At 35.6% G+C, this 61,669-nt stretch overlaps 3 protein-coding genes across 3 annotated transcripts; 1 reads left to right on the forward strand and 2 right to left on the reverse strand.

Annotated features, from left to right (window-relative positions):
- Positions 1–3,802: 3,802 nt before the first annotated feature.
- Positions 3,803–6,675, forward strand: LOC123540635 (uncharacterized). The gene has a single exon (XM_045325846.2). The coding sequence runs from the start codon at positions 3,969–3,971 to the stop codon at positions 5,316–5,318; it is 1,350 nt and encodes a 449-aa protein (XP_045181781.2). The 5' UTR covers positions 3,803–3,968; the 3' UTR covers positions 5,319–6,675.
- Positions 6,676–26,667: 19,992 nt separating this feature from the next.
- LOC128546201 (plectin-like) lies at positions 26,668–60,526 on the reverse strand. The gene is made up of 12 exons (XM_053525908.1): positions 52,215–60,526; positions 50,945–51,640; positions 47,413–47,591; positions 46,406–46,496; positions 45,728–45,882; positions 44,722–45,123; positions 41,658–43,041; positions 39,296–39,430; positions 32,947–32,994; positions 31,505–31,665; positions 29,118–29,341; positions 26,668–28,647 (listed from the first exon to the last, which is right to left on the reverse strand). The coding sequence occupies exons 1-12, from the start codon at positions 55,858–55,860 to the stop codon at positions 28,023–28,025; spliced, it is 7,746 nt and encodes a 2,581-aa protein (XP_053381883.1). The 5' UTR covers positions 55,861–60,526; the 3' UTR covers positions 26,668–28,022.
- On the reverse strand, positions 49,110–52,196 carry LOC123540819 (uncharacterized). The gene has a single exon (XM_045326134.2). It carries the CDS (start codon positions 51,579–51,581, stop codon positions 50,940–50,942), a length of 642 nt encoding a protein of 213 aa, XP_045182069.2. The 5' UTR covers positions 51,582–52,196; the 3' UTR covers positions 49,110–50,939.
- Positions 60,527–61,669: the final 1,143 nt, after the last annotated feature.

Genomic DNA, 61,669 nt, shown 5'->3' on the forward strand with positions numbered 1-61,669 from the left:
TTTGAATCTGGAAATACTACCATTTACTGTAAAGATGAATGCTTACCAAAAAGATACTGACTAAATGGCAAACAGTGCAGATCATGATCAGACTGCACATATGGGGCTGACTCATCGTATCCTTGAAGGTGCCTTTTTAGCTCGACTATTCGATGTTTGGAGAGCTGTTCTACCCGACCTGGCGTCGGCGTCCTTCAGCGTCGGCACCTTGGTTAAAGTTTCAAAGCACTTTCTCTATCCCTGTAATTTCTTGATGGATTTGTTTCAAACTTAAAATAGTGCCTCCTCATCATCAACCACATCATATGGCTCTGTTTTAAGCCTGACTTTACAAAGTATATTGAGAGTTATCAGACTTACCCAGGCGTCGGCGTCTTTCCGTTCCCCCGCCTTGGTTAAAGTTTTATTTTACACTTTCACTTTTTCCCCTTATCTCTGTAATTACTTGATGGATTAGCTTTAAACTTAAAATAGATATACATAAACATCACCAACAAGGGCCACAACTCTCACACCAATATTCCATGAATTATCTCCCCTGTTTACTTAGAATTTCAGGTTAAAGGTTTAATATACTTTCTCTCTGTCTCAGTTATGCCATGTTATAAATAACTGCTGAATTGCCCCGACCCATCAGTACTTTCAGTGCTTTGATTTTTTTGGCGAAATCATTACAGATTAAAAAAATCCTAGTGTTTATGTTGATCAGGATATCTTATGTATACTTGAGTGCACTCCTGGCCTGACGAACTGTGAGAGAATTGAATTCCAACAGTTCCGTAAATCTTTCCAACCAAAATCACACCTTATTAAAATATCAAACATGTATTTCTAACGAATTTCAGCTAAATTTTATAATAGTTGCAAATCTTTATCACATCTAATACAGGCTTTTTATAAGTAATAGATAGCAATTTATATCTATTGTTTATTTTGAAGCCAAAACAAAATCTGATGAGAGATTATGGTCATTTGTATTGTCTCTTTAATTCAGCAGTCTGTTAAAATGACTGTAATTCACAGCTGCATGAACTTAACTTTGTTGTATAGCTATTAAATTCAATTTACTTACAAAGGGTGCAATTCCAATACCTGTTAACACATATTTGATGTCATATGCCACTAACCAAGCAAAAAAAAAAAACAACAACAAACTACATAATCAATGTTATTTCTCATAATATCTCTAGGTATTCAGGGATAGATCGGCTTATCGGCCTCCTTGGTGGTATCGGCAGAACAGAAGTGGAGATAAGACTTTAGGGCAGAATGAGTTAAGTGGATATATTAGACAGCAAAAAGATTAAGATTTAAGTAACAAATCAGTGTTTTGGAATGTAAATTTCAACGGAGCGTAAAATATACAATTTCATTAATCACATGCAAATTTGCTTTAATTTAATGTCCGACTATTAATACCAACTGGTTTCTTAGGTGGCAGGGGAGTGCAGATTCGCGAATTCCACATTGACGTGTGGGTACCAGTGTTGAAATATCCATAGAAATCTTGTTTTTGCTTATTTTTCTTTGAAACTACTATGGACTATTGCAGATACTATAGACTACATAAAGACGACTCTCCGGTCCTATGCACCTGTCGCTTTCCATGCCAGATATAGTGAAAATTGGCTAAATCACCCAAATTTTATAGACCAAAATTAGCCTAACCGGGCCTCACTTTGAACTCTGCCATTCATCCATTTTGTATTTTTAAATCCAATTTCGTAGCATATATGTATAGTGCGAACATAGATGCATACCCAGGTGGTGTGGAATGTGTCTCCCAACCACCACTTTATTTCCCTAATTTTCACTTGAAAAAAAGTGGATGGATGACAGCCGAGCGTCTGGCCGACTTTTTGTTCTGATGTTTATGTTTTAGCCTCAACCGGAAGTACGGAGCTAGGAATTTTAAAACACCCGCCATGTAGAATCATTAACCGTTCCTCATTCCCCGGATATATTAAAGAATTAATAATGATAAATAACCAGTAAGATAGATATGCCTTTATATCTACCCTGTCCTGTTTATACAGAAAATCGACCGGGGCCAAACTACGAAACCACTCCCCTGCCACCTTAAGTTTTTAAGATGTTTAAATTAAATAAAATGTAACCTGTCCTGAATCCTAAGACACTTATAGTGATATCAACTGAACAAAAAGTGTTGCCGTACCTTGCAAGATAGCCGGTGAATAAGCCAACGAAAGTGCCCACCCCTCCACGCAAAAATCAGCCAAAATTTGCATTCTGAATCAAAGTAACCCCGAAAAACTATTTACTGCCTTTAAAGTTAATTTCACACGATATTAACATTTTAAAGCCTTTCAAATGTTAAAACCATGTACTTTTAACATAATTTTGGTACACAAATGCAGATTACCGTACTTATCCTATCGGGACAACCCCTTAAAGGCCACCCATCCATCATTTGGGGCCACCCCAGCCATTATATAGCTTAATGGCATTGCTAGATATAGACACAGGTGTTGCTTTTAAACAAAATGGCATGAATAGTCATTATCTAGGCACTAATTTCTTCTTTTGGCCGTTTTATGATACGAATCCTACAGGCTGGGGGTCCTTAGCTTCATTATTATATGGCCACCTACTGCCATTTTGGGTTTCGCTAGGCCGAATTTAGTACTCAGAAATGAATAAAAACCACTATAGGTTACAGTTCATTCCGTAATGGGTTTAAATACATGCAAAAAGTCAATATTTGAGTGGTTTGAAAATTTGCCTATTTTCCTTAATTAAGGTGGCAGGGGAGTGCAGATTCGCGAATTCCACATTGACGTGTGGGTACCAGTGTTGAAATATCCATAGAAATCTTGTTTTTGCTTATTTTTCTTTGAAACTACTATGGACTATTGCAGATACTATAGACTACATAAAGACGACTCTCCGGTCCTATGCACCTGTCGCTTTCCATGCCAGATGTAGTGAAAATTGGCTAAATCACCCAAATTTTATAGACCAAAATTAGCCTAACCGGGCCTCACTTTGAACTCTGCCATTCATCCATTTTGTATTTTTAAATCCAATTTCGTAGCATATATGTATAGTGCGAACATAGATGCATACCCAGGTGGTGTGGAATGTGTCTCCCAACCACCACTTTATTTCCCTAATTTTCACTTGAAAAAAAGTGGATGGATGACAGCCGAGCGTCTGGCCGACTTTTTGTTCTGATGTTTATGTTTTAGCCTCAACCGGAAGTACGGAGCTAGGAATTTTAAAACACCCGCCATGTAGAATCATTAACCGTTCCTCATTCCCCGGATATATTAAAGAATTAATAATGATAAATAACCAGTAAGATAGATATGCCTTTATATCTACCCTGTCCTGTTTATACAGAAAATCGACCGGGGCCAAACTACGAAACCACTCCCCTGCCACCTTATTCCACCTCAAACTCCTACGCAGTGATCTCCCATATGACGATAGCCTTCGTTATATGAGCCGTGCCATGAGAAAACCAACATAGTGGGTTTGCGACCAGCATGGATCCAGACCAGCCTGCGCATCCGCGCAGTCTGGTCAGGATCCATGCTGTTCGCTAACGGTTTCTCTAATTGCAATAGACTTTGAAAGCGAAGAGCATGGATCCTGACCAGACTGCGCGGATGCGCAGGCTGGTCTGGATCCTTGCTGATCGCAAACCCACTATGTTGGTTTTCTCATGGCGCGGCTCATATTGTATTGAAATGGGCTTGGAAAGAAGGAAGTATATTACATTCCAGCTATTCCTTGAATTAAATAAAAAGAATTTAAAATGCATTGTATACATATAGATTAATAGAAGACAAAGGATGTGTGTATCGCATAATTGGATAAACTGTTTATACCAGTGTTATCGGGTAAATAGACTGGCGTTGTTATAACGCGTTGTTTCAATTGTGAGTTGTAAAAGATTTACGCACTAGAAATGGAATAAGTGGTAAAAGATTTACGCACTAGAAATGGAAAAATACGAGGAAATGTTAGATATTGCATTTGCAATGGATTGCACAGCAAGCATGGGAATCTATATAGCTGTTGCTAGGGAGAACATAATACAAATTGTTAGGGATATAAAACAACGTAGGCAGTGTGACGTCAGACTTGCTTTAGTTGAATATCGTGATCATCCACCGGCAGATGAAACCTTCATCACCCGTACACACGACTTCACACATATTCCAGGAGAGATGAGAAAGTGGTTGTATGCGTGCGATGCAGCTGGGGGTGGAGACCTCCCGGAAGCTGTTGCAGACGCTTTACAAGAAGTTCTTTTGTTAAGTTGGAGAGAAGATGCTACGAAGATATGTGTGTTTATAACAGACGCCCCGCCTCACGGACTTGGAACATTTGCTGATAAGTTTCCTGGAGGATGTCCAGATGGACTGGATCCACTGGTTATTTGCCAAGCGCTAGCTAAAGCAGGTATTGCAGTGTATGTAGCGGGTTGTGAACCAAGTATCTGTGCGTATAAAGACTTTTACTTGGCTCTTACACATATTACAGGTGGACAATACGTACCTATGGAAAAATCTGACTCGTTAGTAAAACTGATTACATATGGAGCTATTGAAGAATTGTCACTTAGAAAATTTGAAAATGAAGTTGACGAAATTGTGCGAGCTCAAATAATTAAAGGTCGTGCGCTTGATGAGGAATATGTAGCACGACAGTTACATATACAGATAACAAAACGTGGAGAAAAAGTATCACAACTGCAAATGAATAAGAAAGAGCTGGCGTCAGCCATGTCTTCCAAATTTGCCAGGTCTTTGACGACAATGAAATCTTTTTCTGAGATCCAAGATGTTTACAAACTCCCTAAAGAATTAAGATTGTCGGCTATAAAAGATTTACATCTCAGTGTGCCCGATTCAGATCGTCCCTCTGTAGCTGGTGACTCAGACACGGTTTCGCTAAACACCACACAAACGCCCGATTCTGCAAGATATTCTCTTGCTGGAGATGAGTATCGTAGCAGTGATTCTTTGTCACCCGGGACAGACAAGCTAGTTGATAAAAAGGCTAAAAGAACTGTCAGCAAAAGTAAAGGGTTAAGAGGTGTACTACCGCCGTTGGAGGAATTAATGACTTCTTCGAGACCAGGTAGTGCAGATTTACCAACTCGTCGAAGTGGCGTAGACGGAGTGTTGAGACCGAAATCAAGTGACAGTGCAAAGCACGTAACCAAATCAACTGCAGACAAAACTCCTTCTGTAGATAAAGGCAATGATCTAGAAAGTGTGGAAGCTAACTTGTCATTATCTCAGTCTGTCAGATTGGTGCAAAGATCTCTTCAAAAGTTTAAATAAGTAATCCGATATGCTTCGAATTTTCCTACTTAAGACTGTTTAAAGACAGTGCATTCCCCGACTCTCTCACCTTCGTACCGAAACCCTCGAGGAGTACATGTTTGAATGTATTTCGTGAAAATTTACACAAAATATACAAAAAAGTGAAACATAAACATCGACCACAAAAAAGACAAATAAAGGAACACAGTGGGACACTGTTTTCGAACGGTCAGTGGCAAACAAAAACAACCGAAGAGTTTAGACCGGTTAATGGAGCACCAAATCTCACCCTCAACCCTTACATCACGGTTAAAAAAACGTGTCTTTTTGATTTTCTAGCGGGGAAAGACAAGGTTATTCGGGTAGTACAACAGTTTATCTAGGAAAACGATTAGCTACACGTGCTCATAATTTTATCAGTGTCATAATTTGACGTTATATTTTGACGTCTAAGCGTATGAGAGATTTTTAATTTAAAAGATTTTTGAAAAATGTTGCAATAGTATTAATGGTAGGCAATATAAATATTATTTAACATGTCTGTCTGAATAAAAACGGATGAAGACAAAACACTGACCGGACCACTAAAATTAACAGACTACTGACCGGGACAGCGTGGATAAAAACGCTCGCTATCGCTCGGCTGTTCCACGGCCTTTGGGAAACAGTCTTACGAGATGAACTACGATTACGTAGGAATCATCAATTCCTACTATTCTTTAAAATTTCATTGGGCCCTAGTATGTTTTTATAGACTGAATTAGAGTCACAATGTTTCATTCAAAATCAATATGATAAATGTGCAGGTGCGTGTGTGTGTGCATGTACGTATGTGTATGCGTACGTGCATGAGTGCGTGTGAGAGAGAGAGAGAGACTGAGAGAGAGAGAGAGAGAGAGAGATCTTGTCAGCAAATGCGCATAGGCAGATGCCAGTTTGTGATAACATATAGTGTACGCTATTTCTTGGCCCAATAGAAACCATTTTCTGTCAAAATATATCCTACAAGTAGAAGAAAGAGACATATGTGTTTACTAAATGTGCGGGGGAGCAGATTATGAGTTGTCTTAACTTTATTTATAGGTGTACAACCGACATGCTACACTAGGAAGAGCGTCCTGATTTTGTTTTTATTGGAAACATATATCTGACAATGCACATATTGAATAGACATTTAATTGATAAGGAGGTACAAAATTGGTAAAATTTAGTTAAAACGACAGAAAATATTAAACAAAAAGGAAATGTGTTTGTTTTACATGCAAGATCAAGGCATTGACCCTCTTGTGAAAATATAAAGCATGTGGCGTTCACTGTTGATGTATACTAGTAATAGAGATATTATATTTTGATATTAAACTGAAACAAACAGTTACCTTTTGCATATTCATTTATATATAAAAAATACGAAGAAAAAAAAGCGGGAACTATGTTTATCTATTTTATTTTGTTGGTCTTTAATAGAGCAACACCGAAACGACACAATTAAACTAAGGTTTTGTTTGTGGGGGAAAACTCCAGGCGGCCCTCCAGGCATCTTTTTCAGGCTCGGGCGAGCACTTAGGTAGATACACCAACTTTCGATAAGTGTTGATGTATACTAGTAATAGAGATATTATATTTTGATATTAAACTGAAACAAACAGTTACCTTTTGCATTTTCATTTATATATAAAAAATACGAAGAAAAAAAAGCGGGAACTATGTTTATCTATTTTATTTTGTTGGTCTTTAATAGAGCAACACCGAAACGACACAATTAAACTAAGGTTTTGTTTGTGGGGGAAAACTCCAGGCGGCCCTCCAGGCATCTTTTTCAGGCTCGGGCGAGCACTTAGGTAGATACACCAACCTTCGATAAGTCAGCTGGATGGCTTCCTTACATTCAGAATTTTACACTTCAACTGAGATTTCGATTCTTCGTCGGTGACGGGCAAGGAATTCGAAGTCAGAGGTCATGGAGGCACCTATAGAAGCAACGTTTGAAATATTTACTATAATTATGAAATTCTCACGCTGATTTTCATATCATGTAAATTGATAAATTCTGTCTCCGTTTTTCTTTTGCAAGTATTAAACTTAAATATCAATTAAATTTCGTCAACATAAATGATGCTCTCAGTGATATTTACCGTCAGAAATTACAAATGGTTTATCCAATACACCATACTTTAAATTACTAAAGTTTACACACTTGTTTTCATTTTCGTGGAAAAGATCGAACTGTGATTGTCAATGTTCCCGATTCGGAGTACATACACATATACTCATATAAACACGAGCCGTTTCTTTTTACGGGACTAACAGGAACATATAGTAAGCGATTGTTTATTTATTGTATTAATGTTCTAGTAACCTTTGACACTGATTTCGAGGATAAGTCGTCGGTTTTGTGACACATAGATGTATTTTGCTGGGCTGGAAAAAGATAGGTCCAGAATTTCAACTAAAAGCTGTACTGCATGAATTACACAGTTTAACGACGTTTTCTTAGAAATCTAACGCTCAGCTCGTTTACACTGGCATATCCTTTATTGATGAATATGTATTTTGTATAAATATGAGCGACGTACGGTACTGCCTGTACCATTCTCAGAGTACTTATAATAATGCCGTCGGAAAAAATGGTTTGTACCATAAAGTATGGTGGCTGATTTGTGCCATTTCGTTCTGTCGCAGCGACACAACGACAAACGTCGGATGCCGGTCGACGTTCGGTGGGTAACGTTTGCCATGATAGCGACGTTAGGCGGGGCGCCATAACCAGGTTTATCGTTGTGTTTATCGTTGTGTCGCTATTACAGAACGAAATGGCACAAATCAGGTCTATTGATACAAAAGTCCATCCAACTCTAGATGCTTCCCGGATTTTTTAGTGTGACCGTAAATCATCGATAGACCGGAATTTTATCCTAATGTTTGTATATATTTAATCTATGAAGAGGAGACGCATTTCGTTCTGCTTGTTTTGAATGCAAGCCTATATGTATAAACGCCACCGATTATTCATATGGGCGATTCCTTTAGAAGACTGTAAGTAATGTTTGTGAACGGATATTGCAAGACACAGAAGATGCTGAGGACCAATTCCAGAAGCCTCTCTGGTTCTCTAGCGTGCCAAGTGTAAAGCACCCATATACAGTACTATTATGCTCATGTAAGTAATTTTTAGTTGGAGAAGTGGAGACTGGAACTCACATTTCCGTGCATTTAATACAGGTAGGGTGTCGCCATCAGTAAGCAATATACAGCACATGCGCAGTTGCATGGACGCCAAAATTAATAATGTGCTTCAATGAAATGCAGAAAGGTTGACTATTTTTTAACGTTTTTTTTTTTCTGAAGTAGACGTAAAATGACCCGTTTTCCCTGCAAAATTTTCCCCGTGTAAACCAGATCTGATCTCGACAAAAATTCCAGATGTTCTATTACAATTGGCTATAATTCCAGATTTGATTTTCTACCTCCACCCACCCCCACCTCCGCTCTCACCACCATATTATATAAGAAGACAGTGCGACCCATAAACACAAATAGTTTTCTTTTATATCAAATGTGAATCAAAGTTGACATTTCGAAATTACTTTCCACTGTGGTATGGCAATTGTAGTTATAGGCAGAAATAGAGTGACTGAGGGCGTTCTAGTCAGTATTAACTCAATTGAATTCTTTAAAAAAAACTGCCACACTTAATTTACCCACCATACAAAACCGGCTGTTGAACAGTCAAGTTCAACAATTCAGATTTTCAAAAGTATTTTTAAACTAAAACGACTGAACATTTTTCAGCGCAACTTGACATACGGTATAATTACATTAGTACCTATCACATAGATTTAACGTAATGGATATTACTGTCTAAATTACCAAAATTTTGGGCACAAGAGCTAAATTACATAGTTGGCACGTGCATAACTATTATTTTGTTTTTTAATGATCTCTTCTTAAAAATTAGTGTTAAAGCGTTATTTATGTTACTGCTAATTTTTATGCCAAAATCTATATTGAAACTGACAGAAAAGAGTGTCATATTCATTGCTTCCCAGTCCATTTGTCTTTTCTTTCACATTTGCTCACAGAGGATATACACTACATTTATATTGATAAGTTGTTTGTTGTTGTTGTTGTTGTTTTGTTGTTGTTGTTGTTGTTTTTTGTTCTCTTTGTATTTTGATGGATGCTGCAAAATGATCACTTTCAGACTTGAAAAGTGTTACTGAACGCTTGTTGAACCGTAAATTTCACAGAAACAAGTTCTTCACACGTGCGAAGAATTCATGCGAATTCCTCACATATTTCATTTTTTATAGACGGCCGAAAATATCACAAATCAGAAATGTGTCACATACGTTGTTTTAACAGGGGTACAGATGCGAAACGTAAATTTGTGACATATTCGTACGATATTTGTGAAATACTCTCACGAATTCTTCACCCTTGTGAGGAATTCACAAGTGTGAAGAATTCGTATGTGAAGAGTTCATTTAGAGCACTCCTTTCCACTTGGTATTGTCTCTGTCGCTGACATATCAGGACACAACATCTTACAGTCTCAGTGTGACCTCAACCTTTGAAATACGGACCTTAAACTCCTCATGTCGTCGTGGTGATCATTTGTATCAAACGATTTCAAAAGATTTCAACTTATTATTATACCAAATTCGTATAGCGCCCTTTTCATGATAAACACGTTCAAAGGCGCTTTAAACACAGCCGCACAGGCCGCGAAATTCATCCTCTACTAGTACAGACACAGAGCGACCTGACCAGAGAGACAGAGTGAGATAAAGCCCCCATAGCAGATAGAGAGAAATCCTTTTAGATACAGGCCTGTCCGTCTAACTTAGCCTAGCTCTTTGCGAATAGACAGTCTGGTTCTTTAACGTGCCCGGAGTATAGCACCGATACATGAGAAGCCGTCTTTCCTCGGAAGAACCAGTACAGGCCTCTTGGTTAAGTGGGAGACACTCAAGAGCGTCTCAGAAATTTCCAGTGCCTGGACCTGGATTCGAACCCCGGACCTCTTGATTGACAGTCAAGAGTGTTACCACTAGACCTCCGGTCCACACCTTCACGCTCCGCTCTTCGCATATCGCCATTCGTAATTGCACGATCAAACATTGGGGTTGCGTGGCTTTAATAGGGGTAAAGATGCAAAACGTAAATTTCACAGACATTTTTTGTGAAATATTCTTATGAATTCTTCACAATATGAGACATTCGCACGAACTCCTCACATGAGTGAAGAATTCATTCCTGTGAAATTTACGGCTCAACAATCGCTTATTGTATTAAAATAGTAAAATAGAACGTAAATCGTTTTTAAAACTTTTAATTATTTGCAAAATAGAATGTTCTACCAGTCTGATTTGAAGCAATAACATGTTCTACATGAGGACATGGAACCGAAACATTTTGCTGTAAAATGTTTAGACTAAAATATAATGAAGGACTCTTTTACTACTGTTATATTTGTTTTCTATCCTGACTGATTTTACAGTTGTAAAATATTCAAATCTGTCAAGAAATTGTTTATAGTAAAACCAGAATAAAAAATATATAGATTTTATTGTCTGACTTGGCTGTATCCTCATTTTCAACAGGTTTATCTGAGAATCTAAGATGTGATTCCAGATGCCATGTCATAATGGCATTGTTTGCTCTTCTTTAGTCACATTACTGATTAAGCAAGGACACCGGCACAGTGTATCATACTGAGATCAACATCTACATCTTTCACCCAACCATCGATTTCCAACTATCACTGGGCGGCGCTGTCAGAGAAACAGTTGTAAAGAAATGAATATGTTACAAATGTTAAGAGAATAAAAGCTAAAAAGACAGTATGCTACAGTTAAAATAGGACAGAAGCGATGCAATTACATGTTGACCACCACCAGCCTCTCTCTAAAGATACTGAGGCTGGGGCTGGATTTGACATAGGTTAGTAGGGAGTTCCAAAGTCGGGTGTAGTCTGTTACACTGATCTGTCTTCGCGAATACAGAGTATAAACGCGTGGAAGAGTCTAAATCGGATGGTCCTCGGGAAGTAGGAGTTAGAAAAGTACTGAGTGTGAGACTGGGGGATTAAGTATTAATTTTCTAGTTGGGATAAGGTGTGATTGGTTGACTGCAACTGTCGGGACACTTATTTTTTAAAACATTACTAATGAGTTGAATGACCTGCGTTCCTTTATAAGTTCGTTTTGTCCTCGTGTGTTTGCTTTGTATGCGAGTGTATGTGTGTGTGTCTGTAGTGTGCACGTCTGTGTGCTGTGGATTTCGTTTTGGGGAGGCTGCGTTTTTGGAACATGGCATTCCCTGTTTGATATTTGTCCTTGTTTTTTTCTGTATTGGAGTATACTCCATTCTAAGGTGTTTAACATTTAGGTAATGCTACTGGTGTAACTGTAGTTGTATTGACATTGTTTGCCCTTTAAATATAGGCCTATGTTTGAATGAGCAAAGACATCGGCACAGTAGAACATAAAATATTGACATTGTTTGCTCTCTAACTATTTGAATGACTGAGCAATGAGATGGGCACAGTAATATATTGACATATTTTGCCCATTAATTATGCACAGATATAGCCCATATGGGCCCCATATATAGCCTATAGGCTTGCTCACAATGGTCATGAAAATACATGAAAATCTTTTTTGTCAGTATTTGTCAAAGTTGTTTCCTACATTTTAAACAAAGAACAATTAATTTAGCTATTTATAATAATTAAAACTTTTACGTGTTAAGAAAATCTGACTTTGACCGTGATGATAGCTATTGTGGTTATGGGCCTTCCGTGTGTACTCTTCAAAGATAGAAATACAAAGAGTCACGACTGACACCTCGCCTTGCGCTAGCGAATTTCTTCAAACTTTTACTCAGTTAGTAAACTTTATATAGCTATTTTCAAAGGTTTTCTCCTAATAGTTTACACTATAAGTTGTTCTTTTCAAATGTTGCATGTATATAACTTCTTATCTCTCATTATTTTGCGTTAAAATTAACACCGATTTTAGCGTAGAACGATGCCACGCGTTTCCATGCTTTCGACATGTTCAACCGTTGCACAAGTTGGTGCAAACGTTCTTTTGTGATTTTGGTGCTTGATGACACTGTACTCTCTTCATGCATATTTTAAAGGTTGGATAAATGGGTTCTGTTTTTGTTTATAATATGAAAGTGGGCAAAGACCCAACGCGATGTCAAAGAATCGTAGAATGCACTTTACCTGGTACCTAATGTTTATGTCGACTGTGCATGCTCAAGCAAGTGCGCGGTCGTTGCAACACTCTAGTACTGGTTCGAGTCGTAAATTCGGCCACTTTTTGTGGTTTTTCATAAATATTTCTTTCTTTATACAATTGATTTGTACAAAATTTCTACCGTATGTGCTTTAATACAAGCAACATTGACTGTTATCATTAACGGCCATTTACAGTATGGTAAACAATAAAACCCCGCTTAAAATAACGGACAGGTTTAGCCTCCACATTTTACCTTCTAGAGGTTGTAAATATTCGGCCACTTTTTAAACATAAAGTTAGTTATATTTTTAACATTCTCTTGGAAATAAATCAATGCTACAGCCAAAATCGTTCTTTTTTCAAAAAATTAAAATTAATTTTTAATGGCCTTCCGGGGTGGGTTTTTTCCCCAAAGATTTTTAAAAAGCCCTGAAAATCCTTTCGGCTAACAAATTTCTAATTTTTTTTTTACCAGTTTTAAAACTTTAAAAAACTATTTTCCCCAATTTTTCTTTCAAATTTAAAAGTTTTCTTTTCAAATTTTGCTGTTATAAAACCTTTTTATTATTTTGGGGTTTAAAATTTAAACCCTTTTTAGGGGAAAACCCAATCCAAAAGGTTTCCATGCCTTTGACATTTTTCAATTGACTTTTGGGGGCAAATTTTCTTTTTGGTTTTTTTTTTCTTGAAGGGACATTTTCGTTCCCTTATCAAATTTTTTTAAATTTTGGGGTAAAGGGTTCGGGGGTTTTTTTTTTATTAAATATAAAGTGGAAAGGCCCCAACCCTTTTTTCTTTTAATAAATTGTTGTTTTTCCCTTTGGTTCCAAATTTTTTATGCAATGTGCCAAGCCCCAAAAAAGCAAAGTGGGGGGGCCCGTTTTCCCCCAAACCCTTAAAAAAGAAAAGTGAAAAATCATCTGGCTTTTTTTTTCTTGATTCGTTTGCCCCCCCGGTTTTGATTTTTTACCAAAATTTTTTAATGAATAAAACCTTGTTGGAATTGTTTCTTGTTTTGTGAACTTCAAAACAACATTATTCACTGTTTGGGATTTTTTTTAATCCCCTTTTGGTTTTTTAAATTTTAACCCGCCCTTTTCCCAAACCCCTTTTTAAATTTGAAAAATTAAACCAAAATACGTGTTTTTGTTGAAGTATTAATAAATTTTGCATTTCAGAAATTTTTTTAAACGTATTATAATTTCCCTAAATATACAAAAACAAATTAGAAAAAAATATTTTAAAATGTTCAGAAAAAACCTTTAAAAAGGGTTTTTAAATCTTTGGGGAATTTTAAATTCAATTTTGGGGGAAAAAAAAACCATACTTTTTTGCTTTTTGGGTTTAAACCCCCTTTTCCCCAGAGGAAAGATTTTAGGGGGGGGAAAAAAAGCCTGGGGGGTTTTTTTGTTACAAAACCTGTTTTTTTTCTAATCGATTTTTTTTTTTAAATGTTAAAATCGATTTAATAGGGAAAACCCAGCTGTTTCCCAAATAAAAAAACATTTTTTTTTTAATTTTTTTTTTTTTAAAAATCAGAAAATATTTTTATAAAATTTATAAGGGGGGCCTGGGGGGGGGGGGGGGGGGCTTTTTAGCTTTTAAAAAATTTTAAATTGAGGTTTTTTTAGGGTTTCCGCTTTTTAAAAAATTGCGGGGTTTTTGTTGTGGGGGCAGCACCCCCTTCCCAAATTTTTTTTAGCATTTTATCAAGGGATGAACATACCTAAGTTAAAATCCAAACAAAAGGGGGGGTTAAAAAAGAAAAGTTGGGGGGTTTTTTTGGTGGGGTGGAAAAAAAAATCAAAAAGGGGGGGAAAAAGTGCTCCAAACATGTCAGATTTTTTTTGCTGCCCCCTTTTTTTGCAGACCGGGGGGTTTTTTTTTCCCAAAGAGGGGGAAGGGGGCCCGGCCTAAAATTTTGGGGGGGAAAAAATTTAGCTCGTTTTTGGGGAAAAAGGGGAATAAAAAACCTGATTTTTTTGGGAAAAGCTGCATGATTTAAAAGAAATTTTTCTGAGGGGGGGGCCCCTGAAAAACCCTTTTCCCCACGTTTACGTTTTTTCCCGAATCTTTTTTTTTTCCAAAACAAAAAGTATTGCCCTGTCTATCAACCCGTTTTGAAACGAAAAATTTAAACAAGTATGGGCCCTTTTGGGAACGGGAAAACGTTTTTTCCCCCCTATCTCGTTTCAGTCGTTTTTTTCTTTTTTTTCCTAAAGAAAAAAAACCCGGAAATTGTTTCTAAGAAAAATTTTATGGGATTTCTTTCTTTCAATTTTTGGGGTTTAAAATTTTTATCATGGGGTTTTTTTTTAAATTTTTTGGGGTACTTTCCCAAAAATTAGACACCGGGGTTTTTTCCTACAGGGGGCCGCCTAGTCAGGGAAATTTTTTCTGTGAAAACTACTTGTAAGGGCCGGGCCGGTTTTCCCGGGGGGATTTTTTTAAAAATTTAAAAAATTTTTCTCTAAATTTTTAAATGGGGGGAAGGTCTTGGGGGCCGGGGTTCATCGGTTTTTTCCCCAAAACCAACTTTTTGGGTTTTTAAACAAAGGGGCCCTTGGTTTTTTAGGGCCCTTTACATAAGGGGAAAGTGTTTAATCAAAAAAAGGCCCCCCAAATTTCCCAAAATTTTTTTATAAACACCCCAAGATTTAAATTGCAGCGGAAGTCCCCCGTAAAGTACCGAGTTTGATCAGCAAAATTTTTAGAAAATATTATCTAAAAATATTTTAAATTTTAGCACAAAAATTACTGAAGCCGGGTTACGGTTCGAGGGTCGCAATCTTTTGCATTTTCCCCAAAAATTTTACGACCCGTTTTTTATGAAGTGTTATTCAGTTTAAAATTTTTGTTGTTTTTTTTTTTAAAAATTTATTTACCGTTTTTAAAAACGGAAGAGGGTTCTATTAACAAAAAATTTCCAAATTTTTAAAAACATCAAAATTTAAATTGTAAAAATGAATTTCAATGGGGAAAGGGTATCCAAAAAAACAAAAATTTTACCCCCAAAAAAAATATTTTTCCCTTTTTTTAAACACTTTAAAATCTTCAAAAACTCAAAGGGGAAACCAAAATTAAATTTTTTTCATGGGAAAGAAATTTTAAAATTTCCCCTATAACTTTATATTGACAAAAATAAGGGTAAAACTTTAAGAAAATTTTAAAATAATGTTTTTTTTTAACATAGGTTGGAAATTCACAAAATAATGCCAACCCCTCTTTTTAGAAAAGGGACAGTCACGCTTTCACCAAAACCCGATTATTGATTATCATTATCAGTTTTATGAAAAGGGGGGTTTATTTTTGGCTTCTGCTCTGTGTGGAAAAGGGGGTTAACGCCCTGTTAACCCCCCCCTTTAAAAATGAAGGGAAAAAAAACCTGCGGGAAAAAAAGTGACTCAAAAATCGCATGGTTTGGCTGGGGCCCGCGAAAAGTGAAAATTCCGTAAAACATTATTTTTTTATTTGCATTATAAAAGTTTTAGAAACCAGGTTCCACTACATAAAGCTTTGGGTTTCCAAAATGAATCGAAAAAGAAAGAAAAACTGTAAACTCCATCGGAATTGAATAAATATTTTAATTAGTGACCAAAAAAAAGGAAAAACGACGGCAAAATTTGGGGGAAAAAATTGTTTCATGTTGATTAAGGACTTTGATGTTTTTTTAGCTCCCCAAAGACCCAAAAGGGGTTGGGGTGAGCTATTAAGTCACTACCGTCCTTTAAATTTTATTTTTAAACAAACATCCCTCTTTAAACCCGCTACCCCCAATTTTTCATCCAAACTTCCGGGGATTTTTCCTTGGGTGAAGCTCTAAAAAAATTTTCAAAAAATTTTAAATTTCCCATCAGAACTCTGGTTCCCCATGGCAACCGAAATAAAAAAACCTTTAAAAATTTTTCTTCTAAAAAGCCCTAAAAGCTTAGATTTTTTGGTTTGTAAGCATTGCCTAGTGGACCTCTAAAAAAATTTGGGTTAAATCATGACCCCGGGGTAAAAATTTGACCCCCCCCCGGGGGTTCACTTGATTTTAAAAAGGGAAAAATTTTAAAAAAAAACCTTCTCAAAAACCAAAAACCCCTAGAGTTTAGATGTTTAAACATTTCCCTTGGTAGTGGACCTCTTTAAATTTGAAAAAATTTCTTTGACCCCGGGGTAAAAAATTTGCCCCCGGCCCCGGGGGGTCACTTGATTTTACATAGTTTTTTTGGGAAAAATTTTTCCCAAAAATTTAAAAAAAAAAAAAAACCAAAAGGGCCTAGAGCTTAGATTTTTGGTTTGTAGAAATTCCCTAGTGGCCTCTAAAAAATTTTTGTTCAAATACCCCTTTGGGGTAAAAAAATTTTACCCCACCCCGGGGGGTCACTTGATTTTCCATGGGAAAAATCTTCAAAAATTTTCAAAAATAAACCAAAAGGCCTAGATTTTTGGATTTTTTCACATTTTGCATTCCCCTGGGAAACCTTACAATTTTTTTTAAAAAATTAATTAAAAATCCCCGGGGGTCAATTGCCCCCACCCCAGGGGGTTACTTGATTGTACAAAACCCCAAATCTTCAAAATTTTCTAAAAAAAAAAACCCCAAAAAACCCTAGAGCTTAAAATTTGAAAATGTACCATTGCCTAGTGGACCTCTAAAAATTTTGGTTAAAAACTTGCCCCCCCCCCCCCCCCCCCCCCCGGGCCCAAATTGCCCCACCCCGGGGGGTTTTCTTGATTGTACATAGTGAAATCTTCAAAAAATTTGCAAAAAAATCAAAAGGGCCCTTTGGCCCTTAAAAATTTTTAAATTTATGAAACAATGAAACTTTGGGCCTTTTAAACCTTCTAAAACTTTTTTTCAAAAATGCCCCCCGGGAATAAAAATTGGGCCCCCCCCCGGGGTTTCATTTGATTTTACATGGAAAATCTTAAAAAATTTCTTTCAAAAACCAGAAGCCCTAGAGTTTAAATTTTTTTAAACCTTGAAAGCATTCCCTAGGGGCCCCTTTAAAAAATTTGTTAAAATTCATGCCCCCGGGGTAAAAATTGACCCCGCCCCAGGGGCACTTGATTTACATAGTTTTTCTTGGGAAAATCCCCCAAAAAAAAAAAAAAAAATAAACCAGAAGGCCTAGAGTTAGAAAATTTGACTGAAAGCATTGCCCCTATGGCCTCTAAAAAAATTTTGTTAAAAATCAGGGACCCCGGGGTAAAAAATTGACCCCCCCCCAGGGGTCACTTTTTTTTTACATGGGGAAAAATCTTCAAAAATTTTCAAAAAATAAACCAAAGGGCCCTAGAGTTTTGAAAAATTTAAACATGTGCATTCCCTAGGGCCTCTACAAAAATTTGTTCAAATCTATCTCCGGGGTAAAATTGCCCCCCGCCCCATGGGGTTACTTGATTGTCATAGAAAAATTCTTCAAAAATTTCTAAAAAAAAACCCAAAAGGGGCCTAGGGGTTAATATTTGACATGAAACATTGCCTAGTGGGACCTCTAAAAATTTTGGGCCCAATTTCTTAAAACCCCCCCCCCCAGGGCCCAAATGACCCGCCCCGGGGGTTACTTAAATTGTACATAGTGAAATCTTCAAAAATTTTGCAAAAAAAAAACCCAAAAGGGGCCCTTTGGTCTTAGTTTTTTTAAAATATGTACAATTTTAACATTGCCTATTTAGATTTCTACAAATTTTTTTTTTAAAAATCATGCCCCCCGGGAAAAAAATTGGGCCCCCGCCCCAGGGGTACTTGATTTTACTTGGAAAATTTTTAAAAAAAAATTCTAAAAAAAAACCCAAAAAGGCCCTAGAGCTTAGATATTTACAGTACCCTTCCCTAGGGACCTCTCCCAAAATTTGTTCAAACCTTGCCCCCCAAAGGGTCAAATTGCCCCCGCCCCAGGGGTTTTTGTTTGTACTTTAGGAAAAACTTCAAAATTTTTAAAAAAAAAACCCGGGAAGGGGCCTTTTTAGAGTTTCTTTTAAATTTCCTTTTTAAAATTCATGACCCCGGGGTAAAATTTGGCCCGCCCCAGGGGTTTTTTGTTTTAAAAAGGAAAAAATCTTAAAAAAAATTTTTCAAAAAATAACCAGGGGTTTTAAAAACTTAATTTTTTCCAGGTAACTTCCTGGGACCTCTCAAAATTTTTCAAACTTGACCCCCTGGGGTTTTCAAAATTAAAACCGGCCGGGGGTTCTTTTTCCCAAAAAATTCCCAAATTTCCCCCCCCCTAAAAATAAAAAAGGGGGGCCCTTTCTCTAAAAAATATTTGAAAAAAAAAATGGAAACATTGAATATAATTTCAACTTTTTTTTTGTTTTTTTTATAAAAAAACCCAGGGGTTTAAAAAGGGCCCAAGCCCCGGGGTTTTCCTTTGATTTAATTTAAGAAAACCTTTATTAAAAATTTTTCTGTAAATTTTAAAATAAATTTTTTAATTTAAATTGGTTTAAAAAATTACAAAAAATAAATTAGTTATTTAAAAATAACCAAAAATTAAACCCCCATTAATTTATTTAAAGGGGAAAAAAAAAAAAATCCTAATACCCCTCCCCGGGAATTGCCCTTTTTGTTTTTTTAACCCGGTTCGGGGTTTCCCGGGAAATCGTTGGGTTAACCCGGCCCAGCCCTCCCTACCAAAATTAAAAAATTTTGGGATAGTATCTTCCCCGTTTGGGGCTCAGCATTAAAAGGTAGTGCTTTGGGCTGGTCACCCGGTTTTTCAGTTTTAATGTAATGGGGGGGGTATCAAGGCCCTGTTCTTTCGGCGTGATATTTCCCGTGAAGGCAAGCAAATATAAAATTGGGCATTGTTTCTCATGCTTTCAAGTTGGACACCCTCGTTTAATTGGGCTAAAAATTTTTTTGAAAAGACATTAAACCCGAACACACACCATACCTTTCATCACAAGTTCAACTCTGGGGTGAAGGGGCACTCAAATTTAAAAGACTAAATCATATCCTACACAAGGGCTTTAGCTGCCCTTTTTGGGCATCTCATATAGGGATCAGGGGAGTGAAATGAAATTTTTAATATGAGCCGCCCCATGAGAAAAAAAAACATAGTGCATTTTCACCGCAAAGGATCCAGCCTTTCGCTAACAGTTTCTCTAATTGCAATGGCTTTGAAAAGGAAAAAAGCATGGGGTCCTGAAACCCAAATGCGCGGAAAAGCCAGGGGTTGGGCCATGCTGGTCCAAATGGGACTATGTGGGTTTTCTCATTGGGGTGGGCCCCTTTTTGACCCCAAGTTTCTCCCTTATTGGAGAATTTTTTTTAGAAACTGTACTGTCCCTCAAGAAATGACCTTTTGGATTTTTTTTTCAGGGGCAGCAATCCCCCATGTTCCCAGAAGTTTCCCGCGTTCTGTGAAAGAAATGGGACCCGGGAAATATAACATTTTTTTTAAATTTTTAATTTCCCCCAATTTGAAACCCGGAAAAATTCAAAAAATTCCAAATTTAACAGGTTTAAAGGTTTTTGCTTTAAAAAAAAACCCAAAAATTTAACTTCGTCAAAAAACATTCCTTTCCAAAGGGGAAACTAAATTTCTTATTGCCCCCTTGATCTTTTAAAGTTTTTTCATAAAGGGAGGTTTTAAACAGAAACAATGTTTTAAAAAAAACTTTTTCTTTTTTAATCCGGAAAATAAGGTTGGGGAAGGGAAAAAAAATAAAATTGGGAAATTTTTAGTCTTTAAAATTTTTCCTGTCATGGTGTGTGAAAACTTTTGCATGTTTTTTTTTATTTCTTTGTACTGAAAGGGTTCCCTTTTCTGGGAAAGAATCATTTTGGCCCCCTATTTTAAAACAGAAAACACTTGCTGTTAATTTAAATACCTGTGTATTAAACCCGTATTTTAAAAAATATAGATGGTGTTTACCAAACCAGCCCAAACCCCAATGTGGTTTGGAAAATACATCGGAAAAAAAAAAGACCTTGCCGGGCTTTCCTCGGCCCGGGGAATAGGAGGATAAACCCCAAAGTGAAGGGGGAAAAAGGGTTTTCCCTTTTCGTTAAAACCTTTTGAGTCTTCACTTAAAGGCCCTTTCTAAGAAATGAATTACATCTCTGATTAAAAATACATTTTAAAAGCTATTTTTGTTTCTTAAAGAAAGGGGGCAGCCTAACACAGTAGATAATTTGATTGATATGGTATCACTTGTATGACCCCTTTGGGGGTTTGAACATCATTTTTTTTAGGTTTTTAAAACATGTTTCTAAGCTGTTCCCCTCGGCTATTAAATTCAGGGGATTCTACCCCCGATGCAAACCCTTTTCAAACAGTGGCCCCGAAAGCATTCCTATATTGGACTTTTTTGGGCTTTGAATTTTTTCCCCCCTTTTTAAAGCTGAAAAAAATGGTTTTTGGGGTTTCCTAAATTTTGGAAAATCTGTAAAAAATTTTAAAAAAGAAAAAATCCTTTTGGGTGAAAATTTAAATCAAATTAAGGTCCTTTTAAAGGACTTAAAAAAAATTTTGGGTTTTTCCCAAATGAAAGCAAGTTTTTTACAGCCTTTTTCGACTTAGAAAATTTTTCAAATCTTTGACTCGCCAGTCTTTTGGGGAAAAAATTGTTTGTTTAAGGGAGAATTTTAAATTTTAAATGCTAAAAACTTTTCTTACAAGGGGCGCCATGCGGGGAAATTTTACCCCACAATTCAGGAAATTTAAAAAAAAGCCCAGGTGATCAAGTTTAAAAACCCGATAAGCCCCAGGAACAGCCCGATTCTTGGGCCCTTTATGAAATTTGTTTTCTTTAGCCCCCTTTTTTTCTGGTTTTAGGGCTTAAAAATCCCAGTGTGGTTTCCATTTGGGGGGGTTTCCCCTTTAGTTTCCCCGGGCCATCTTTCACAGAAATTTTTGAGGTTTTTTTTATGTTTTGAACAATTACATGGTTTTTTTTAAATATGTAAGTTGGTTTTTTGTTTGTCCAGAAATTAGGGGGGCAGCCTTTTTTAAAAAGTTATGGGAAAAAGGGCAAGCATTTAATTTTTAATGGTATTTTAAAGGTTGGCAAAACAAAATGTTTTTTTTCAAAAGGGAAAAGTAGAGCTATTGGATCACCCTTTCGTCCCCGGGGCTACGTCGGGGTTTCCCCCTTTGGTTAGGTTTTGTAGTAAGCTGGTATCTCAGTAGCCCTTGTGGGGAAAGGATTGAAACTACACACCTTATTCACTGTGATAAACTGACCTACATTGCACAGGTTCCATAACTCTATTTTGCTTTTTTACAAAATTATGCCCCTTTTTCGACTTAGAAATACTTGGTTAAGGTTTTGTATGTAAGCTGGTATCTCAGTACCCACTAATGGGAATGGATTGAAACTTCACACACCTGTTCACTGTCATGATCTGACATGCACTGTATAGGTCCCATAACTCTACTTTGCATTTTTTTCAAAATTATGCCCCTTTTTCGACTTAGCAGTTTTTGGTTAAGTTTTTGTATGTAAGCTAGTATTTCAGTATCCACCTATGGGAAAGGATTGAAACTTCACGCACTTGTTCACTTCATGAGCTGATAAGCACTCTGAAGGTTCCATAACCTTTTTTCCCATTTTTACAAAATTATGCCCCTTTTTCGACATTTGTATTAATTCAATTGACAAGGCTGTTGAATAGTCGAGCGTTGCTGTCCTCCAACAGCTCTTGTTTCTTCATATAGTGATGTTAGGTGATAAGCTTGTGAATTGAGGATTTGGGGCATATAGAAACATTGAAAATAACATTGAAAATATAGTTTATTCATGTATTTGTAAATATGGAATTTTGTGTTGTGTTTTAGGCTGGTAAGACCTTGTTGGTTCCAACACCACGTCTGAGATCTGGGCTATTTAACAAGATTACCCCACCCACTGGGGCTACAAAGGACATCCTGAGAATCTGCTCGACATCTCAGGTAATATTGATACAGTGTATCTCATTCTCTACTGGCCAAGTGGTTTAGGTCATACCGGTTGCCCCTCACCGGTAGTGGTTCAGAACCTCACTGGAGGTGTAGAATTTTTTGCATTTGTAAGTCCTTCAGGTGGCTTGCGGAAGACATTCATCTGGCTTATTGAAAGTTGGCGGAACTACCTAGGTGCCCGTCCATGCATAAAATAATGCCGGAGGAGGATTTAGAGGTCTTCTTCCACCAATAAAGGCTGGTTGTTAAACCACAAAATTAAAGTCCAAAAGAACTAAAATTCCAGTTCATTTTTGTCTTAAAAAATCAAACTCAACAATTCATAACCCTGTTGAATAATGTCTTTTGTCAAGACTTAAGTTTCATGCCAATGACGTTAAAGGATTTCACAGTACACTGAAATGCTTTCAGGACACAAAACTTGACGCTAAATGACTGCAGCTTGAAATGTAGATTTTAATTAGATTTGTGCAAGAACATAACACTGAAAGTTGTGCTTCTTGCTTGAAATTTCTTTGAAAAGAAACATTATAATCACATTGTGTGTATTTGTTAGGAGACACCTTTGGCAAAACACGGCTTTTTTCCCACTATAAATCTACCAATGGTAAAAGAAGGTAATCCCAAAGCAAAAAAAAATTTTTTTCCAATTCTGATTTTAAAATTCCCAAATGAGTGTTACATTTTTGATTTTGCTGTTCTAAGATAGTTTTGCTAATTTGTATGTATATTTTGGTTATTAAAACAACAGTTGTACTGTTGAACAATTACTGAAATGCAATCATATAATAATATTTTACACAAAGAATATCTGTACATAGATTTTGGTAATTTGCAAATTTTCCCAGTTAATAAGACAATTTCAGAGAACATTTTCCCAATTCCATTTGTTGTAATTTTTGATACCTTGCAAAGAGTGTAAGTCAATGCAGCCTATATTCATGTGTATCAACTTTGAATTTTAGATGTTAATGAAGGAGTTCTCTTTAAATGTTTAGTTTATACACTTTTAAAATGAGGCTAGAATTTCAGCATTTTTAAAACATTTAACTAGAAAAAACATGTATTATTTCTAAAAAAATACATATATACATAATTAACATATTTGAATGAAATACTATGAATTTTGTATTGTCATCGTAAAATCACCCCTCGTGTGCCTTGGTCTTGAAAAAAGTGGCCATTCAATAAACCTGTATAGCTATTTTAGACAAAAACTATGTCGAATTTTCATACAAGACAAATAATCTCTCGGCATCCATTGCAATCAATTATCATACTATTGACTGTATTGACAGGGTGTACGTGAGTACAGCTCTACTCTGAGTCTCGATGATAAAATGAATGTGGACCTGGTCATCATCGGATCCGTTGCTGTCTCCAAGACAGGTATATGTCGACACACTGCGGTGACCTAAACATGTATAACCTATAGTCTTACTCACTGCTTTACTCTTCATACCCAGGGCTTGAAATTTCCCTTGAATTGTCTTTTATTGTCTGGAATATGATTTAATTAATATTAATGTTTTTTTAACTGGACAGGAAGGGAGTTTTCAAGCTTCTCTGGGTGGTGCTTTGGTTAGGGAAGTGTCCTTGCATTGCAGTCCATTTCAGTTGAAAATACTAGAATTCAACATTTAAACATGGGGAATAAAAAAATTTCTGTTTTTAAACCAAATTTAGCTTAAATATGGTAGGTATACTAGCCTTTAACAGAAAGTTTTGGCATGATGAAATCTCTATCCTTAAGTAGTTTGTGTATTTTAAAAATCATTAAAGCTATCTTGAGCTTGCGAAAAATATTTTTGTCATATAAAGCTTTTAATTGTTTGTGCTTGGCTAATTTTTATATTTTCAAATGTGCAAGATTGAATACTGCTTAATGCAGTTTTCAGATTCCTGTGCATTGATTTATTACACATATGTAAAATACCTAGACGTTGGTTAAAAATGACAGAAATGGTTTGAAATGCAGGGATTACTCCTTCCAGCTCAAGATATTGTGTAATAATTGCTAAACCAACTGGGAACATTTTGTGTGCGTGTATTAACAGGGCGTTGGTGAATATGGCAAGCCGATTGGTTTAGATGACAAAGTGTCTGTTGATATGGTTGTAGTGGGGTCTGTTGCAGTTTCCCGATCAGGTAGTTCTTTCCCAACACCAGAATTAATAGATATCTGCTACACAAATAATGTTTTGGCATATATTATGCCAGTAAACTGAGGTATATACACTGTTAGTTTGTTCATCCAAGATACATCCTAGTCTCTGCTTCAAACAATAAACAGGGGATTTCAAATGAAACTTGACATGAATGTTTTCAAGTCTTTTTATAAAGTATTTTTGTGGCATAGACATAGGTTTTTGCTTGTTTACTGTCATTGATCATTGTAAAGATACAGTATGAAGTTACATGTACAGGTACAGATACGTCTTTAAGTTTCTGTAACTGGCATCTTCTAGACAAGACTTAGTATCAAAAAGCAACATTGTGATTGTGTTAATGGTCAGAAGAACCAATCGGATTAAAGAGTCTTGATTCTAATAACTCGTTAAAACAAGAGAGAAAAAATGGGTACTTTGTAGATGTTTTTTTTTTTTTAATGAAATGAATATTAGTTAGCAGTAGTTTACAAATATGTAATTTTTTACTAATCATACATAAGTAGTTAGATCATGGGAGTTTGTTTTTGTGAGAGACGAATGAAACCGTTATAATTTTGCTTTGCTTTCACCGCTTTGCTTTAATATTCTGTCTCCTAACTCAACCTGAACATTTGGCTTTCCTGATGAAAATATGACAAGTGAGAAATATATGTTGCTTGTGTATACAGAATAAACCTTTTTTCACTCAGACTATGGTAAAGATTTACATTAATGAATATTTGTTAATTAAAAATCCACTTAATAAATATAGACTTAAGAAGTATGATCTGAGTTTGAACTGAGCACATTAACCTTTACCCTGCTAAATTTCTAAAATGGACTGGTCCATCATATAATTTTGGCAGCACCACATATTATTCAAAGGGGTGTTTACTGAAAATTTACTGACTGAATAGCGAACAGTGCAGACCATCCGTGCAGGCTGATCATGGTCTGCACTGGTGGCAAAGTCAGATTTGCTTGCTGCCAGCAGGCTATAGCATGCACCATGCACAACTAGGGTTGGTACTGATCACTTGTGTGAAGTTTCATTAAATTGTGTGTAAGGGTTTGGTAGATCAGGCACGCACAAGATTGCATATGCAGACTGTATGTACATAGTATGTTAACAAGAAACAAAGTCCCATAACTCTGCAATTTTTGTCGCTGAAAGAACCTAATATGCCCCATGCACAAATACTGTTGTTACTGATCACTTGTGTGAAGTTTTATTAAATTGTGTCAAGTGGATGAGGAGAGATGGTGCGTACAAGATTGTGTCTATGTATACAGTATAGTAACAAAAAAACAAAGTCCCATAACTCTGCCAATTTTTTTTCTAAAAGAACCTAACATGCCCCATGCACAACTACTGTTGTTACTGATCACTTGTGTGAAGTTTCATTAAATTGTGTCAAGTGGATGAGGAGAGATGGTGCGTACAAGATTGTGTCTATGTATATAGTATAGTAACAAATAAACAAAGTCCCATAACTCTGCCAATTTTTTTTCTAAAAGAACCTAACATGCCCCATGCACAACTACTGTTGGTACTGATCACTTGTGTGAAGTTTCATTAAATTGTGTCAAGGGGATGAGGAGAGATGGTGCGCACAAGATTGTGTCTATGTATATAGTATAGTAACAAAAAAACAAAGTCCCATAACTCTGCCAATTTTTTTTCTAAAAGAACCTAACATGCCCCATGCACAACTACTGTTGGTACTGATCACTTGTGTGAAGTTTCATTAAATTCTGTCAAGGGGATAAGGAGAGATGGTGCGCACAAGATTGCATCTACGGACAGACGACCAGACGGACGGACAGACAGACAGACGGACAGACAGACAGACAGACAACCTGAAACCAGTATACCCCCCCTTACAACTTTGTTGTCGGGGGGTACAAATATGATAAAAATAATAATATTCATTCATCTGGTGTCGACACATTCATTCTAAGTTACACAATAAATAGAAAATGAAAAATGCTTAGAAATTATGCCAAAAATAATAGCGAAAGCATTATAGCTTGAAAATTAGTTCACGCAAAAAAAAGTGTTTTGTAAGTGTGTAAAGGTTAAGACACAAGCTTACAATAGTCATGAAACAATTATTACATCGTTAACAGTTTACTAAATAAAATAGCATGATATAATTTACATAATGGAGACTAGGTGTGTAATCTAAAAATATAAAAAATCATCACATGAATAGTACATAAAATCTTCTCTATCAGCCATTGAGTAAGTACTTTTATTAGTTAAAAAATACGCTTTAATATAATGAACTGTAGAAGTATTTAAAGTTTAAAAATTGAAAAATATTTATTTTTATGTATTAAATAATATATTTGTTCTCAGCTATTATTGAAATATATAATGTACATCTCTGTGTAACAAATTTGAGCAAATGGTCTTTTGAGTTCTGTCTTAATATAAGTAAAACAACCAAAAGGAAAAAAAAATAAAATGTGGCAATATCTGTTTTGGCAAATAATGTTATGTTTCTTTGTCATTGTCCATTACAACGAAAGGACAAAAGAACTTTTAAAATACTTCTTCTCAATTATCTCAAAACAAGTAAAAATCACTAATATCTAAAACTCAGATCCAAGAAGTACTTGAGTAAACAAATGAATATCATCTTTTCTTGGACGGAAAACCAAATTCTTCTTCTAATAATCAGATAAAACGGAAATTGAACTTTACAGATTTCAAAGTTGAATTCCTTTTGCCTGAGTCAGTCCTAAAATAAAAAGGTTGTGCAAATAAGGCTGACAAATATCTTATCTGCAGCGACTGATGCATACTGATAATAAGGTGCAGAGAAGCAGAAGACAAAAACTGCAGCAGACAGAAAATTCCTAGCAATAAACATAATGATTTCAAATAAATATTCTAAATATAAAAAAAAATATTATAGCATGATGTAATACTTGCAATCTAATTGATGTTTTTGGTTTTCTTTAAAATATATAGAGTTATTTTTCCCTATAACTAAAACAACTAGACCTAAATGCTAAAACAATCCCTTTGAAATCACAAAGAAATAAATAATTCTGTTTCTATAGCAACAAATTAAATAATTATAAAATTGGCTTCCTCAGCACTACTACAATATGAAAAGTAAAAGCTACATGTAGCTAACCATCTAAATCATCAGATAACCAAATTATATCACAAACTAACTGTTATCAGTCTGGTAAATTTTCGTTCTCACTGTATAAAAGCATATAAAACTGCTTCATAAAATTTGTTTACCTTAAATATAAAAGGCAGGTTACAGCATTAACCTGAAACTTCATGAGATCTCAGATCTGCATTAACTTCTGTCAACATTTAAATAAAACGTATAAACACCTTATCTTAAGATACTTATCACTATAGATTACTATCAAAAACAAATGGGAGTCCATTATAACCTAAGCTGAACCTGCATTGTTAAGAGCCAAATATTTTCTTATTTCTTCCAGTGTACCATCGGAGATGTCGTTACCAGGTGTTACAGTCACTTCGAGTATACTCGTGTTCGATTTTAACAGATCTCTCAAGATTTGTCCGCCCCTTTCTGTCAGACCTGAGCTCTCTAGCTCGAGAGAACGTAACCCTGTGTTGACTCGTAGCCCTTTCCCTAAGTTTTCTAATCCAGAATCTCCAATATTTGTGAAATCTAGAGATAGTGTTTTTAAAGTTTTGTTCTTCTTCAAAGCTTGTCCAAGTCTCTCCCAGCCTGATGGGGAAATTTCACGATTTCCGTTCAAATTGAGGGAGGTAAGAGTCTTATTGGATTCTAAAAATCGTGAAATTTCAGCAATTCCAGCATCGGCAATTTTGCAGTCGCCCAGATCCAATTCCTTGACATTACAACCGGCATCACTGGTGTCAACCTCCAAGTCGACATCCTTACCTTCTTCTTTCTGTTGCCTAGCTTCGGACGGGGTCAAGTAGCCAGAGCTTCGGCGTAAAAATGGGAACGGATCTTTTGTTTTCACAAGGGCATCTATAAGCACTTTACAACCAACATTTCCAACTGGGTTTCCATTTAGGCTGAAACATGAAATTAGATAAATTAATAACTAAGGAAAATAATTTTAAAGTCGAGACTACAAAAGTGCTTCTAGCATTACAGCCAATTAAACCATTCTCACTATTATTCAAGCATTCTTCGCCAACCTAACTACAGTTGTATACGCATGATCTGATTTTTAATGACCGGTTTAAATGGCTGTGTAGTAAAGGTCTCTGACTCTGAACTACATGTACTTGCCTGCACAATACTGAATTTAAACTTCACTTGGGGACCTAGAATTTTTTCATATGTGGAAGATGTCCAACTATCTTGGGGTAACATCTGTAATTTTACTCAGGTGCCCCTGTAATAGTGTTCAAGCCCGGAATAATATTCATGCAGGCGCCTGCAATTTTTCTTCATTGCAGTAGACCTTTATACTTCAGTAATGTCTACGACTGAGATAACCCACATACACTGCCTAGAAATAATATTCGAAACTACTTACATTACAATTTCAATAGACGGCTTCTGTTTAATCGCTACTGAAAGTGGTTGCAATGATTTTGCTCCCAGCTGGTTCAAGCTGAAGTTCAGAATGTTTGGACTTGACTGAGTAACTTGAAGAGACAAGGCTACATTCGGGAACGAAGAATCATCGAGACCACAGTTACGTAACGTCACAGACTTAATATTTTCCACTTCAGCTATGTAGTTGTTTATTTCCGTCAACTGAAATATAGAAAGATCAGAACATATTAACAGGTGGTCTAATTGTAGTTTAAGATGCAAGTAATGCCTTGCCTTATAGTCATCAAGGAGCAAATTTTGTTAACAAAGGCAGTGGACCAGCAATGACAATCGACAAGTTACCTTAACCCTGCTAAATTTCTATAAGAGGGTCATGATGACCCTGGATCGCTCACCAGAATAATATGAGCTACATGTTTCAAGTGTCAAACTGATGATTTTTAGAAATTTTTTGGAAGATTTTCCGATGTACAATCAAGTAACCCCTGGGGCGGGGCCAATTTTACCCTGGGGGTCATGATTTGAACAAAGTTTGCAGAAGTCTACTAGGAAATGTTACATATCAAATATCTAAGATCTAGACCTTCTGGTTTATTTTTAGAAAATTTATGAAGATTTCCCTATGTACAATCAAGTAACCTCTGGGGCTAGGTCAATTTGACCCTGGGGGGTCAAGATTTGAACAACTTTTGTAGAGGTCCACTAGGCAATGCTACATGTCAAATATCTAAGCTCTAGGCCTTCTGGTTTATTTTTAGAAAATTTTGAAGATTTTTCTATGTACAATCAAGTAACCCCATGAAGCGGGGTCAATTTGACCCGGGGGGTCATGATTTGAACAAATTTTGTAGAAATCTACTAGGCAATACTACACGTCAAATATCTAAGATCTAGGCCTTTTGGTTTATTTTTAGAATTTTTTTGAAGATTTTCCTATGTAAAATCAAGTGACCCCTGGGGCGGGGTCAATTTTGACCCCGGGGGTCATGTTTGAACAAATTTTGTAGAGGTCCACTAGGCAATGCTACACGTAAAATATCTAAGCTCTAGGCCTTCTGGTTTATTTTTAGAAATTTTTTGAAGATTTTCTTATGTAAAATCAAGTGACCCCAGGGGCGGGGTCAATTTTGACCCCGGGGTCATGATTTGAACAACTTTAGTAAAGGTCCACTATGCAATGCTACATGTCAAATATCTAAGCTCTAGGGCTTCTGGTTTTTGAGAAGAAGATTTTTTAAGATTTTTCTATGTAAAATCAAGTGACCCCTGGGGCGGGGTCATGATTTGAACAAAATTGGTAGAGGTCCACCAGGCAATGCTTCACACCAAATATCTAAGCTCTAGGGCTTCTGGTTTTTGAAAAGAAGATTTTTAAAGTTTTTCCTTTCTGTTGCCATGGCAACCAGAGTTCTGCATGGAATTCAATTCTTTGAACAATTTTTGTAGAGCTTCACCCAAGGAACATTCCTGTGAAGTTTGGATGAAATTTGCCTAGCGGTTTATGAGGAGATGTCGTTTGAAGTAAAAGTTTACGGACAACGGACGACGGACGCCGGACACCGGACGGTGACCCATCCTAATAGCTCACCCTGAGCCTTTGGCTCTGGTGAGCTAAAAATGGACTGGTCCATCTTTCAATTTGGGCAGTACCATTTATTATTTGAAGGGGTGTTTACTGAAAATTAACTGACTGAATAGCAAACAGTGCAGAACATAATCAGCCTGCATGGACGTGCAGGCTGATCTTGGTCTGCTCTGGTTACAAAGGCAAGACCATTTGCCACCAGCAGGCTATAAGTTAAAATAACCACAGCATGGTGTATTGTCAGATTTATCATGGTAAGAGTTCATGTTTAGGAAATGAACCACATAGGTGTTAACCAAAGTAGTTGAATAACAAAGCATTTGAACAAAACACCATGTCTATTGATAAATTAGAACATATGAAGGTACAAGTTATTTTCATTCTAATATGTTCACTAAATTATCTTAATGAAAGTTCATGATGAAATTCATTCACAAGAATTGTAATAAACTGGGACAACAGGAGGCAATTTGACATTATAATGTTCACTCGTCAGCCGAGGCATCAATATCAATGTTATTGCAGAATACGCGATGCCTGACCTCCTTTTGCTAAACTCTGCCTAATCAAACCATGCAAGAATAATGCATTAATTTTATAAACAATAGATAAATGAATTCTATTGGTCAAAATGTTCTGACAAGAAAAGTATTCGTCAACACACATTCAGAAAAAGAGCTCTAGCAACTAATGGCCATGTTTTTTGAAAAAACATAACAGCTTATGTTAACTTAGTGAGATAACTGAAAGCATCACCACCTGCTTGTAAATTTATTTACCTGGCTATCATCCAGTTTGACACCATTCAGATCTACAGCATTTGAATCCTTCACCATTGGTAGTATACTTCCATAATGGGCCATAGGTGCCCGAACTTTAGTCTTCACCAGGTGAGATTCCACTGACGTACCAGACTTGGCAACATTTTCAGGGTCATGACCTAAGTGACGAAATACAATGTTGACATTGTTGAATAGTCTATTCAAAAATAAATTTTAGATGTTAGTTTGTTTTCGTTCTTGAACAAAAGTTTAGTAATATATATCTATATACATGTATACATAATTTTATAAGTCTGCACATGGAGGTTACCAGGTAATGGACCATCCAGATTCCATTCCCAGCTGCTACTGATATCCCGACAAGTGTTCGGTACTGAGTGATTACTTCAATTTGTACTATTTTCAGAAGGTGCATATTTTGCATGCTAGGGGACACCTGCTGTGGATTTGGCTGGAAATAAGTTGTCCCATCCATTCCAGATGGGACTTTCATCAGCTATCCACATTAAGTAAGAAAGCTTTCACATTACTCATACATACAAACATTGCATTTTGACATAAGCTTACACTCAAAATAACTTGTCAACCTAAATGGTTCACCATATGAAATTTGCGCTTTGCTAACACAGCATTAATCTGGAAGTAATTTGTTTTTCAGATAGTCAAGATACTTATAGCTCACCTAGTTAGCCTACTAAAGACTATCGGTCAATAGGTCATGAGTTTGATCCGATGGCATGGTGAATATTTTGTGACATAAAACAATATAATTGAGCCACGCCATGAGAAAACCAACATAGTGGCTTTGGGACCAGCATGGATCCAGACCAGCCTGCACAACCTCACAGTCTGGTCAGGATCCATGCTGTTTGCTTTCAAAGCCTATTGCAATTAGAGAAACCATTAGCGAATAGCATGGATCCTGACCAGACTGCGCACATGCACAGGCTGGTCTGAATCCATGCTGTTCGCAAAGCCACTATGTTGGTTTTCTCATGGCGTGGCTCATATTATCTTCAGTAATTGTTCCTCCAGATCTGACAAATGTGGGGAAGTTGACAGATACTTGCAAAGATCAAGATCAAGATGCACCATCATAGAATCCTATACACTGGTTACATAAACTGTGAAATCAATAATATTCGTGGGGGACTAATTTTCGTGGATTTCGTGTCTGAGTCAATCCCAACGAACAAGTAAAATTCCCATCATTTTATGTTCAAAAGTTGAAATCCACGAATTCATATCCCCACAAAATTGTGGTTTTGACCAAAACCACAAAATTCCATGCCCACGAAATTTCCTGCCCAATGATTTTACAGTATTACAATTAAACTTAAACATTGCTAAATAATAATGGCCGTTAACCCATATTAAACAGCAAACAAAGAAATGAAATATCATGTCATAACTAATTAAAATCTGACAGTCCATCTTACCTCCATGCATTGTTTCTGGCTCACTTTCACTGGTTACCGGCTTGGAACCTGCAAAGTAGCACAATGAAGTAGACCATAGAATTTCATTTCAAACTGCAGTTATTTTTATCTTGTCTTAACCCTTACCATGCTGGACATGATTGGTTCTGCTTTTGCGACAAGTGTAGATCATGATCAGCCTGCACCTCCGTGCAGTCTGATCATGATCTGCACTGTTCGCTATTCAGCCAGTATCTTTTTGGTAAGCACCCTTTTTAACAGTTAATGGTACTGTCCAACTTGAAAGATGGACAAGTTCATTACAGAAATTTAGCAGGGTAAGGGTTAAAATGCTTAACTTCACCAAAGGATTCAGTGTATAGGAGAAAAACAGTCAAATGATGTGATATACAAAAATTCAAGCAACATTTTACAGTAAAACCAATATATAGAGGATATTTGTTTGTTTCAGTGAAATATCAATTTTATTTCATAAGTGAGCATCAAAAACTGATATTTTCACGAGTGGCGTAGCCTTTTTTGGTGCTCACGAGTGAAATAAAATTGATATTTCACTGAAACAAACAAATTTTCTTTTTATTTCATGTGTAAAACTCTACTTATGGTGCGTAATCTATAAAATGTTGAAAATCGCGGGAAAGGTCAGCAGAAAGCATAACACAAATGATGTCATTTTAACAACGTCATCGTCATTATGGTCCCCGGTATTCATAACGCTCGGTATACAATTGGACGTCAATCGCGACGGAGAACCGGAACTAGTTTGGCAAAAACAGTGAAAAATAAAAATGATAATCTACTGTTTCAGAACTGTGGATTATCACTTTTATTTCACTGAGAAAACTCTATAATTCACTGGAAAACATAAAATAAATATTTTGTATATCTTAAATTAATGTATATCTTAATACATGCACCAACCCATAATTTCAATATGAATAAAATCAAAAGATAACATTCTAATAAAATTTTTAATTTTAAATTCCTGTTCTGACAATATAGCCATTATTATGTTCAAAACTACAAAATTTAGAAAAAACAAACAAAAAAACACCTATAATATCCCTGTAATTTAAGTTCTATCCTGAGCATATTCCATGTATTCAGCTGATTTCAATGACTCTTACAACAGAAATAAGGAATAAACAATATTTGGCACATACGTGTGACAAAAAACACTCCGCAACCCCATCCTCAACCCAAAGTGAGAGCTCTTGCTTATGACATGTGTGTGCAACAAATCTTATTATACTTAACATAAAAAAAATTATGTGTAAAGTTTCATTGGAACTCTTTAAATTATCTAAAGATTATAGTTTATGGAGGCAAAAAATGTTTGGATGGCTAGGTGCTCTAACAAACTGACAGTAGTGTGAACTGGAATGAAAAGTAAGACTGTATTGTCAGGAATTATTGGAATGCTATGTTTTACTACAAGTAGACTTACTTGAAACTTCCCAGAATGCCAATTGTTTCCTGCCACTAGTTTCTCCCACCGCTACAAATTTTTGCTAATAACTGGTTTAATACAGGTTTTATATAAGGTTAAAAAGATGGGAATAGAAAAAGAGACTAAAAACAGAACTATTCATATCATCCAGATAGGAAAGCAGTAAGTAGTTTTTGACCGGTTTACTAGTATGATGGGCAAACAAGGGACCAGCAGAGGAGTCTGAGTTTAGGCAATGAAGGAACTGGAAAACCCTTTCTTTTCATTTAATTCAGCAAACTGATTTATCTTTGATGCTGTTTCTGTTGGCTAAATTTTACAACATCCAGCATTCATGGATTCTGCAACATTACTAAAATTGTTCTCTTTAACCTTTACCCTGCTAAATTTCTAAAATGGACTGGTCCATCATTCAATTTGGACAATACCATTTATTAATCGCATGGGTTTTTACTAAAATTTACTGCCTGAATAGCGAACGAGTGCAGACCATGATCAGACTGCACAGATGTGCAGGCTGATCTTGGTCTGCACTGGTCGCAAAGGCAAAATAACTTGCCGCCAGCAGGCTAAGTACTGCCATACAGCAAATCACCATAACTGAATGGTAATGAATAACAAAAAATAATCTCAAATCTATAATGTTAAAGACACCGAAGTGTAATGTAAGCTGGTTTAGTTTCACAATTTTAATTTAAGACCAATGTATCTGCTTCTACAGAGCATTCTACAGGGATAATATAAAAAAAAATACGAAACTATCCAGATTTTTTCATTTTCCTTATTATAATGAGGCTGAAAAGCAACTTGTAAGAGAAAAAACTACTAAAGTAGTATTAACAATTTCAGTCTTTAACCTTTAGCCTGCTTGCGACGAGTGATTTTGCCTTTTCGACCAGTGCAGACCAAGATCATTTTCTGCACTGTTTGCTATTCAGTCAGTAAATTTTCAGTGAAAAACCCTTTGAATAGTAAGTGTTGCTGCCCAAATTGAACGATGGATCAGTCCATTTTAGAAATTTAGCAGGGTAAAGGTTAATTTCTAAATGTAGAACTAATTAACATATCTGAGAAAAGCTCAAATACACAAAAAATGAAAGCAAACCAACTAATATTAAAAAATTGTGAAAACACTTAATCTTTTGTGGGCTACAATTAATCTTAACACTATAATAAATAAGGAAAAATAATAAGAAAATAGGATAATGGGAAATGCTAATTGGAACTTTGAGATCTAGAAGCAGGATACTGGCTTCCGAACAGTTCTGAAGAAAAAAACAGTTGCAAAAGTCAACAAGGCAGTCTGAAAGACAGCTAAATCCCCCGCCACTGCTATGGATAGTGAAAGGGTAAACCTTTGATTTTAGCTGTGACCTTGACCTTGAACTGACATGGCTGACTCATGAATTCTGCACAACGTCTTGATGAGGTGATCATTTGACCCAAGTTTCATGAAAATCCTTCAAGGGGTTTAGGAGATACAGAGCTGAAACCTTTGACCTTCAGTTGTGACCTTGACCTTGAGTTGACATGGCTGACTCATGAGTTCTTGATGAGGTGATCATTTGACCCAAGTTTGATGAAAATCCTTCAAGGGGTTTAGGAGATACAGAGTGGACACAAAATGGAAGGCTCAAACCTTCGACCCTTTGTTGTGACCTTGACCTTGAGCTGGCATGGTTGACTCATAATTTCTGCACATTGTTTTGATGAGGTAATCATTTTACCCAAGTTTTATAAAATTCCTTCAAGGGGTTTAGGAGATATAGAGCAGACACGAAATGGAAGGCTCAAACCTTTGACCTTGAGTTGTGACCTTGACCTTGAGCCGGCATGACTGACTCATGGGTTCTGCACATTGTCTTGATGAGGTGATCATTTGACCCAAGTTTGATAAAATTCCTTCAATGGGTTTAGGAGATATAGAATGGACACAAAATGGAAGGCTCAAACCTTTGACCTTGAGTTGTGACCTTGACCTTGAGCTGACAAGGCTGACCCATGGGTTCTGCACATCGTCTTGATGAGGTGATCTGATAAAATTCCTTCAAAGGGTTTAGGAGATATAGAGCGGACACAAAATGGAAGGCTCAAACCTTTTACCTTGAGTTGTGACCTTGACCTTGAGCCGACAAGGCTGACCCATGGGTTCTGCAACTCGTCTTGATGAGGTGATCATTTGACCCAAGTTTCATGAAAATCCTTCTAGGGGTTTAGGAGATACAGAGCTGAAACCTTTGACCTTCAGTTGGGACCTTGACCTTGAGTTGACATGGCTGACTTATGAGTTCTTGATGAGGTGATCATTTGACCCAAGTTTCATGAAAATCCTTCAAGGGGTTTAGGAGATACAGAGTGGACACAAAATGGAAGGCTCAAACCTTTGACCCTTAGTTGTGACCTTGACCTTGAGCTGGCATGGTTGACTCATAATTTCTGCACATCGTTTTGATGAGGTAATCATTTTACCCAAGTTTTATAAAATTCCTTCAAGGGGTTTAGGAGATATAGAGCAGACACGAAATGGAAGGCTCAAACCTTTGACCTTGAGTTGTGACCTTGACCTTGAGCCGGCATGACTGACTCATGGGTTCTGCACATCGTCTTGATGAGGTGATCATTTGACCCAAGTTTGATAAAATTCCTTCAAGGGGTTTAGGAGATATAGAGCGGACACAAAATGGAAGGCTCAAACCTTTTACCTTGAGTTGTGACCTTGACCTTGGGCCGACAAGGCTGACCCATGGGTTCTGCATATCGTCTTGATGAGGTGATCATTTGACACAAGTTTCATGAAAATCCTTCAAGGAGTTTAGAAGATATAGAGCGGACACAAAATGGAAGGCTCAAAACCTTTGACCCTAAGTTGTGACCTTGACCTTGAGCCGGCATGGCTGACTCATGGGTTCTGCACATCCTCTTGATGAGGTGATCATTTGACCCAAGTTTTATAAAATTCCTTCAAGGGGTTTATGAGATATAGAGCGGACACAAAATGGCAGGCTCAAACCTTTGACCTTGAGTTGTGACCTTGTCCTTGAACCGACAAGGCTGACTCATGGGTCCTGCACATCGTCTTGATGAGGTGATCATTTGACCCAAGTTTCATTAAAATCCTTCGAGGGGTTTAGGAGATATGGACCAGACACGATTTTGTTACGGACGGAAGGACGGACGGAAAGACGGAAGCAGACCATTCCTATAATCCCTCCGCCACGGCGGGGGATTAATGAAGATATCTTAATAACAGCCTTTTAAGTACTGTGAATTAAACTTTAAAGTAAAGACCACTTTTTGAATCTTATTGACCCATATTCGACCTAGAGTTTAAAGTGCTAAAATATCTTTCTGTCCTCTCATTGTCGAATTTTTACAGATTGTAATGAAACCTTGAATGAAAGTAATTTTTGGTAGCTACAGACAGCTCACCTAACTTTCAATGAAAAAATATTGCTACAAGCAAAGTAATTGCAAACTGAATATTTTCTGTTTTTAAGTTTTTAAGTTTAAGATTTTAAACATTGATGAATAAGGGCCCTAAGCATGCTGGAAGTGGCCTTTACATACAGATTTCACAGTACTGTCATATAAACTAGAGCTATCACTAAAGGTGATATTAACACCCCAGCCATCACTTCTATACAAGGTAAGTAAGATGCTGTGATCACGATGTGTGACCTTCAACTGTGACCTTGACCTTAGACATAGTGACCTGGGTTGTTTGTTTTCCAAGTTATTGTGAGGTTAACAAATGATGCTAGTCTTGTGAAAATCTTTCCACTGCTGAAGAAAATATGGAACCAACACAAATATAGTTTATTTGATCCTCGACTGCTAAGTGTGACCCTGACCTAAGGCCCAATGACCTGGTTAATTTGGCACTGTGCATGTCATCTGAATTAGGTTAATAAATTGAAGCTAATTTAATGAAATTCATTCTAGTGGTTCAGAAGATATGGAATAGACATCAATTTAAGCTTTTTGTTAACTGACCTTTAAGTGTGACCTTGACCTCGAACTTAGTGACTATATAACTTGCTCTGCATGTCCCCTTGATGTAGTAAAAAAAACTCATGCTAGTTTTATGAAAATCTTTCAAACTGTTCTAGAAGATACAGAGCAGACATAAAGGTAACTTTTTGACCTTTAACCTTGTGACCTTGACCTTGGACCTAATGATCTGGGTTGTGTGCTCTGAAAAATTATCTTAGTGAAGTAAACAACTGATGTTACTTTTATGAAAATCCTCCAAGTGGTTTAGACAGAATGGCATGAACATAAAGTTAAGCAGTTTGATCTTTGAACTCCATGTGGGACCCTGACCTTGGATCTAGTGCTCTATATATTGTCTAGATGAGGTTAACAATCGGTACTAGTTTTATGAAAATCTTCCCTGCAGTAAAGAAGATATGGAGCAGACATGACTGACAGACATGTGTGAATCGAATATACTCCCCACATTCTTTGTTATGTCCGGGTATAAACAGAAATTCATGGTTAAACTTAAATTTGTATGCGAGTTGGGTATCATTTAACTTCACATGGATTTAAAACTGCACTTAAATAGCATTTGGTTACTATAGTCACAGCAAGATACAAATGGCAAACATATGCCCAAAAGAAATTACAGATGTTTCTGCATGTACAAGTAGATCTAGTTGTACTTTTAAGATTACATCAATATAGGAAAGGAACTCTCTGACCAAGCTGAGTGTAACTGAAGTGACTGTCCTTGGATCAACCTTGAACTTTGATTCATTAAAATGCTGCAAATTGTCCTTCACTGCTACAAACCTTTCAGGTAAATGAACTTGGTTGATGCAATGGTTTGAAGACAGCACTGAACACGTCAGAACAACAATAAATCAACCGGTCCAATTTACAAGAACATATTCTCACCTTGTTTCTGTTTTGTTTTGTCTTTTTCCTCTTCACTGTCTGAAGAGTCAGAATCGGAGTCAGAGCTAGAGCTGACAGAACTGCTGTCTTCACTCTCCTCTTTTTTCAGATCCTTCTCAATGTCTTTTTGAGGCACTACATTAAATTATCGAAAACAAACAACACCTTTTAGTCTGGTTATTGACAATGACTGTGTCCTCAAATTAAACAATAAGTTTGGAAACCAGTCTAAAAAGTCGGGCATCTGACTGGTTGTTTCTGTGCGCTACTTTAATACTGACCAATGGTAATACTGCACTGTGAGACTGGCTTCCAATCTATAATCTATATCCTAGGACATGTAAACTCATTATGTTTATTTTCTCTCTTGTCTATGTGCTATGATCTATTTCTTCAGTAATAGTAACTTAATTTCAAGCAATAATGCAAGACTACTATGCCAAACATCTACAACTACTGCCAAATATTACTTCTTAAGCTAAGGTTTTGAATATCAAATAATTCAGGTAACATTAAAGTAATAACGACTTTATTTATAGTGGATAACATATTTGGCTAAGCCAATTTACAATATGATCCACATATACATGGCTATATACAAACATGGATAAAATAATGACAAAATAAAACACAAAGTTATATGCTATCAGAAAAATAATATGAGAATGAAAGATTATAAACAATACAGGACACTTTATTTTATAACTGAAGTAACTATTTATGAAAATGGAGAGAGATGGTAGAGACAGTATTTCCTGACATTTAATTGCAATTATGACTTATTGTACTGTCAAAGTATTGCCACTGAAGGTACGATCTTTTAAATTTCTCCAGGGTGTCTGAAGAACGTATATGTTTAGGTATGTTATTCCAGATAACTGTTCCAGAGAAGTGCAAAGATTTGCGAAAAAATTTCTTTTTTGGCATAGGTACTACTAGTTCATCATTTTCTCTAGATCTAAGTTCACCATCGGATGTTTGCTTTTGAGTAAATTTTGAAATAAGATAATTAAGACATTGATCACGAATCAATTTATATACTAGAATTGCTTTTTTGTATTTAATTCGGTCAGAAAAAGTCATCCATTTCAATTTTGTGAATAATTCAGCAGATGGGGCATCAAATTTTTTGTCAAGAATAATTCTTGCAGCACGTTTTTGGAATTTCAAAACAGTTTCTAGAAGCTCATCACTGCAGTTTCTCCATATAGTGCAGCAATAATCAAGATGTGGCAAAATATAGGCATTGAAAAATAGCTTTCAAGAGTGTAAGTTTAGGAAAGATTTTATTCGTAAGAGAAGATATAAATATGTATTGCATTTTTTCATGGTTTGTTCAACCTGATACTTCCAGTTTAGATGTTTATCAACATGCACTCCTAAAAGTTTCTCAGTGGATGAGTATGAAAGTGCTTGACCCTGCATTTGAATAGTATTACAGATTGTGTGATTTATTTTATTGTTGTTATATGAGGCAGTGATGTACATAGCTTTTGTTTTAGATGTATTAGGAAGTATTGAGTTATCAGTGCACCAATTTTCAATAGTGTTTATATCAGCCTGTAGTGTATTGTGTACTTCCGTTATTGATTTACCCGAGGCAGATAATGTTGCATTATCTGCAAACATGTCAATTGATGATTTACTTGTGTGTAGTGGAAGGTCATTGATATACAGTATTAACAATACTGGCCCCAGAACAGAGCCCTGGGGTACACCAGCAGAAATATCTTGGGCAGAAGATAGCTGACCAACCACAAACTTTTTGGGAACGGTTCTCTAAATATGATGATAACCATGCTATAGAAGATTCACTGAAGTTGTACAATTTTAATTTGTCTATTAACAGAGAGTGATTTACTAGATCAAAGGCTTTCTTCAGGTCTAAGAAAATAGTTCCAACATAGGAGTTATTATTTATAGCAGTAATCCATTCATCAATTATGTTAGTGAGGGCAGTTTCACAAGAATGGTTTGAACAAAAGCCTGATTGTTTTGAATGGAGATTATTTATTTCTAGGAAGTTTTTCATTTGATTGGATACATGTCTTTCTATAAGTTTAGATAAAATTGGGAGTATTGATATTGGTCTGTAGTTACTTTTGTCTGATTTTGAATTCTTCTTGAATACTGGTGTTATTTTTGCTGTTTTAAATTTTTCTGGAAATTTACATGTATTTATACTTAGATTTATGATCTTCGTGAGTGGATGACAGATTATTTTGTGACTTATTTTCACAATTTTGTGAAAAGTAATGCCTGATTTCAAGATATTTAAGAAAAACATCTTCTACTTTAATCATACTGAATAATATATACAGCAATAACAAATAATATTGAAAAATAGTGCCATTAAACGTACCTGCAGAGCCTGGAGGTGTAGGTTCTGGTTTAGACATTTCTGTCTTGTCTGTAAGCAATGGTTCATGATGAATTCCTCCAAATGGAGCTGGCTCCTTTGGTGCTTCAGCTGGTTTGAACTCCGCATCAGATTCCAATTCACTGCCTGAATAACTGGATGATGACAATGATGCTGTTGACCCTTTTCTCTCAGGTTTAGCCTGTTCCTTTGAAACAGATTCAGTTGTATCTATTTTTACATCCTCCTTTTCTTTTGTTTCTGGTTGAAATTCTCCCAGTGCAGTTGACTTCTTGAAATCTTCAGGTGATTTAAACTCGTTATCAGATCTCGAATAACTTCGGTCATATCTGGATGACGATGATGATGATGATGTTGATCCTTTTCTCTCAGATTTAGCCTGTTCCTTTGAAACAGATTCAGTTGTATCTATTTTTACATCCTCCTTTTCTTTTGTTTCTGGTTGAAATTTTCCCAGTGACTTGTTGAAATCTTTAGGTGATCTAAACTCGTTATCAGATATAGAATAACTTCGTGCATAGCTGGATGACGATGATGATGATGCTGATGATGTTGATCCTTTCCTCTCAAATTTAGGCTGTTCCTCTGGAGTAGTTTCAGTTGTTTCTTTCTTCACCTCTTCCTTTTCCTTTGTTTCTGTGACTTTCTTGTTATCTTCATCAGATTCTGACTCAGAACTTGACCCTGAAGATGAAGAGGATGAGCTTGACTTCTTTTGTACTGCTTCATTTGTTTCCTGTATGATGGAAGTTTCAGCTTCCAGTTTTTTCTGTTCTGGTTTTGATTCTTTACTAACTGTGTATTCTCCGCCTGAGCTACTTGATGATGAGCTTGATACGCTTGAAGATGAAGAGCGACGTGACTCTTTCTTCTCCTCTTCTTTAATGATCTGCATTGGTTGAACATCTGATGTTTGTTCTTTCGCTTGCTCAGTTACAGATGATGAACTGGTCTCGGTGGAGGATGAAGATGAGGTCTCATGCCTTGGTTTGTCTTGAACAGCCTCTTCAGTCTTCAACGAGGCTATAGCCACTGCAAATGGAGAAGTTTCTTTCTTCTTTTCGACTTCAGACTCACTCTCAGAGGAACTTGAACTTGACGATGAAGATCTTCTTTTCTCTTCTTTTGTTGGTGTAACTTCAACTTTAACCTCACTTTTAGTCTCCTCAGACACACTTAGTGTACTCTCGCTCTCTCTCTGACTCTGTATGAACGACAACTGCTTCTCATAGTCCTTCTGTATACGCTCCTCCTCTGCTTGTCGTCTTTTCCTCTCCTCCTCCTTTGCTTTCATCTGCTCTGACATCTGCTGCTGACGTTCCAACTCCTGCTTCTTCCGCTGTTCTTCCATCAGACGCAATCTGTCCTAATAAAACAAAATCCTGTTCCAATGTTAACCCTTACCATGCTAAATTTCTAAGAACTTGTCCGTCTTATAATTTGGACAGTACCATTAACTGTTAAAAGAGATGCTTACCAAAAAGATACTGACTGAATTGTGAACAAAGCAGATCATGATCAGACTGCATGGATGTGCAGATTGATCATGATCTGCACTTGCCACAAAGATAGAATCAATTGTGTCCAGCACAATAAGGGTTAAAGCTGAATTGCATCTGAATTATCAACGCATTTTCGTCATGATATGATTAACTTTCAAAAAGTGTCTTATGGTTAAGAAATAATAAATCTGTTCCTATATTTTATCAGTTAATAAAATATGGGCAGGAGTTTGGATGCGTAATAATTAAATCACGAGTGCGTAGCACGAGTGATTTAATTATTCGCATCCAAACGACTGCCCATGTTTTATCAATTGATAAAATTATTGGAACATATTTATTATTTCGATTCTAGCAACGCAAATAATTCACATTTTACAGTACTACATTTTCAGCGTAATACGTCATTCTGGGTCATATGCTGTTACAATTTACCCCCTACGGTTAGAAAGTGTTGCACAGCCAATGGAACGTATAGATATTTGTTTCTTTTTTATCAGAATTTTGAGAAGTATTCATAAATTAGTAATCTAACAGCTCGCAAACTAATCATGAACAGAATCATCAAATTAGGCGAGTTGACCCTGTGTTACGAGTGACGAGCTTAACTTTTATATGACGTCACATCATTATGACGTCATACTTTATGTCATACATTTATGACGTCACCGCTGAATCAAAATTCACTCGTAGAGATCAGAACGTGTTTTACGGACCTACACATAAGTCAGTATGACTTTTTATTATATTTATGTTTTTGAAATGCTGTTTTCAACCGTTTGGCCCTGAAATAATTCGTATGTAATGGAAGAAGTAGAATCTCTTATGTTACAATCTTAGTGGGTGAAATGTAACAGCCAACCATATTTTATCATAGATTCGTGTATAGGCGATTTCGCTATATGTTTATATAGCAATTGCTGCGGATCGTGTTAGAATATTGTATAATTACTGCCCCCATCCATTTTCCAGCAAAACAAATCTTTTTAAGGTAATCTAGGTCATTAAAGAATACCAGCAGTATGGCAGTGCTATTATTGTTAAAATTTCTTCATTATAAGTTGCATTCATAGTTTACATTAAATTTTACTGAAAAGGGTAAAAAAAAAACACCGTTTTAAGGCCTTAATAAAGCCCCAAGGGCGTTCATAAGGGAATATACAGTTTGTTATTGTTTTTATCTGTTTAGACGTTGAATTAACAATGGAATGAAATGGAAAATACTGTTTCATGTTACAATGTGCAAGCAAAAAGTTGCACATTTTCAAAGAGGTCTGCAAGTGGTTCTATATAAGTACTGAATTTAACAAAATATAATTATTGATCTTAGTTTACCTTAGTTTTTTTTGTTTTCAACACATACAAGTAGCAAATCCTTTTACATAGTAATAGAGATGAATTAATCAAGAGGTACCCTTGAATTAAATAATTATATGTAGTTCTGATTTGCAGAATATTATCATAAAAATCTCATACACATAAAAATTATGCATACCCAGACCAGTATGAAATCTTAAACTCTATATATAATTGATGATGTATACCTGACTCTGTTGTCTCTGTAATTCAAATCTCTTCTTCCTTTCCTCTTCTGCTTCCTGCCTCTTTCTTTCTTCCTCTTCTAACTGCCTTTTTCTCTCTATCTCCCTCTCTTCAGTTTCTTTCTTCCTCTTTTCTTCCTCTTCTTTCCTCCTTTTCTCATTCTCCAGTCTTTGCCTATTTTCTCTTTTCTTTCTCTGGTACTTCTCATCCTCACTGTCCGATGACAGAGTACTCGATGAAGAACTGGAACTACTTCTTCTTACTTTTGGTGTTTCGCGCACAATCTCTTGTCGATTCGATTCCAATGTGCTCTCTGTTTCGGTGGTTAGGGAGCCACTGGTTGTGCTACGGTCTGAACGGTCTGACCTTGGTGGTGCTGACTCCTCTGATCTAGCAGTATGAACCTTTAGAAGAATAAAAATGGTTTGTTATTAGGATTATAAGGGCAATACCTCCAAAGCAACAGGGATGATCTTGCACCACTCCACACACCACCTGCCATAGGTGATCCCAAAATACTTTCTGTTTTAATTCATGTCAACACTATACGAGGTTATAATTGTGATTTCAACGTTAAATGGTAGCACTTGCATATATTGTACAATAGTTCACCTCACTTTAACCACACAAGGACAGTTCAGTTTTTCAATTTGTTTTTTTGTGGGACACATAAGTCACGGTGACTTTCCAGCTTTTCATTGTGGAGAAAGACCCCAGGTGCCTGTCTCTGCATCATTTCATCATAGATGGGCACTTGGGTAGAACCACCGGCCTTCCTTTAAGCCAACTGGTTGACTTACTTACACAGAGAATTCTACACCCCAACTAGCATTGCCATGAATTGAGATTCTGATGAAAAGGGATAAAAAAACTACATGTAGTCATATATATAATATACCCACTTCACCTACACCTCACCTGTTCATCTGCGGTGGATTAAAAATGTTTCTATTTTTTTTTTTTTAACAGAACATCTAATTTTAGTAGAAGAGCCTGCATGATGTATACCTGTACAACTGCTGTTTCAACAATTCTCTCCGGTTCTGGCGACCTCGTTTTTCTCTCAGGGGTTTGGGGTCTTGGGGTTTTTTCCCTGTCTGATGAACTAGATGATGATGATGATGAAGAAGAGGAGGACCTTCTATGCCTCTTTGGTGATCCTTCTATTGAAACAATCAAGTTAGAACTCTATCTCTCTCTCTCATAACAAAAAATATATCAGTTTATATTTAGGTAATTACCACATTTTACAGGAAACAGATACCCCCCGGTACATTGAAAAAATCTAGCAAACATGTCTTTACTAATTTAAGTTCTTGCCAACATTTATCAAAATCTTTAGTGTTTTTTAAAAGTTGCTTTTACTATGTTTAGTCACACTGACACAATTTAGGTTACAAGGTCAATTTTCCAGCTTTTGATGGTGAGGGAAGACCCCACATGCCTCTCTTCTCATTATTTTATTGCAGCAGGGCCCCTGGGTAGAACCACTGACCTTCCATGATGTAACTGGGTGGCTTCCTCACATGAAGAATTCAATACCCCAAGAAAGGAGGTTTTGTACCCACATTCAGGTGAGAGGCAAGTGATTCTACATCAGTGACCTTAACCACTCAGCCACAGAGACCACTCTTAATAAAATTTATTCTTTTGTTCTTAATAATTATCTATTTTAAGAGTAAGTACCTTTCTTCTGTGCATGTATGTCTGCAGTGACTTCAATGGACTTCGATTTTGGACCCTCAGCATCTTCATCTTCTGATGAATACCCCTCCACCTAAAATTATACGATATATGAATTATATATCAATTAAAGATATACTAGACCAAAAAGTTTACATTATTATAAAACAAAGAAGTTTATGTGTATCAACATTACTATGCATATATATTTAGAAAAGTTAAATGTGTTTGAAGAAGATTTTCTATATTTATGTAATTATCTAAAGATAAAACATTTTAGTTAAAGATGGGCATTAACCCTTAGCATGCTAGATAAACTGTCGTCTGCTGGGAATGTCGTCTGCTTAAATTGTAAAGTTCATTCAATTTGCTCCAAAATTGGAAGAAATATTGTCAGAGTAGCAAACAGCTTGGAACCTGATCAGACGCCGATTTAATCGGCGTCTGATCTGGTTCCAAGCTGTTTGCAAAGGCTGTTAAATTCACCTGCAGCAGGCTAAGGGTTAAATACGTTTAACATTATATCTGTACATACAACTATGAAGGTTGTTTTCTTGTTTCTGGATCATACATCTAGGATGATTATTTTCCATTACTCAGAACAAAACATCTTATACCTTGTACATTTCGGCCGTATCACACAGCCTTCATGTGATCACCAATTGTCACGTAACACTATGCAATACTGACCAGGCACTTTGCTGATGAAGGCTGTGTGATACGGCCGAAATATACAAGGTATAAGATATTTTGTTCTGAGTAATGGAAAATAATCATCCTAGATATATCTGTACATGTATTTTAAACTGTTTGAAGAGATGCTGTAAAATCACCAAGACATTTTTTTACACTCTCAAGCACAGACACTATTATATACAGGTACGACTGTATTTAATGCATTTCTGCCATATTTAAGACCTGACAAAGAAACTTCTATTTCCATGTTGCTCTAATATGATAAATCAAACCCTCATGTAAATTTTAGTGAATCTCGACTGGAAACTACATACTCGTCTGTGCTCTGGTAGTGTCCCTTCCTTCTCTTGTTCTTTTTCTTTCTCTGCGACATCAACGGAGATGGTTTTCCCATTTACGCGTGTCTCATCATCACGGAGACCAATAATGTGTCGGCGATCATCTTCAGTTTGTTCCACAACTTCCTCCTCGAAATCATCATCGTATTTATTCTCTGGAAGAAACAAATATACTCGTTCCTGAACAATACGAAAGATCAATCAAACGTATTAAGGAAAACTTTTTTTCTTTCAATATCTATTTTTAAAAGTAGTGCAGTTTAAGATTTAGTCCATGAAATTCTTAATTCTTTTCATCCAAATGTTCATGAAATTAGAAACAGCTTTTTGCATTATTATTCTGTAACTTCCTTTAAAATACTGTATTAAATGGTTATTACAAACAATAATTAGTTATTCATACTAAACAGTATAATAGCTACTGAGTTTTATTTCATGACAATCTTCTAAATTATCGGCAGAATTTAAAGACATATTTCAGCATACAGAAGAGACAAAGTAAGAGAACAGAACCGTTGTGAAAACTACTACTTACCAGTTCCTTCAGCCAAGAATTTATAGCATCAAACGATCACTTAATGAAGAGGTTAACACACTTACTCAATAGGGGTCACTTACTCAAAATGGTGACTTACATTTAAATCTAACATTGAGATCCTTCTCAAAACACAAGCTTGTTCAATTTTGTTTACTTGACTTTTAAGGTAGTGGACCCAATTATAAATTTATAGTCTTGTGCTCACTTTTAAGGTACCCATATTGGCAATCCATATTAATGTTTTTTCTATTTGATTATGTTTTCTCTGTATTCCATTTCTGCATTCTCTGGCTGTTATAACAAAGCAATTTTCTGGTATGGTCAAAGGAATCCTACAGCAAACGACAATATATGATCTCATGGAAATTACCGCTTATACAGGTCCATTACCTTAAGTCAAAAGAAATGTAATATAGAAAATTACCTGCCTATACCCTGCTTTGTCCTTGTAATCTAAAATTCTATCAATTTAAGATGAACATTTTTTTAATCCCAAGAACTTACTTAAATTAATGAAACTTAAGCATGACACCATTTTTTATTCAAATTATAATTTAACTGCATACAGAACTTGTGTGATGAGAAAAATCTCAATTCCGTTAGCGGTAAAAATGATCCATTTCTATTACAGTCATATAGTAGGGCCAGTTAATAAAGTCCGTCAAAGTCCAAACATTCTGTCAAACTGTCTTATTCTGAACTGCAGCAAGTCACTGTTTCAACTGATAAACAATTTCTACAAAAAATTGAAACACACCTTCTCACCAATATTTCACAACATTAAACAGTTGTTTTTTTGTACCATTTTATTGTTTGATGCAAATATTCTGAGGCTTATATGGAATGGTGTGTTTGCTCAAATGGGTAGTCTCGTTGAATGGAGAAGATAATTATTATTATCAATACATTATTCCATATATCATATACCAGCTAAAACAAGTGCTGGGGGCATGTGAGGTGTGTCAGCCACTTTCTATAACCTCTCATGAACAGACAATCAAACAAAGTCTTAATTTATTTTGCTTGCTTCCTAGGGAACTTTTCACAGATTTTATTACAATACTGGAATTAGAGTTTTTAACACGTACTATGTCAAATTCAAAAACTTAACCTCAGAACAATGTAAACTTCAAAAATGATTTCACAATTTATTCAATGAATTTCTAAATCCAGAAGATAATATATGTATTAACATTACAAACATTGGCTATAGTTCAAGTTAAGAAAAACAGAAACTAAACATTTAGGGTCATACAGATAAAAAAGTACTGACAAACAGTTTACTGATGGTAGGACAGTAAAAGAAAATCAACTCTTCGACAAGTAAAATCTTCCAAAAACCTGTACTGAATTCACTTTTCAAGGTCCGAAGGATTTTTGCATGTACTGATTAATCATTTAATTTCATGGGCAAGAAATTATTTAAGTTCTAGACACAATGGCTATTACATTGAGATATAAATTTGACTATTTTTAACTTTGAACACAAAATGAATGTGAATTTTACTTGTTCATTGAGATTTAATTTCGTAGATTCCAACCACAAAATCAACAAAAATTAGTCTGCCACGAATATAAATGATTTAACAGTATGTCTTAAAACAGTAATAGAGTTTAAGTAATTCATGGAGGTAATTCCAGCAAAAAGTTACACAGATAAATGCATGTTTATTTTTACTGTGCTTAATACAATTGCTCAAATTATCAAAGGTTCTGGAACTACCATGGTTACTGGTGCTATGCTCTTTTACCGAGTACCATATGAAATAATACGAGCAGAAATGGTTTACAATACTTTCCTATGAGATGACTTTCATGTTCACAGCTTTAGTGCAGTGTACTCAAAAATAAATATGGTGTACAGCATAACAGATCATTACTAGTACTTCAAATTTTCATATTCTATCATTGTACATATAAAATGACATTGTTAAATGCAATAAAAGGTTAACAATATTTTCTTAGGCACATATGAATTGATTTTATTGTTTACAACAAAGGTATAGTACACACAAAAGTCTTTTAGCACTTGAGATTAGTAAATTGACACAGCATGGTTCATATTCAATTCTCGCATGTGATAAATAAATATATAAATGCACTTCAGCTTTTCTCATATAGTTCAAAACACACAATTTCACGATTACAAAGAACAATTTATTTTTTGGTAACAGAATTTGAAATTAAACTCAAAGAAAAATATTCAACTGACAAGGAGCCTAATATGATATCCATTAATAGAGTCACCTTAAGAACAAGAACTGTCCAAGGAGACACATACTAATCTATCTGGACGCTGGATAGTCATATCTAAAATACTAGAGCTATCACTTGAGTAATTTCTGTGTCATACAATGCAGCTGATGATGTGGATAAACTGTTTTACGTTTGAATAATATCAAAACTTCAACCTAAAATTTTATGTAAAAAGGGCACATAACTAATGAAATATTGGTGACAGAGTTATGGACATTCTGTCTTTGATGTAGAACAGCTATTTAATATTACCATTTGAATCAAATCCTCTTTGTAAATACAGAGATAGAGTGAAATTGCCTTTATGTAAAAAGGGGACATAATTCATGAAATACTTGTGTCAGAGTTACACAAGTGCAAGTTAGGAAAGCTCTCCACACACCTTGTATTATCAAGCTAAATTGCATGAAGTCTGATATATATTTGTAAATTTAAACTGATTTCACAATAGGAACACATGACAAGATACAAAGCAAACAAGTGGTGAAACAAAGGAATATATTGGCTTTGAGATGTGGTCTTAAAGGGATTTGTAAAGGCAAAATGCAAGAAAAGAAAGACTGAGTAACAATTACAGTTTTGTTCATTTTTAGACAAAGGCTTCAGTTTAAAGGCATTCAACCTTAATGATTTGATTAATTATTTCCATTATGTCTTACTGCTTCTTAATATTTTGCAATTCAGTTCTCTGTTTTATTTAGAATGTGAACTAACTTGCCATTAACTGTTCAATTGTTTCATGTGATCGTCTTTTCTTCAGTTTGTGTTCCTCACTCAATTTATACCCTTCAACATTTTCATCTTTCACACTACTTAGATCTAACTTCAAGTCTCCTAACTCCTTCAATGATTCGTTTTTCATCTGCCCGCCATCTAAATCAGCTCCATTCTTTATCTCATCCCCTAACTTCACATCCACCACCTCGTTTTCTTTCTCCCTTACTGAAGTATCTTCTACTACCTCAGTAAAACTCCTTTCCACTCCTGACTCACTATCAGATTCATTCAACTGCAAGGACAACCCTGTCATCTTTTTTTCTAGCTTCAGTTTTAACTTGTCCATACTTTCTTCAACTTTTCTACATTCATTCACACTCCCCCTATCTCTAAGAGCTTCACTTACACTCCTTTCTGATACAATACTCTCAGACTGTTCAATACCGCTATCGGAAATTGTGTTACTATTATTAATAATCTGTCCATCAAACCCTTCAAACAAACTTTCATAACTTTCATTATCATCAACATCATCCTGGTTACAAAAATACATCATGTCGTCATCAACAACTTTTCTTGGTTTTTCTATCAATTCCATTTTCTGGTCGTTTTTCATGTACACGACTTCTGGCATTCTGTAGGTATACTCCTTTACAGGGGGACGTCTCGCAAATCTAGGTGACTGCTGGACACCTAAAAGAACATCATAAAAGATCTTCTTTCTATCTTGCAAACAGTGCAATAATTTGTATACAGTTAAGTGTTAGGTGAATACACTCATATATATGAAGTGCGACAGGTATTAGTACCATATTTTTAAAGACAATATATGCAGATCACCAAATATATCTGCTTTTGCACATTTGTGTACTAAAATATACACGATTTATAAATATATTTAATTCTTTGAAATACGAAAACAAAACTCCAAAGAAAATTCAATGTAAATCAGCCCAGAAGATCTTTTACAATCATTCTATAAAGCAATATGGATATGTTCATGTGCAAAAAGCATCCATTCAAATCATAGTTTCATTAAGGATTACCAGTTAAAAGGTGAACAAAATGCAGATAACAGATGTGAAATTAATAATCATAATCTTGATAATTCATGTATAATAAACAAAATAAATGTTAAAGAAATTTACAATTCTGACATGTAAGGCAGAGAATAAATGCATTTTGAAATTTTCTTTATTAAATTTTTGCATAAACTTGTACATTTTTGGAAAGGTTTTGTAAAAGTTAATCGGCTAAAAATGAAATCAATTATAGTTCTCACAAATAGGAAGGTATCGGTCACTGAAGGGAACAGAATATTTTACTGATGACAAAGATATTCTGATTTTGAAAAATATCTGACATAAATTAGGTGTGCCCCTTAAAATGTATTTATATTTCCATTTGATCATGAATTGGTGAAATAAGTATATCATGAAAATAGAATCATAATTAATGTCAATGCAACACATCATAAAGGTTAATCCACTGCAAGATATGCTCTTACTTGACATGCCATCTCTCTGATCTAGGTAGTTCTGGTTTCGGTCAGGTTTTTTTAGCGTCACTGGCTTTTGCTTCAATTCCTTTTGCAAACTTTGTTTAGCCAATGCCTCTTGTTCTGCTAGTTTCCTTGCTGTTTCATCTGCCTCCTTTTGCATTTCCTGTTTGGCTTTTTGTTCTTGTTCTGAAAGTCGTCTTGCAGATTCTTCTCCTTCTTTCAACAAATTTTCTTTAGCTGAAGCTTCTTGTTCAGCTAATCTTTTAGCAGATTCTTCAGTTTCTTTTTGCATCATTTCTCTTGTTTTCTCTTCTTGTTCTATTAATCTCTTCTGTGTTTCTTCACTTTCCTTCTGGAGTTTTTGCCTTGCTTCTTCTTCCTGTTCTGCTAACCGTTTTGCTGTTTCCTCACTTTCCTTTTTCATTTGTTCCTTTGCTTCTTCCTCTTGCTCCTTCAATTTTCTTGCAGTTTCATCACCTTCTTTTCTCATATTCTCTCTTGCTGCTGCTTCTTGCTCAGCTAGACGCTGAGCTGCTGCATCCCTTTCTTTCTCCATTTCTTCTCGTGCTTTTTGCTCTTGCTCAGCCAATTTCTTTTGTGTTTCATCACTTTGCTCTGCTAATTTCTTTTGGGTTTCTTCACCTTGCTCAGCAAGTTTCTTAGAGGTCTCTTCACTTTGTTCCAACAGCTTTTTTGATGACTCCTCACTCTGTTGTGCTAACTTTTTCTGACTTTCCTCACTCTGTTCTGCTAATTTTCTGCGAGTATCTTCACCTTCTTTCAGTAACTTCTCCTTAGCAGCTGCTTCTTGCTCTGCAATTCTTTTTTGTGTTTCCTCACTTTCCTTTTGCATTTGCTCACGTGCTTTGTTTTCCTGTTCTTCAAGCCTTCTTTGAGTCTCAGCTCTCTCATTCTCCATCTGCTCCTTTGCTTGAGCTTCTTGTTCTGCCAATCTTCTTTGAGTTTCTTCAGATTCCTGCTTCAACTTTTCCCTTGCTGCTTCTTCTTGCTCCATCAGTTTCTTCTGGCTTGCCTCACTCTCTTCTTGCATTCTCAATTTTGCATCTTCCTCCTGCTGCTGTATCTTTTTCTGTGATTCTTCACTTTCTTTTAACAATCTTTCGGTGGCATCTTGCTCTTGTTTATCAATTTTGTCCAAAGTTTCAGTTAAAGTATTGTCAATCTGTTTCTGACTATCTTCAAGTTGTTCACTGATTTTAGTTTGTGTTTCGTGTAATTGTTTATCAATTGTTTCCTTTGAAGCCATAAGCTGGTCTGATAAAATCTTTTGATTGTCATCCAGCTGTTTAGAAAGAATGCCTTGAGAGGTTGCAAGATCATCAGAAATGACCTGTTGTGATGTTGCAAGCTGTTTAGACATTGTGTCCTGTGACTCCTGAAGTTGTGTTGTGAGTGTCTGTTTTGACTCAACAAACTGTTGAGAAAAGTTTGCTTTTGCTGTTTTGAGCTGTTCAGCTATAGTTTCTTGTGCATCTTTCAACTGTTCTGCAATCATCCGTTGTGATTCTTTAACTTGATCTGCTATCATTGTCTGTGACTCCTTTAGCTGATTTGTTAATGCAATCTGTGTATCTTTCATTTGAGTTGTCAGAGTGTTTTGTGACTCGGTCAACTGTTCTGACAGAAGCTTTTGTGAATCTTGGACTTGATCACTAAAAATCTGTTGCGAATCTTTGAGCTGACCTGCGAGAACATTTTGTGAATCTTTCACAAGTTCTCCAAAGTTATTTTGTGATTCCTGTAACTGATCTCCTAAGATTTTCTGAGATTCTTCTAACTGGCTGGCCAAAGCTTTCTGTGATATATCTAGATTAGTCCTTAGAGCTGTCTGGGAATCTTTTAACTGTTCTGTAATTGTATCTGTTGCTTCAATTAACTTGGTTGATAGATCACCTTTAACTGTTTCACCATGCAAAGATAAAGCTCCCTGTGCTTCACTCAGATCTTCCGCAAACTGACCATGTGCTTTCTCCAACTGTTCAGCAAACATCTCTTGCTGCTCTTTAAGCTTTTCACCAAACACCTCTAAACACTCCTGGAGTAATTTTTCAAGTTGTTGTTTTCCATCTTCAACCTTAGCATCTATGTCCTTTCTAGCTTTGTTCAAATCATTTTTCAATGGGTTTCTCTTGGGAGATGGTGATCTTCCTCTCCCACCTTTCTTTGGTGACCGTGACCTTCCTCTAGCCTTGGTGTTTGCCTTATTTTTCTTGACTTTTACAGGTACCTTCAATATATGTAAGGCATAGGCTTCAGATACACCTGGATCCACAGGTTCCTCCAAAATTTGCTGCAGTATTGGCTTTTCTTTTACAACTGGCTTTTCTTTAGTCTTCTTAGGAGATTTTACTTTTACTGGTTTTGCCACTTCTTTCTTCTTCTCAACCACTTTCTCATTATCTGTTTTCTCACTCATATTAAATTTAATGTCAACTTTAATAGGTCTTGGTGGAGGATGATCTAGTTCCAAATCAGACACCTCATCAGCTGTTTCTTGCAGCTCAGACCCTGGTATTTTTATGTTAATATTACCACGTTTGCCTTTTCCTACTGTAACCCTTCCTGCATCTGACTCATCTGTCACACCATGAATTTCAGTATCAACTTTATTTTTTGATCTATTAGCACCAGAGTCAATATTAATATTAATGTCCCTCTTTCTAGAATTTGTTCTTACAAGTGGTTTTCTAGGTGTTTTATTCTTTAACTGGCTGTCATCTTGATGACCATGGCTATGGCTGAGGCAGTCATGAACTGGAGGGTAAAATTTTGCCCTCATGTACTCATAATCCTCTCTTTCTCTCATAGACATGGTTCGCCTTGCAGACAATGGTCTAAGGCCCTGTGAATGATCCATATAAGCCCGATCCTCCCTCTTCCAAGCAGTCCGAGGTCGGTTGTATTCTCTATATTCTCTTTGACTACTAATTCCATTCTGTGACCAAGAAGGCAACCATTCTGGTGCTGAGGTATTTCCTGCCCAATGAGAGGCTGAATCCCTACTCCTAGTTGCAGATGAAACTGATCTGGATGAAACAGAACCATCTGATTTGTAATTAGGCCTGGTCTTTATTTCTGAATATGATCTCCTCAACCTTGACTTTGGTCTTGCATATCTGTCATCAGATTCAGACTGAGACGTTGATGATGTTACTGCATCCTGCTTCTGCAGTCTTGGATGAAGTCTTGCTCTCTGTGGATGGCTCTCTGTCATTGATGTCTCATCTACAGAGGAGCCATAGTCAAAATATTCAACCATCTCCGAAGGATCATCTTCCATTTCTCCTTCTTCTTCTTCTTCAATACCTGGCAAGTCTATATCTGGAATCACAGTTCTTTGAAACTTCTTAACATGGACAACATCTGCCTTTTCCTCTTTGTCATACTCCATTTCTGCAGAGATGTTGCCTGGACAATCTTCAGAGATTTCAAGCACAACACGTTTACCAAGCTCATTTACTTGATTTAGCAGCTCCTTATCACTTTCATTTTGAATATCCACAGAAAGTGGTACACCTGTTTGGATAAAATATGAATACTTGTTTTATATTTGGAATCAAAAACATTTAGCAAATGAAGTTTGCACATCAATAACACTTACACTATAGGAACACTGGCAACTGTATTGTTTAAGAAATAATATATCTCATCCAGTGATTTGTCGTTGAATAAAATCATTATTTGGAGTTCAGATGCGAAGCTGCGCCCTTGTGATATAATAATGCGCATTTGAACGGCAAACAATGATTTTATTCAAGAGCAAATCACTAAATGAGATATATTATTTCAATTCTAACACGTTACCAAGGATTTTTAAGTAAATCTTTGACGAAGTCCATCAAATACTTGACTGTTTTTTGTTGGTTTCTTTTCCAATGCGCCACTATGCCGTTTTACTCTATGATGTAATAACTGTGATGTCAGAACAGTAAATTGTTGTAAAATAACATACAACTTTCAGCCTTCTTTGTTGAATAAGAAACTGAATCAATTCGTGTTAGAATTTTTAATAATATATCAGCATGTGAAAATAGGCTTTTTAAATTTCTTTTTTAAAAGATATCTTACAAGACAGCTTTTCTTTTAATGAAAATACATGTATATATTTTAGTTAAAAATAGTCAACAGACTTATAGTTTCACCACAAAACTTCCTAATACAATCATAAAGAAGCATGACTCCCACATTTTGTTTTCAGACAGAAAATTCATGATATATCATAAAGGCATTTATTTACCTCTTTAGGACATAATTTACCAGCATTTTTAAACAGCTTTAATTTGAAAAAAAAGAAAAAGAGAGAAAATATATTTCATAACATCTGTAATATGGTATCCTATGCAACTACAAAAGAACATTCTGATCTGAATTGTTTTTTAAACTTTAGTCATTCCACCATACACAGTTTTCAATTATAATTTTTTGTTGTATTAAATAGAATACTTAGCTAGTTGTATTTTTTATAAAATTAAAAATGGGCTTTTTATTTTCTATTGGTATTATCAAATATTATGGTGGAATTTTAGACACTTTGATCAGAATATTCTTTATGTTTCGAAACTTTCAAATTATTAAAATGTTGGCATTAAAGTGAATTTATTTTGGAAAAAACAGTTATTTTCAACTGCACTCTGTTATTGGGATCAAAACAAATGAATGATGGAATGACTAAATTCCCCTTTTTCAACATTTTGATTAACAATATTTTCATATCCTCTTTGAAATATATATAAATCAGTAAAATATGATATAATAAAATTACCTGAACATATGAAAAGTTCCTGTTTTGGGGGGATTGTAGCAATTCAAAAATCCTGCTAAAGAAAGTTTTACAAAATATTTGAAACATTTCAAGACTAACCATTATGTATACAACACCATTGAAACAGAAAAACTCACAAATTACTTTTTATTTATCTAAAATTTACACAAGCATTCTTAATCTGTGTAATTCATGCTTTCTTTTAAGTTTTCGTCTTTTGTTCACAACATTTTAAAATCAGCTTTATTTTCTTGTTACATATAATATATTATGTCCAAAAGCCACGCTCTCCCAAACTTTTAATAGGCTCTCAGTTCCCCCTCTCCAAAGTAACAAATTCCTCAATTCCTCACTGCTTTCTCTACCATTCTTTATTATCACTGCCACTCTCATCCTACACTCCCAACAACTCTAAAAGAAAACTTATCTCACAGAATTTAAAGTTATATCACAGCCATTCCACTGATCCAACAACTCTTACAGAACAGTAAACTCACAGAGTTTAAGACTGCCTCATAATTTAAGCTTATCTCATTATCTAACAGAATTTAAGCTTATCTAAGAGCCATTCTTTGCTCCAAACAACTTTCACAGAATACTTATCTCACAGAAATTAAGCTTGTCTCACAGGATTTAAGCTTATCTCAGAGCCATCCGTGCTCAAAACAACTCTCAATGAATACTTATCTCACAGAATTTAAGCTTAAGACTATCTTCCTAGTCTTTGTTTCCATTTGTCCTTAGCATCTACAAATAATCTTAGCTTGATGAATTTGAAGAATTTAGTTACCAAATCAATAATTAAATTTCTTCTGCAAAGTTTCAAACATATGAAAAGAAACAAAAAAGAATTTAAATCACCAATGCATTAAAAGAGGTGTAACAAAATAATAAAATTTGTTTGTTCCACTTCTCCCACTTTTTATAAAATAATAGAATACACAAATACATCAGCTAAAATTTGTCTAGTAAATCCTCATGGTATAAATTGTGACAAGTTTTGTTTTGTAATATTCTAAACAAAATGACTTGTTTTTATAACTCACTAAATCATTCACAAATCAGAATAAAACCATAAAGAAAGTCATCAATCATGCAATACAATCTCATGCATACCAAACAACAGCTATCTGTAAAATAGTAATGTCCACCATAATGTACTGTCTGAGGGAGTTGGGAATTGTAATTTTACTGATCCAAGAAAATATTGGTAGTTGTCTATTGTTTAAATTTTTTATTGAAAACCATTTTAGTGACAAGTTTACTGTGGTCTTGACCTTTCACCTTCTGACCATGAAGATCAAATAAGTTAGCTATTGACCACAAGTAATTCTCCTACCAAGTCTGACTACTGTATGTCTAAATGGTGTACTAAACAAATACAGTATATCCTCTCTTCTCCAGAAGTGGGTGGGAGATAAAAATAACAGTTTTAAAATGGTTCATATATTCAACATAAAGTTAAAACCAGCCATTCACCCTTAAGTAGATCAGTATATATACATCTCTGAAGTTCTGCGAAGGACACACTACAATCATTGTACACATAAACACATTTCTGAGATACTGAAGAAAATATGTAAAGTACATTATTAGCTATAATTTTTTCCTCTAAATTAAATTCTGACCAATACATGCCAATGTTATAACTGTAATGCAGAACTGAAGTACTGTCAAAAATATTTCACTGTCTTAATTGTGAACTCTTTCAAAAACAGCTGTAAGTCTTAATCATCCCTTTTTTTTCAAGGGAAAGAATCTACTGTAAAACTTTCATACAAATGTATCAGTCAGACATTTTCTTTTCAAATGACTTTTTTTCTGTAGATTCTGGATAATCTTTCACATACAACATGTATCACTTGACCTAGTTCGTACACCAGAAAATCTAGTATCAAATTTGGCTCAGATTTCATAGAGATAAACACTTTGGCCATATTTTATGAAAATCAGGTAGAGTATTATCCAAGTTTCTCAATGATTTGACCCAGTTACATAGTTTTTTGACCTCAAGTACACCACTTTTGAACTTGATCTAAACTTCATACAGACAAACATTCTGCCAAAGATGTATGATGACCAAGTTGAAAAAGTTGCCTCTTTTAAAGTTTTCTATGATACGACATAATGACCAGTGACCAGTGACCAAGTAACAAATTTATCCTACATTGAAAACAGACAAACATTCCGACCAAGTTTCATAAAGATCTGGTAGAAAATATGACCTCTACAGTGTTAAAAGTCAAACTGTTGAGAAATGACAACATTGGATTCTGGACACAGTAAGTCACCTTAAGCAATTTGTGCTCAGCAAGCTAACAATCATACCAACAGCATCAGTTGGTGTTAAAGCTAATGCTGGTGGGTAAAGGGGCAATTTAATACTTTCCATTATCTCTAATGAACAGACTTGATCAAACTGAGTCTGCAATTATTTTTCTTGGTACCCACAGGATTATTTTCATAAATTTATTCAACTATCACTACAACATTCTTTAAGCACTGTGCGATGGCTGTAAAACGTCTTCTCATAAAGAACGCAGTGGTTATTATTACAGTTCTGTCTTTTGCAATCAAGGAGAATGTTCTGTTATAACACAGTTCCCTGGTAAGGGGGATGGGGGTGCATTAAGGGGTGTTACACATTCCATTACCTCTTATGAACAGACTCAAACTGAGTCTACTATTATTTGGCTTAGTACTAACCACTCATTGCTTCTAAAGGACGCTCCTTTTAAAATTCATATAATAGAAACAAACAGTAGAAAAGCTAATATACCTGGTAGGCAGGTGTTCTGAGCAAAGGTTTTGCAGGATTATATATTGAGCAAAATGTTAAAGCTGCAAAAAATATTTACAAATCACACACTATGGCAGTAACAATTGCAGAAACGTCACTGTATCCTCCTTAAAAAGTGATTTAAGTCAGATATTGAACAAATATAACACTAAGTAAAACTCTTAGGTAAAATGTTTTCTTGCTAAGATATTTCAAAGTTGAACCATGTTTTCTAATGTAAAAGAATGCCATGAAGGAATTTGGCAGATGGCTATCCAAGAAACATTTGTGTAAAATTTGCTAGAAGTTGAATAAGCTACTTAAAGAATATGGTTTTCAATGTTTTCTACATGGCCATACTTGCCAGTGTGTTATAATATTTAGGTCAAATGTTTCTTAAAATAAGTACTTCATGGTTTTTCTTCAAAAAAGAGAAAGTTCCTCTGAAACTACAGTCAAACCTGTATTAACCAACCAGCCAAAGGAACTACACAACATGGCTGCTATATACATGTGCCTGCTTAAGACAAGCTGATAAGAATAAAATCTCAATTTCAAAAGTTAATTGACAGGCTTCTTAAGGCAGGTGGCTGTTTAATACAGGTGACCGCTAAGACAGGTTCAAGTGTACCTAACTAAAATTGAAATAACTTTAGACTATTACTAAATTTACTTATGACAGTAGATATGTAATAGAGAAAATGAGTTTAAAGTCATTGATTAAGGAGAATACAGTGCATACACAATAGCAAATATAAGAAATAAGTAACTCAGGCATGCATTTCATGGGTTATTGAACTGCGCAAAGTTAAACTGGAATTTTCCTACAGTTTCTTGTCATTAGAAAAAAATCATAATTATAAAAACAACTACACGAACAAATTATAGAATAAAATATCACAACAATAACACATATGTATACATTAGCGACGACTTTATTCAAAGTAAAAATCTGTAGGTCTTAATTCCCACGGTGATGCATTTCAGACGCTTTAATATAAGGATTGCTTGTAAGATGCATCTTGTAATATTTTTCAGTGTTCTTGATTTCTACACCAGTACTGACACGTTCTCCACAAGTAACTGACAACTTCTCCACATAACATGTCAGAGGTGGAGGGCAAATGACTTCTGACATACAGGATTTTGTCATATTGTATTGAAGAACATACGCCATGCCCTGGCATGGAACTAACAACCTCGAAGTCCTTTTAGTTATGGTAAAAGTGCCTCAGTTTGAGCAAATTCCACTGAATACTGTGAAGTCATCAATTTGTGTGGGGGTGAGGGGACTACTTTCTTGAGATTTCATAGTTTCGTCATTCCAAGAAATCAAAACCCAATGGAAAATGAAATATCCATATAAAAAAGTCATTTTATCTTCTGAGTTGAAACCAAAGAATTCATATCCTAATGAAATAGCCTTTCTGGGAAAAAACAAAAGTTAATGCCCACAAAATTAATTTCTTTCACAGTAAAACTATAACAGATCACGCATTATACAATTTGTACCTTTCAAAATGTCTTAAATACTAAAACCATATCATTTATGTAAATTAACTGAATTCGGACAATGGTTTAATTTTACAGGGTTAAACAATGCCCACTCCATAGAGAAACTAGTTACGGTATGTAGTTATTAAAATATAGAAGTCACAT

Source organism: Mercenaria mercenaria, chromosome 16 (genome assembly GCF_021730395.1).
Source record: "Mercenaria mercenaria strain notata chromosome 16, MADL_Memer_1, whole genome shotgun sequence".
Lineage (NCBI taxonomy): Eukaryota > Metazoa > Mollusca > Bivalvia > Venerida > Veneridae > Mercenaria > Mercenaria mercenaria.

Excerpts from the sequence above, each read along its gene's own strand:
- LOC123540635 (XM_045325846.2), top strand. The coding sequence starts at position 3,969 with ATGGAAAAATACGAGGAAATGTTAGATATTGCATTTGCAATGGATTGC.
- LOC123540819 (XM_045326134.2), bottom strand. The coding sequence starts at position 51,581 with ATGCCAGAAGTCGTGTACATGAAAAACGACCAGAAAATGGAATTGATA.
- LOC128546201 (XM_053525908.1), bottom strand. The coding sequence starts at position 55,860 with ATGGAGTATGACAAAGAGGAAAAGGCAGATGTTGTCCATGTTAAGAAG. Across the intron at positions 47,592-50,944 it reads AATTGAACAGTTAATGGCAA|AGAATAAATACGATGATGAT; the intron begins GTTAGTTCACAT and ends TGTTTCTTCCAG. Across the intron at positions 46,497-47,412 it reads CACTACCAGAGCACAGACGA|GTGGAGGGGTATTCATCAGA; the intron begins GTATGTAGTTTC and ends GTATAATTTTAG.